The following is a 72089-nucleotide window of genomic DNA, read 5'->3' on the forward strand; positions in this document are numbered from 1 at the left end:
CAGCAGCAATGACAACAGGGCTGTTTTAAATAACACGTATGGTTGGCAGGTGGGCATTTTCACACTGATGGTAGAAAAATTGGGTCACAGAATGTACAAAGGCATATGGGACTAGAAGAAACTGTGCCTGCAAATTTTGACCAACCTATGCCAGTACAAACTAGAATATATATAAATAATTTTATTTTTTTACTTGTTTTAAGTAATTTTCTTGATGTTTGACCCTGAAAAACCCAGAGAACTTATTAGGACAGCATACTTCATGACCCAACTGCTGCTTCCCTGGCCAAGCAGGTGCAGAATGCATGACCCACCTCATTTGGCTGCAGAATAACCAAGGCTGAAAGCTGCAGCCTTTCTAGTAACAGTGCCAACCCGTTGGCCAGAGATTGCTAGCAGTCTTTCCTAGACTGTACAACCATAACCACAACAGCTGTTACTGTTGGTAAAGCAGGTCAAATTTATATATATTTTTAAAAAGAGGCTCATAAAAAAGAATATGGAACAATGACAACTGGGGAAAAAGATAAGTCATGAAAAATTAATCAGTGAGCAATACATTATTTTTAAAGTAAAGTGTGTTGTACTAGAAAAAAAGCCTATGGCTTTAATTAATTCTGCTTAACATTAATAGAATAAGGTCAGGCGTACCAAAAACTGTTGAATAAAGCAAAAATGTGTGAAAGATATACTCTCCGATGTTACTCATAATGAAGAAGGGTTATCTTGTGGTCAATACAGCACCATTATTTCTAAGTTAAAGGTACTGCTGCTGAAAATATACAGTGGCTATAACAACCTACCTAACCTGATTGCAAAAAAGAGTTCACATAAAAGATGTTTTATGAGATGGTAATCTGTCGTAGCCAATTGCAACTTACGGCTATTTCTAGCTGTTAGTCTTTGAAAGAAAACTGCTTCCATTTTGTTCAGTCCAGCAGTTCCAAAGGTAATGAAGCACTTGTTCATATGAATGCATTGCATAATGTATTTGAAAATAGTCTTAAAATGAAAAACTGATGTCTTGGAGCTATCTCCTGAGCGTAGCTGTCTCGCTAAAAGGTTATAGAATCATAGAATATCAGGGTTGGAAGGGACCTCAGGAGGTCATCTAGTCCAACCCCCTGCTCAAAGCAGAACCAATCCCCAACTAAAACATCCTTTTTGTGTGTGTGTGTGTGTGTGTGTGTGTATGTATAATATATATATTATTGGGGATAAGAGGGAACATTGCTTCCATTCTGGCCATTCAATGGGTCTGTGAAAGCTGAAACATTCGGAAGTAGCAAACTTGGGCATTTTGGCCCAGATCCTCAAATATATCTAGGCTCCTAACTTCCATTGAAATGAATGGAAGTTGGGAGCCAAAATACCTTTGAGGGTCTTTGTAGTCAAAAATATTCAATCTCTCATAGTTTTGCTTCTGACACCGTATTGTGATCTATGGAATCACTAACCTTTGAAAACAAGAGGTTTTTAAAAAGAGAATGGCCGCAACTACAGAAACAAACAAACAAGCTTCCACACAGCTTGAATGCCAGTTTTTACTTCCTTGTTTTCTATGGACCCCTTCCTACCTGAAACTCCATGTAGCAATCAGAGACATATAGTGGCTAAGTAGTATACTGCAAGTAAACATAATATTACATAGTCCTATTTAATTCGGTGGTAGTTAAGCATATTTGGTCCTTCATAAGAGGCATTTAGCACCTTATTATGTTTTTGGAGCCTTAAAATTCCACTTGATCCTGTGTTTTTAAACAACTATTTATTTAATGGAGTTATTTAATGAGTTATTTAATGGCATTCAACTGGCAGGGTTGGAAATTATGTGCAGAACAAGTGAAATTTAAGAGACAAGGATTGCAGGACTGGGCCAAATATACTGGAAGGATTTGGTTTCAACAATTTTGTTCTAAAATGTGTCTTTGTAACTTTAGTGTGTACATGCATGTGCACACATGCACGCACACACGTTTACTTTTAAAGTTTAAATAGTGAATGTACTACTTCTAAAATGTTTTGGATCATCAGCCTGGAAATTACAGTTTTCTAGTCTCCACAAACCAGATACAGGATAGGTAATGGTAAGGCATTGTTCTTTCTCTAAGTCCATTCCTCCCTGGGCTCCCCTCTGACAATCCACTGTGAAATAGACCGCATAGAACACCGAGCAGATGTCTATTACTAATCTGGAATTAAGCCAATGACCTAGAGGTAAAAGACTCCCTACCACTTTACAAATTTTTCAATCCATCCAGTCCTTTACTAAATAGAATTAATTAATGTGCCTTTTATGAGTTAAAAGTATAAAATGTGTAAAATTGTTAGTATGAGTCAGATCTTAAATGGTTCCAGCATTTTCTCTTTATGTATTGTTTTTTCTCTCAATAAACTTGGATTTTGTTGTGTTTATATCACTTATGTTATGGTGATAATCATGTGATAAATTGTATTTACCATGCAACCTTGACCTGGGACTATTTCTAACATTCTAAAATTCTGAGCAGCTTCGAACAGTTGCCGTTTTAAACCAAAATCAGCCTTCCAGAGAAATGTCTCTTTTTCTCCATAATGTGAAATGCCCACCCCTCCCATGAACCACACTGGTTTGAGGCACCATGTCGGCAGTATTCAGGCATGCATCAGTGGGCAGATTTGAGATCTGATGCCTTGAGACCCATTAGGATCTTCATACCCAGTTTTGCAACTTTTCAGTGGGACATACAGTATTTGCTTGAAGCTTTGGAGGATCCTGAGAAATTAAACCTGTCATATTGTTCGTTTTAGAAAAACTCTTCAAGGTAATTTGTAGAGATTTCTGTAATGTATCAACTATAATCTTCTTCTTGGTTCTGTAAAGTTGAATTCCTGATACTAAAATGGCTGGCTCAAAACGGTAGGAATATTTGCAATGCCAATTCAAAACATTTCAAAGATTTTCTGTAAAATATATGGCAGACACTCCATAATGCTGTGGGTCGTGGCATAGAGGTTTATTGGCTCATTTCAAACTTATGACAATAAAACTCACACCACACATTCTCTCTATATATGACATGTGCATGCTGTAAATCCTCATTCACTTGCACATTTTGTAATCTGTACAAAAAGTTGGTGATCTCTCCCCATCTCTTAGCAAAGATTTAATAGAAGATAAATTAAATAATAGAAGTAAATTCAGAATGGAAATAAGGCACACATTTTTATCAGAGGAATTAACCATTGGAACAATTTACCAAGAGTCGTGGTAGATTCTCCACCACTGACAAGTTTTAAATTAAGATTGGGTGTTTTTCTAAATGATATATATACAGGTCAGTCTAGATTTTCACAATGGTCCTTTCTGGCCTTGGAATTTATGAAATCTATGAAAAGATGCTGTAGTTAGGTTGTGTGTTAGTGAGACTTTGTTTTTTCAAAACATGCACTGTAATTACTAGATTTCTACAAAGTGTTTCCAGTCACTCTTTATGTTAAGGGTATATTAATAAATTTATGACATGTTAATGAAAAGCTAATAAATGCTTAATTGTTATAGAATACTAGAGAGTCCAACAGGCTGCTTATAACCATGGCCTAAAGCCCCTTCTGCTGATATGCTTATAAACATCTATAACATACATTAGTTAAAAGAAAAGGAGTACCGGTGGCACCTTAGAGACTAACAAATTTATTAGAGCATCTTAGTCTCTAAGGTGCCACCGGTACTCCTTTTCTTTTTGCGAATACAGACTAACACGGCTGCTACTCTGAAACCATACATTAGTTGTGTCTTGTGACATGCTTTTAACATCCATTAAACGTTTATCAACCATGTATAAGTGATTTATAAATGTATCCTTAATATAAAGTGTGGCTGTGTAATCTTAGCTAAAACAAAACTAAAATTGTCAAATTAAAAAAGAAAAATCCCTTTTGTGGCTCATTAGCTTTGTTTTTATGGCATTTGTTCAAAATTCACTCATACACAGGGGTCTCTAGTTTAAATAGGTGAAGTTCAATGTATACTGCATAAAACAATCATAAAAATTATTGATGGAATAGACCTATTAAGATATCTTGTCCAACTCACTGCCACTCTAGGATTGGTCCTTACAGTGTAAACACAAGTACTTTGTCCCGTTTTTCAGTGTGATAAGTGATGAGCTTCCATCCCATTCCATTGGAATTGATTGCACATTCCAACTGACCTTGCTGTTCTGGAAGGAAAAGGAGAGAGAGACTCTTTACATAAATAGGAAGAGGAGGATGAACACAGCTCTTGATTCAGATCTTAAGAGATTTGCCTAGAACCTTATTCTTAGATGCATAAAAATTGCAAATTCTTTCAACTCCAAGGTAAGGCAGCAGAAAACGCTTTTCAGGAGAACAAGACAATTCTAACTGCTCATCATCAGAGTAATTTAAAAAACAGATTGAAAGGGAACTCTAAAACTGTGTTACTGTGACAGCCTGAAAGCTTCCGCTGGGCCTTTACGGCGTGAAAAATATTCACTGTTTGAGAACCAGAGCCCTTTTAATATTCCATGCTCCAGTCCTTAGCCTCCCATTCACCATTCTATTTCTACTGCTTAGCTTGGCACAGCCAGCCAGTCTACCACTGAGAGCCCTTATCTATATGATGTGTCTCATGAAAGTGTGTGCTAATAACCAATGCATTTGTTTAATTGTTTCGGGTGAATCGGGTTATTGTTGTTTTTGTTGCTGTGAATAATAAAACCTAATACAATACAAATAAGTAGCTGTATTATTCCTATTTAATGGTTGCTGTATATGTGCTATGGATGCATTAGGAGCTATTCTTGTCAACGGTTAGGGGTGTCATGGGAGTAACAAGAGGCTCTCCTATTAGGTTGCTAATTTTCAGACACAGGTGGCCCCTGATGTGCCTCTAATAGTCATATTACAAGATTGGGGAAAATCCACAGCTTTATGACTGGATTGAGCAAAGGAAATGATCCGAGGCACAGTCCCCCCCGACATTTTGACCAGACCCTCCCCCCATATTATAGTGACATTCAGTCATTCTATAAGCAGTTGTATCACATTCTTTTTAACAAGGTTTACGCTTGGTGTGTAATTTTTAATGCAAAAGCTACTATAGTCCATAGTTCTGGGAACAAATTAAAGATATGTGTTATATAACATTTGTTATAAGGGAGGAAGACTGTTCTTGTAGTTAAGGCACTGGCGTGGTATTTGGGTTTATTTCCTGGCTGTGCTAAACTTCCTGAGTAACTTTGGGCAAGTTACTCAATCATTCTGTGGCTCAGTTCCCCTTCTGTAAAATGGGGATAATGTAATTTTCTTTCTCCCATTCTTTGTCTGTTTTGTCTATTTTAATTGTAAGTTGTCCTGAACAGGGACTTACTCTGTGGTTGTACAGTACCTAGCATATTGTGGCCAGATCATGATGGGGTCTGCTAGGCTGTACTGCAATACAAATTAATAATAGTATGATTATAGGTTATAAACAATTTTTTAAAATTCTTTCAGAACACAGTTCACTGCAGTTATGTCCAATGCCATTGCTCTCCCCATGTAATTGGAGGAAAATTTATATATCTCATTTGATTGGAGTAAAGTTTATGTACCCATTTGACTGAGGAGGCCAGTCTGGATTTAGCAGCTGCTTTACCAATATTTAATGCCATAATCTCTGTTAAAGCTCCTCAGTAAAATATTTGTTATGGTTTTGAGAAAAACAAACTATTTTTGAACTATTGTAGCTTGGTGGGGTTTATTAAGATCACATATAATCTAAGAATGCCATAAAAACTGTCCATTGGTATGCACCTGATGCAACAGCCAGAGTCTTTGTTAAGGAGTGCTTACCCCTGGTCTATACTATGAGTTTGTCTGACTTAGCAGCATTAAATCCGAATTAACCCTGCACCCGTCAATACAACAAAGACATTTTTCCGACATAAAGGGCTCTTAAAACAGATTTCTGTACTCCTCCCCAACGAGGGGATTAGCGCTGAAATCGACATTGCTGTTTCAAATTAGGGTTAGTGTGGATGCAATTTGAAGGTGTTGGCCTCCGGGAGCTATCCCACAGTGAACCATTGTGACCACTCTGGACAGCACTCTGAACTTGGAAAAGCCCCGGGAACTTTTGAATCTCATTTCCTGTTTGGCCAGGCAAGCTCATCAGCACAGGTGAACATGCAGAGCTCATTAGCACAGGTGACCATGCAGTCCCAGAATTGAAAAAGAGCTCCAGCATGGACCGAACGGGAGGTACTGGATCTGATCGCTGTATGGGGAGAGGAATCCGTGCTATCAGAACTACGTTCCAAAAGATGAAATGCCAAAACATTTCAAAAAATCTCAGAGGACATGAAGGACAGAGGCTACATCAGGGACGCATCACAGTGCCGAGTGAAACTTAAGGAGCTCAGACAAGCGTACCAGAACACCAAAGAATCAAACAGATGCTCCGGGATAGAGCCCCAGACATGCCGCTTCTATGCTGAGCTTCATGCAATTCAAGGGGGGGCTCCCACCACTACCCCATCCCTGTCCGTGGACTCCGATGATGGGGTACTCTCCGCCATGCCTGAGGATTTTGCAGATGGGGAAGATGAGGAGGAGGAGGAGGAGGAGGACGAGCTTGGGGAGAGCACACAGCACACCGTTCTCCCCCCCAGGATCTTTTTATCACCCTGACTGAAATACCCTCCCAACCCATCGAAGCTGGAGAAGGGGCCTCTGGTGAGTGTACCTTTTTAAAATATAATACAGCAAAAGCAAGCATTATTTAATGATTAAGTAGCCCCCAGGACTTGGGATGCATTCGTGGCCAGTACTGCTACTGGAAAAGTCTGTTAACGTGTCTGGGGATGGAGCAAAAATCCTCCAGTGATATTTCCATGAAGCTCTCCTGGAGGTACTCTAAAAGCATTTTGCAGAAGGTTTCTGGGGAGAGCAGACTTATTCCGTCTTCCGTGGTAGGACACTTTACCACACAATGCTAGTAGCAAGTAATCTGGTATCATTGCATGATGAAGCCTGGTAGTGTGTGGTCCCAGTGTTTTCTGGCATTCAAGCAACATCCATTTTTTTATCTCTGTGTTATCCTCAGAAGAGTCATATTGTTCATGGTCACTTGATTGAAATAGGGGAATTTAATTAAGGGGACATTCAGAGGTGCCCGTTCCTACTGGGCTGTTTGCTTATGGCTGAAAATAAATCCTCCGCGCAGTTAGCCATGTGGGGGTGGGGGGAGGCATTGGTGCTGAGCTGTTCACGTTTGGCTAGCAGGGATCTTCCCTGATACCAGCCAGATGGTGGGGGGAGGGGTAAGCGATCATCCCAGAGAACTGGATGGGGGGAAGGGGTTGGTTTGGTTTCTGCTGCTGCACGTTAAGAGGAAAACTGCAGCACTAAATGGCCAACTCAACGGGCTTTGTTTGGTATGGGAGAGGAGGGCACTGCTGTTATGAAGGTTGCAGAAGCTGAAATACTATGGCTTACCATGGCTGCCTGCAAGCTGAATTCTGTTGCCCGGCCCTGCGTGTGTGATCTCTAACACCAAAGCTGCAGGCACTCAATATAAGATGCCAAATGCAACCTTGTACCAAAATCACATGTGCTCTATAATGTGAATAGTGTTCGCAAAAAGAAAAGGAGTACTTGTGGCACCTTAGAGACTAACAAATGTATTAGAGCATAAGCTTTCGTGAGCTACAGCTCACTTCATCGGATGCATTTGGTGGAAAAAACAGAGGAGAGATTTATATACACACACACAGAGAACATGAAACAATGGGTTTATCATACACACTGTAAGGAGAGTGATCACTTAAGATAAGCCATCACCAACAGCAGGGGGGGGGAAAGGAGGAAAACCTTTCATGGTGACAAGCAGGTAGGCTAATTCCAGCAGTTAACAAGAATATCAGAGGAACAGTGGGGGGTGGGGTGGGGGGGAGAAATACCATGGGGAAATAGTTTTACTTTGTGTAATGACTCATCCATTCCCAGTCTCTATTCAAGCCTAAGTTAATTGTATCCAGTTTGCAAATTAATTCCAATTCAGCAGTCTCTCGTTGGAGTCTGTTTTTGAAGCTTTTTTGTTGAAGTATAGCCACTCTTAGGTCTGTGATCGAGTGACCAGAGAGATTGAAGTGTTCTCCAACTGGTTTTTGAATGTTATAATTCTTGACGTCTGATTTGTGTCCATTCATTCTTTTACGTAGAGACTGTCCAGTTTGGCCAATGTACATGGCAGAGGGGCATTGCTGGCACATGATGGCATATATCACATTGGTAGATGCGCAGGTGAACGAGCCTCTGATAGTGTGGCTGATGTGATTAGGCCCTATGATGGTATCCCCTGAATAGATATGTGGACAGAGTTGGCAACGGGCTTTGTTGCAAGGATAGGTTCCTGGGTTAGTGGTTCTGTTGTGTGGTGTGTGGTTGCTGGTGAGTATTTGCTTCAGATTGGGGGGCTGTCTGTAAGCAAGGACTGGTCTGTCTCCCAAGATCTGAGAGAGCGATGGCTCGTCCTTCAGGATAGGTTGTAGATCCTTGATGATGCGTTGGAGGGGTTTTAGTTGGGGGCTGAAGGTGATGGCTAGTGGCGTTCTGTTGTTTTCTTTGTTGGGCCTGTCCTGTAGTAGGTGACTTCTGGGTACTCTTCTGGCTCTGTCAATCTGTTTCTTCACTTCAGCAGGTGGGTATTGTAGTTGTAGGAATGCATGATAGAGATCTTGTAGGTGTTTGTCTCTGTCTGAGGGGTTGGAGCAAATGCGGTTATATCGTAGCGCTTGGCTGTAGACAATGGATCGAGTGGTATGATCTGGATGAAAGCTAGAGGCATGTAGGTAGGAATAGCGGTCAGTAGGTTTCCGATATAGGGTGGTGTTTATGTGACCATCGCTTATTAGCACCGTAGTGTCCAGGAAGTCACCTACTACAGGACAGGCCCAACAAAGAAAACAACAGAACGCCACTAGCCATCACCTTCAGCCCCCAACTAAAACCCCTCCAACGCATCATCAAGGATCTACAACCTATCCTGAAGGACGAGCCATCGCTCTCTCAGATCTTGGGAGACAGACCAGTCCTTGCTTACAGACAGCCCCCCAATCTGAAGCAAATACTCACCAGCAACCACACACCACACAACAGAACCACTAACCCAGGAACCTATCCTTGCAACAAAGCCCGTTGCCAACTCTGTCCACATATCTATTCAGGGGATACCATCATAGGGCCTAATCACATCAGCCACACTATCAGAGGCTCCTTCACCTGCGCATCTACCAATGTGATATATGCCATCATGTGCCAGCAATGCCCCTCTGCCATGTACATTGGCCAAACTGGACAGTCTCTACGTAAAAGAATGAATGGACACAAATCAGACGTCAAGAATTATAACATTCAAAAACCAGTTGGAGAACACTTCAATCTCTCTGGTCACTCGATCACAGACCTAAGAGTGGCTATACTTCAACAAAAAAGCTTCAAAAACAGACTCCAACGAGAGACTGCTGAATTGGAATTAATTTGCAAACTGGATACAATTAACTTAGGCTTGAATAGAGACTGGGAATGGATGAGTCATTACACAAAGTAAAACTATTTCCCCATGGTATTTCTCCCTCCCACCCCACCCCCCACTGTTCCTCTGATATTCTTGTTAACTGCTGGAATTAGCCTACCTGCTTGTCACCATGAAAGGTTTTCCTCCTTTCCCCCCCCTGCTGTTGGTGATGGCTTACCTTAAGTGATCACTCTCCTTACAGTGTGTATGATAAACCCATTGTTTCATGTTCTCTGTGTGTGTGTATATAAATCTCTCCTCTGTTTTTTCCACCAAATGCATCCGATGAAGTGAGCTGTAGCTCACGAAAGCTTATGCTCTAATAAATTTGTTAGTCTCTAAGGTGCCACAAGTACTCCTTTTCTTTTTGCGAATACAGACTAACACGGCTGCTACTCTGAAACCTGTGAATAGTGTTGTTCACCATGAAAGAGTATAGTCATTGTTCTATAAAATGTATCTTTTTAAAACTTCACTCCCTTTTTTTCCTGAGGCAACGCTGGGGCTACTGCGGGATCAAACGGACATGCTCCAGCGTCTGGTGGAGGTTCATGAACGGCAGCAGGATCACAGACTACTGCAGCAGCCCCTGCTTAACTGCCCTCCCTCCTCCCCAAGTTCCATAGTCTCCTCACCCAGATGCCCAAGAACGCGGGCAGGGAGGCTCCGGGCACCCAACCACTCCACCCCAGTGGACAGCCCAAGCAACAGAAGGCTGTCATTCAACAAGTTTTAAAGTGGCCTTTTCCTTCCCTCCTACCCTCCTCCCACATCCCACCCGGGCTACCTTGTGAGTTATCTCCCTATTTTTATAATCAATTAATAAAGAATACATGTTTTTTAAACAATAGTGACTTTATTTCCTTTGCAAGCAAGCTGTGATAGAAGGGTGGAAGACGGGTGCCTTACAGGGAATTTAGAGGCAACCAAGAGGCAACCAACGGCCATGCGATTTGCCTCAACCTCCCACCCCGCCATAAACATCTTCCCCCTTACTCTCACAGAGATTGTGGAGCACACAGCAAGCAGCAATAACAATGAGAATATTGGTTTCGCGAGTCAGTAAACTGTGCCAGTGACCCTTTAAACATCCAAATGCACACTCTACCACCATTCTGCACTTCCTCAGCCTTTAGTTGAACAGCTCCTTACTACTGTCCAGGGTGCCTGTGTACGGCTTCATGAGCCAGGGCATTAAGGGTAGGCTGGGTCCCCAAGGATAACTATAGGCATTTCAACATCCCCAACAGTTATTTTCTGGTCTGGGAAGTAAATCCCTTCCTGCAGCCATTTAAACAGACCAGACCAGAGTTCCTGAAGACGCGAGCGTCGTGAACCTTTCCCGGCCATCCCATGTTGATGTTGGTGAAACATCCCTTGTGATCCACCAGTGCTTGCAGCACCATTGAAAAACCCTTGCGGTTTATCTACTGGCTGCCCTGGTGGTCCAGTCCCAAGATAGGGATATGCGTTCCGTCTATAGCCCCACCACACTTAGGGAATTCCATTGCAGCAAAGCCATCTAGTATGACCTGCACATTTCCTAAAGTCACTACCTTTGATAGCAGCAGCTCAATGATTGCGTTGGCTAGTTGCATCACAGCAATTCCTACAGTAGATTTGCCCACTCCAAATTGATTACTGACTGACCGGTAGCTGTCTGGCATTGCAAGCTTTCACAGGGCTATTGCCACTCACTTATGAACTGTGAGGGCTGCTCTCATCTTGGTATTCTTGCGCTTCAGGGCAGGGGAAAGCAAGTCACAAAGTTCCATGAAAGTGCCCTTACACATGCGAAAGTTTTGGAGCCACTGGGAATCATCCCAGACCTGCAACACTATGTGGTCCCACCACTATGTGCTTGTTTCCCGGGCCCAGAAACGGCTTTCCATGGCATGAGCCTGCCCCATTAACACCACGATCTCCAAATTGCGAGGGAATGCAGTTTTAGAGAAAAGTGTGCTCATGTCCTCATCACCGCACTTCCGTTGCCTTCTCACCTGGTTTTTCAGGTGTTGGTTCTGCATAAACTGCACGATAATGCACGAGGTGTTTACAATTGTCATAACTGCTGCGGTGAGCTGAGCGGGCTCCATGCTTGCTGTGGTATGGCGTCTGCACGGGTAACCCAGGAAAAAAGGCGCGAAACGATTGTCTGCCGTTGCTTTCACGGAGGGATGGAGGGAAGGGGGGCCTGACAATATGTACCCAGAACAATGTGACAATGTTTTAGCCCCATCAGGCATTGTGATTTCTACCCATAATTCAAATGGGCGGCGGAGACTGCGGGAACTGTGGAATAGCTACCCACAGTGCAATGCTCTGGAGGTTGACGGTTGCCTCGGTACTGTGGACACACTCCGCCGACTACATGCACTTAGAGCATTTGTGTGGGGACACACACACAATCGACTGTATAAAAATGCTTTCTACAAAACCGACTTCTATAAATTTGACCTAATTTCATAGTGTAGACAAGGCCTTAGTGTAGCACAAACTATTGGCATGATGGAGGGCAGCCTAGGGTTCAACTCAAGCTGCTAATTCAAGTTACAAGCCAAGTTATCATGTCGTCATTGCTATTTTGACTCGTTAGCTACCACAGGTTACCTAATCTGAATTAAGTCCACTACGGTTTTTTTTGCAGTGAAGATTTAGAGATTGGCAGCTACTCATGCTGATGGTTCAGATAACAGAAAGACAACTGTTGGAATATGGAAAATTGCTCCATTTAATGATAAACAAAATTTCTTCATCCTCCAAGGAACTTGGACGTTTGACTGTATAAAATACCAGGCATGTACAAATGTTGTAATTTATCCCCCATAACTAGTAATATTGCTATGCTTTATCATGCCTATATTAGCATTATTCTTCAAATTTCCAGCTATTGCATTACCACTGCTCTTAGCAATGGTGGGAATGTAGACACTCAGATACCACAGTGATGGGCAGCCATATAAAAACATAGAAAGGCAGACTGACAGGGAATAGACATTTTATCCACCGTGTTTTCTGACCCTGCAATGGCACTAGTATTAACAGACAATTTGAATAAAAATGCTGGGGTAAAGAAGGCCCATCTGAGCTATGTGCAGAGGCATGAGGAAGCAGAGGGGAGGAGGAGTCCATGTAGTCTAGTGGTTATGACTAGGAATCGATAGATATTCTTTTCCAAGCTCTATCGAAGACTCACTGTCTGATTTTGGGCCATTCCATTAAACATTTTGTGCCCCAGTTTCCACATGTGTAAAATAGGGATGACAATACTTTACTCTTTTTAAAATGCTCTCTTTTGTGTCGATGAAAAGTGCTAGTTATTTTATTTCTATTTTATTTCAGTACTCCACAACTAATAATTTCAAAGCATAATCTTAACTGTGTTTGTCATTTTACCACCTCATGTTCCAATAGCTACAGAGTCTAACTTTTCATTTGAAACTTCATACAGGAATATTATTTTACATAGCATCTTGAATACCAAAGGATCCATCAGTGATAAATAAATATAGACTATTTGATTTTCCCCTCCTTTGAGCAGTGGGGAAAGGGTGGGTCTGTCTGGGAGCTGCATACAACTCTCTGATTCCATTCCAGCCTGATCTCGGAGGCTGCTCTAACTTAACATTATTGGTATAAGGTCATTAAGAGAATTCCATGGTATAGTCAGAAAGCAACTCCTTTGTGCAGATATATACACACAGCACCACCCACTGTGGTAATTTCTGATGCATGGGTAGCGACCATCTGCATAGCATGCAAGATATATTTTGCCTGAGGATACCCATTATGAAAAGTTGCTATTGGGTCTTGAATGTCCACCCACACCAAACAGGATTGCTGCTTCTGAAGTCTCAGTGGGAAGGCATATTTGTACAGAACATATTTTGGAACCTTGAAAATTACGTAATTGGCACAGTATGCAGTGATCAGTACAGAACAGCTGGGGGCCCTTTTCTGAGTGACCCCCTCAAGGATCCAGGGGCCAGCCATAGTTGGGAGATAATCCCTAGTAGTGCATCCCTGTGAGCATCCTCCCTTGGGTTTTTCCAAGGAGGCACAATTTGTGCCTAAACTACTAAGGAAAATTATATAGTCATTGGTATGCTCCAGCTGCCTTGTTCCTGTCTGGCAATGCAAAGCATCCATAAACTCTTCTGAACAGTCTGGCTGAACTGTAAGAACAGCTCCTTTGCATTGCTGGCACTGCATAAGGTAGCTGGAGTGTACTGGTGAATCTGGCCCATTGTGCTTTGTAACATACTTGTATAGGGCACTTTGGGGTGCAAATGAACTTCCAAGTGCCTCCTTTGGGCCCTTTAAAACAGGGAACTATAGTTGCAGGGCATGTGACTAGGAGCAAGCATGTGACCCTCAGGAAACCAGAGATAAGGCTTCCTGCCTCTAAGGCTATGCCTGTACTGGGAACCAGCTTGCATAGACATACTCGCACTAGCTTAATGGTAAATACTATTTTTAACATGCAAGCTTGACGAGAGCGAGCACGAGTATGTCTGTGTGGACTGGGAATCACACCCCTGTCTTGAAGTGTAGATGTAGCCTTAGGATGGGGCAGTTAGAAGGTTGTGTTCAAGGTTGGGGATTTATTAATGTGGGGTCTCTCCACAGTAGCTAAAAGGAAGAGTGAGTCCTCTCCCCTCCAAACTGGTGGAAGCTGTGGAAACACTGGGAGGTTAGTATCAAGTAATTGTGAGTTTATTCTCTCTTGTTTGGGAATTCTTATTTGAAAATAAAGCCGGTCAAGAGGAGAAGGCTTGGATTGAATAGTTGGGAACTTTATTTCAACTTCCCTGGCCAGTGAATTCACCCATCAGCTTAAGTGCTATTTTCAATTGATTATAAGTTTAACTTATTCTTTTTTACTCAACCAGTCTTTATCCAAACTCGGCAAAGCAGTGAAGCCTCACTTACAACTGTACTGTACATTCCAGATTTGAAATTTTAAAAGGAAGCTATTCTTCATTTATCTGGGCTCAGAGAGAAAAAAATTTGGAAAGTGCAAACAAGCTCGAATAAATCAAATGGCAAAACCACATTTCATTAAGCATTCCAGAAAGATAATCCCCTTTGAGTTTCAAATAAGCATTCAAAAGCTTGGCTAAAAGCTTTTTTTTAATTTTATTTTTCTGTTTGCTTACAAGTGTGTGAGTAGATGCTTAAAATGCTGCTGTGGCTTTGTTATAATATGGAAGCTTAAATAAAATTGACAAAGCAGTGTGTTTCAAATTCTCATTTTATAAGTTCTAAGTCTTTACTGTTGTCTTCATCAATTATTATGTCTGTGTTACTACTGCAATAACACAGGTGTGCATGGCGTTTTACCAAACAAGTTAAAACACAAATCCAACTTAGAGGAGTTTACAATCCAGTTCAGATGTAATACAACAAGGGGAATGACAATAAATTCAGGAGGAAATTATGGGGAGAATTCACACTAGCTTATAGACATTGCAAGCATTTTGATCAGGCTAGTCATTTCTTGTAGACCCACCATAGTCCTCCTGCTCATTTTGGGTAACAAAACACTTCCAGTGTTTAGGTCAGGCATACATATAAGATAGCCAGACCATCTACAAACTTTAGGACAAACTGTTTAGGACAAACAAATAGAAAAGGAGCCAGGTGCAAGTTGGAACTATAAGTATTTGATAGCCAGGGTTGGATGGTGGCTTGAAGAACGAACTGGGGATGGGGGGGAAAGAAATAGAAATAGGAAAGAATAATAATGAAGAATTAGTCCCTCCAAATGCCCTGTGGTGTAAGAAAGAGTTCCTAGGTTTCAAGTGTGATTTTGGTCATATAATGGGGAGCACAGGGCCATTGAGGATAGATTTAGACCCCAAAGCTTAAGTTTCATGAGTAGGGTGACTAGAACTCCCTATGTTGGTTCCTAGGGTAGCCATAACAGTAGTCCTTGCCTGGGGCAAGGCATCCTGAGAAATAAGATTGTATAAAACCCTACCCTTTCCATGACTGGAGAGAGGTCTGGAAGGAAACCAGGTATGCTGATGGGCTCACCTGGACATTTTGGGCAAGTAAGCCCCTTCTATTTATTTTGTGTGTGTGTGTTTTTAACTTTGTGTATATATTAAGACAGACAAGGGCCTATGAAGCTGAGGAGACAATAATGCTGCTTTTGAACAAACAGAAATAAACCCTGCTGCTTGCAGAGAAACTTCTATTTTTATCTGTTCACAAATTCTGCAGAAATGTCTCTCTTTTGGTCTGGTCTGCCACAGATCAAAATTATGGTTATCTAAAAGTGGGACCTTACCCAGTAAGCAGGTGTGATGACTAAAGTAATTTCAACTACCTTTTGTTACTGTGCCTGCGAGGATAGTCTCATGAATAAGGCAGTGGACTGGAGAACAGTACTATTCCAACTCTGCCATAGATTTTCTGTGTGGTGCTGGCCCAGTCACTTATGCTGGGATTTCAGTGTTGCCAATTCTTGGCATTTTATCACAAGTTTTGTAGCATTTGGTGTTTTTCTTAAAGTCCCAGTTCCTGGAGCCAAGTGACAATCAGAGAATCCGAGTTTCATTTTAAAAAGTAATATGTTTTTAGCCCTTGTAGAGGAGAGAAAAGCTTGAAAATGTGACCTGAGTGTTAACCTTAAAGTTCAAAACTCTGAAGGCACAAAGAAAGAGAACTAACAAACAACAACAATAATAATAACTAATAAATTAATATTATTATTTATTATTTATTTTAGAATCTCATGGATTTTTTAGGCTTGACTCATGATTTTTGAACACTTAGCATTGGTAATAGTGAGATCTTCAGAGTGGCATATGACTGGAATATAAATACCTGTCTTACATTCATATTATAGTGAGTTACGTGGCTAAACTCCCATACGATGTCTTACACATTTAGGGATTTCACTGCACTGTATGGTACCTGTCTGTTTGTCTTCAGTATTTGCAGTCTCTTTGGTCAAAATCGTTCATTTTTTTTTAATGCATTTGCATAAATCATATTGAAGTCAATGGGTCTACTTGAATGAGCTAGGCAGGGAGAAATGGGCCCTTTTTCTACAAGGTGTCTCTTTTTAAAATGTCTTTTTTTGTTTTAATTCTTATTTTTTCCTGCTCTAGAAATCTTTATGGCCCTAGTAGAGTGCTTGTCTCTGCACTCCTGAACTCCTGCTCTAGGTGCCAGGAATACCTAATGATGATTCAGTGTTCTATGTCTCTCTTTGTTCTTAAATTCATAAAAGCTGAGTTGTTTTATATTGTTTAGTTCTTAAACCCAGTCTCCTTTGACATGCTGAAGCAAAATGTTTCCTGATATTCTCCCTGTGTCCTAAAAACAAGCTGTATGTTCATTTTTCTTTCACATATGGGACTGGGATAATACTATATCTCTTGAAATTATTTTTAAATTAATACACAGTAATTTTTGAAAGCCATTTAAATTCCTAATGAAAAGTCACCTGAGACCATAGTACAAAATAAATACATTGTTATTGATCATGCAATAAGGTATTAAGGTAACATAATAATCCTCTCCCTGAGATGTACTTAATTCGACAATATTGCAATTTCTCTACAGTGAGAGATGCTGCTGTTTTAATGAATGAGGTCCAGAAGTGCAGTGGAGTGATTTGCAGTATCAGTGTTGCCACTGGGACTCTCTAGTGTTCTTCCCTATTCCTGGCTATTTCCCCCCTCCCCTGTACACTATAGACCTGGAATCTAGCTTAACATTGATGAAATACAGATTCATTACTCCTGAAATGACCCCTGTCTGCAATATCCCCTTAATCAGCAAAGTAGTGCTTTAAGACTGGGCTCAGTGAGTCCAACTGTATTTATTACAAAGACACACACTGAATAATTGTATATTTACCATCCTTGTGATTGGACTGACCCTCTCTACAAAGTGAAAAATAATCACAAGACTTCACTCTCTCAGTATCTCATTAGTATCACTCTTCTCTCTCATTTTTCACCCAGATTTTATGTGTGAATGGACACCAATTAGGCAAGAAGTTCATTTTGGGGGATTTTGTTTCCAGTTTAGAAAGAGAGAGTCTCCTTATTTCACTCTTGCACTAAAGGTTTTACACTCAACAGAGAATATATATAGAATGGAAGTAAGTTTTCTTATGTGCCTCACAGGGGCACCATTTCATAGAGTATATTATTGGCTTGTACTGTAGGCTTCATAGAAAAGGGTCCTTTCAGAAAATATTTTTCTCAGTTATGGTTGATTAGCCCAGCTGACCGTTTTTTTATCATTATTCACAAATTGGGTGTGGATCTTAAATAAATAAATTGTTTTTCTAATGATGTAAGGAATTTAAAAAACAATTATGTTTTGTTCCAGGTAAGTGGGGGCTGTCAGACAGTGGTTTTTTTTTTTATTGTTCAGATACTCTGAGCTTTCTGATCCCGTTCAGCTAAAGCAAATCTCCAAACTTTTTTAGGTTCAAAAACTGAAGATGTCAGCCACAGAGTCCCCCCCCCCCGCGCTTCCCCCCTCCGCCGTGTAACCTGTCCTCCATGTTCCCCTCTTGCTCTAGCATGCCATGAAATCTGGGGGACACAAAATGCCAGATAATTTAGTGCGGAGCTGCCAGGAGCTAACCCAGATTCATCCAGGCCACTCAACTCTATTATACAGCAGGGAGGGGAGAATTGGAGGCCAGATAAGTTATAAGGGAGGCAGATGGGTCCCTGCAATGCACCAACAGGGGAAGAGGAAGCAACATAATTTTACTGATAAGCCCTTTCAAAAGGTATTGTGTGTGGTTCAGGAAATGCATGAAGTTTTGGACTGTTTCCTACTTTGCCCAGACTGTTTCCCCCCATCCTTGGGGTTCCATCCTACTCAGAAGGACCTTACATTCCTTCTGGATCTCTGAGGATCTCCCATTTCTCCCCCCCCCCACTCGATTTCACCATGTTTCTCCTCAGTTTAAGTCCTTTCTGAATGAATGTCCTTTCTGTGCCTAACAATGCTGCTTGTTAATCTATCAGATGTTACTGTTGAGCAGCAGCTACCATTATGCTTTGAGCTTTTTAATCCCACACTGTTTTTTGGTTAGTTTCTTAATATTGCTTAAGACCCTGTAAAATACATAAGAATAAACTATAGCGGTCCACTCGGCACTTAATAAAAACAGGCTTATCTTTTCCAGGCAAACAAGTTAATGGTTCTTTGGACAGCAAAACTTTAAGTGCATGCCTGGCATAGTTCAGCACAAATAGGAAGTTGGCATCTATGTGGTTGCAACTTTAGGACCTGCTTTTAAAAAAAAAATAATTTGTTGAAATGTCTACTAAAAATGAACAGAAAAATAAGTGTCCCTTGTTAAATTTTCCTATACAGAACAAGCAAACAGGTACTTTTAAACTGAATTCTCTTCCATTTTCGATTAAGGGAAGACAAAAAACACAAGAAGGAACAAAAGTAAAGTCTCCATGAGAGAGAGAGCACAGTGTATGCCTCTATTTTAACAGGCTGCATGTGAACTGAACACACAATGCCCACTTCTTTCAAAAGACAGCAGATTCCCCTACAATTTTAAAGTTACAGTAATCGGAAAAGTCAGTACAGTTCGAGATATACATGTATCACAAGTTTGCTCCTATTTAAAGCAATAGGAATAGGATCTGGCTCATTGTTTCTGTTCATCATTAACAAAAATAATTCTGTTGAAATCCCTTTAAACTTATTTTCTTCCTTCATATCAGCAGTGCCTACCAAGATATATGTGTAAATAAAAGCTTTCTCCTTCATATTCAGTCTGATCTCCCTGTTTGATTCATTCACTGAGGCCACAATTCAGCATTTCTGATGTCATAATAAAGTCCCATGGTAGCAATTGTGGCATCAGAAGCATTGAACTGTAGCTTCCCTGAATGAATCAGGCAGGAAAAATAGGGATAATCGTCAAGGCAGAAAGTGTATATTTATACACATGTACTATTGTAATCAACAGTGACTGGAAAGGAAATGCACAAAAAAAATCATGATGGTTTTAATGAGGTTTTTGAGTAGTAGTTCTTTAACTACATTACAAGACTCTTTAAAATTATAACAACTCAGGATGATCCTCACCCAATTTGGTAAAGTGAACAAGAAGAACTCTTTAAAGAGACTTTTAATCAATATTTCCCTTTGACAGCAGGAGCTTCAGCTCTGCCAAGACATTTTTACTATGAAGTCAGTTCAGCATCAAAGTCCTAAATGATGCATAGGATTTCATGGCTAGCTCCTTGGTTTAAATGTTATGACTGATCAGTGGCAGAAGAAATGCCTTTTCATTTCGCTGTGATAGCACAGGAAAGCCTCACATAGGGTGTCAAGAAACCGCCACTTTTTTCTTTCTTTCTTTCTTTCTTTCTTTTTTTAACACACATCCATCTAAGAAGTTTTTCCCCTACTGCGAATATAGTTCAGTCTGAGCAATAAAGCACCCAGTGCAAACTATACAATATCAGTTCAGTCTCCACACTTATTAGCCTGTGAGAGCAGCTAACTTAGAATTGTTTTTTAATAATCACCAAAAGACAGCCTACTGCTATAGGAATAGTAGGAAATCTAAATGAGTGTTGCCTTGGGTGGAAGAAACAGCCAATATGAGAGGCCCCTCACATTGTGCAAACTCCTTAATGTGGAATTTTCTATTAACAAATGCCCACCTGGTTATACCCAAATGTTTGGTTTTAAACTTGGTCCTTCCCTCTGTGTGTAACTAAAACAAATAAAAAAAAAAAAGAAAACACAAGTGCTTCTATCAATGTACTGTAAGTTGCAAACCAAGCTGAAGCAGATCACAGGCAAATGTGTCTTATGACTAATGAGAGGAGATGTGACAAATGTTTATAAGCCTGTGAAGAGTATATATGTGTAATGCAAGAAAGCATAGCAAAGAATAATGGGAATAAATGGGCAAAAGGGGAGTCTAGACCGAATTGCAGGAACAGAATTCCTGCTTGATTGTCTACGAAAAGATTGGATAGTGTAAATGAAGTTGGATTCCCTACCACATGGGGCATGCTTAAATTGGACAGCTTAATATAGTATATTCTCCACTGTGGAAACCAATCCTGCCCTTGCAGGGGGATGATCTAGATAGTTCTTTCCATCATTGATTTCTGTGGTTTTTCGGATTCTAATGAGATTGTGTGTGGCAGAGCTTTGTTTATGTGTGGGGCCTACAGTAAGAACAGTGTTTGAATTACTCAAAGCAGGAAAGATCGATGTTTAAAATCTAACATCTGGGTATGCCCAGGATGACATTTCCTAACAAAAGATTCAGTGTTAAAGGTATATATTTATAAATACTGGGGGAAATGGGACATGGTGTAGTTCTAATGTTATTTGATATTTATGAAGTGTCAAGGTTTTATTTGGACAGAAATTTGGTAATTATCAACACTAGGGCCATTTATTAAGTTTGAAAGTAAATCAATAGAAAATTGGAATTCCATTTATTTCGTGACCACTTTGCATCTGCCTGCTGTGCCAACTAAGTATAGCAAAATGCAACTTCAGAACTGTCAGGCGTACCAAATAGGTCGTGCACATTCCATTCCAGTTGCAGTGACTTTCATCACGACAAACAAACTATGCTGTGATGCAGAATTCTGCAGGAGAATGAGGAGAGGAGATGGTTGCAGTCGGGTTTATTCGAGAATTAATAGCCTTTAACTTTACCAGTGGGTTCAGTCCTGCCTGTCTTATTCAGCCAAAACTCCCAATGGATTTAATGGGAATCTTGGCTCAGTATGAGGTACAAGATAAGGCTCTTTGCCATTTAAAGCACTGATGAGATGATCTGCACTAAGGTGGGGCTAACAGATCAGCATTCAGTTTGTCTGGAGGGGTAGTAGGTGAATGATTCTGATCTTTGCCAAAGTCACCGCATGTCATGATCACACCTCAGAGCCAACAAAGCATTCAGTTAAAAAAAAAATGAAAAAATAAATATTTTCCTATTCTCCTTCAGGCAGGATATTTTCGGGACCGTCTTTTCAGTGACCTACAAAATTTTAAGAAAAGAGCTTCCAGAATTTTATTGGCATTGCCACTATTAGACAAACTTCCCTTTCTCTTCTCCTCAGCCTGGGGGTCAGCTTTAAAGAGAGCATTAAGTGAATGGCTAATGGAATTAAGGATATAATAATAGAAGGATATAGTGAGACAATTGTATTAACAAGAAATAAATCATGTTGAGTGTAAGGTAAGTGTTTTTTAATTGATTGATGGGAAGGATGCCCCATAGGTTTTTCGAGGACTAACAGCCATTTACCTCCTCATCTACAGTAAAAAGCCAAAAGAGAGAAAGAGATAAGAAAATTATGCAGTGGAGAGATAAATTATTCAGAGAAGATGGCCTTTTTGTGCTGACATCACTAATGTGAAAAAGCATTAAATCTTTGACACTAGCTGCATGCCTTAGAGGTTGCAATGGCTGGAACGAGGTATTAGAGATTAAAGCTGGAATGCTTCTTCAGCTTCCTTGTATGCCATAAGTGGCCTTCCAAGGTGATCTGGTAAACAGAGACTCAGCAAGTTTTATGGCTCCCAAGTGAAATGCTGATGCTGGATTTTTGAACCTGGAGACTCTATCTCTATTAAGAACAATTCTGATGTACTCTGTATTAGGGCATGGTGATATACATTACAATCATGAAGGCTATCTACATGCATACATGTGAAAAATGGCAATGCAACGTTAAGGTTCTAAAGTGAAGGCCACAAGGTCAGAGCCTCAGTTTTTGTAACTTGACCTGACTTCACTAGAGCTATGCCAATTTACACCAGCTGAGGACCACAGCCAGGAAATACAGAAACTCAGATTGCACCTGCAGTTATAACTCTGTCCCATTGCGTGTATATATTGCAGTTGAAATAAGCAAACATTTCATTAAAAGACAAGATTGGCTGCTGACTTCCCACCCACTCAAACCTTAAAAGCAAGGAAATGCGGTGTGAAGGGGTAGAATCTCACGCAATGAGATGCTATGGCCCCCCACAGAGAAGTGCCTTCCATTTGCAAGATACAGAGAGACACTACACTCCCTACATTCATTTCACTGATTAGGATGCAAAAACTTAACTTTAACTTCATACTTAGCCCCCAAATTTTCCATTAACCTGGACCCCATATGTCCTTTCTGCACCCATGCCTCTCTTCCTGAGCTAGCACTGGCAAGATGCACTAGTGAATCAGGTGAAAAATGCCAGCAGGAGATGGTACCGCTCATGTTTCTCTGGCTCCAGGGAATTTGGAAAGTCCACTTCTAGTGAATTTGTTAGCTCTGTTTTTGTGCTGACCTCTGCTACAACTCCATCATTCCCACCTGGCAAGTTCCATTTGCAGGATACCCCACTCCATGTTCCACAGTACCTTACATTGAGTCCAAGCCTAGAGCTTGGCAGTGTTCATCTCCTTGGTAAAGGAAAGTAAGCCAAACACACTTTGAAGGTAATGAGGCACTGACATGAGTTTGTGGGTACAGTTTAAAGGCACTGGGTCCACAATGTCTTCACAAAAGGTTTCAAAGAGGTGAGATAGCACACTGAACATTACAAAAACAGGTAGGTTTTAAGATGTTTTTGTTTAGCGAATGTTAACCCACTGTCTCTCACACCATTCAAACAGGCCACAAAGATCACATTCTATTGTTAAAAGAAAAGGAGTACTTGTGGCACCTTAGACTAACAAATTTATTTGAGCATAAGCTTTCGTGAGCTACAGCTCACTTCATCGGATGTTCAGTGGAAAATTATATAGATGTATTAGAGAAGTTAATGTGCCCCACTGAACTGAGAATCCTGACTCAGCTTTAACTGTGGTGTTGCTACTGCTCCTCTGTAAGACAGTCTTTTATTTTGCAATTACCTACTATTTCTCAATTGAAGGAATGGACTGATATTTTTTTCTATAACCTTTGATGCATATTTGTACCTTTACTACTGTGTGATATTGTGTGACTGTAGCAAAAAAAAAATCCCAACTCTTTCAACAATGAAATGTAACAGAAGCAAATATAGGAAGTGAAATATAATTAAGGAATTAAAAGGCAGTATGTCTGAGTGCATAGCTAAATCCACAATTAAAGAAGAAGGTAACAATGTTTCCGTAAACTAATTTAGGTCTGTTTTTGCTCTATATTGATATAGGTTGCTATAAATAAAATCTTACAGTAAAAGACAAATACCTTGGGCTTAAAAACTTGCAAATTTTTGTGAGCCTTTAAAATGTTTAGTTTCATTTATAAAGTTAGAAATATCTTTGGACCTTCCACAATAGTTACACAGGAGTATAAATTCCATCTATGACACATCCCCATGTGATTATAAAGAAACCATTTTACAATGTTTTAATGTTTTAAATGATTTAAACCAAAACTCTGGAAGTTTGCATAGGCTTTGGACAGAATAAAAACAGGTCTTGCAGAATATTAGTTCATTATCTACATAACATACTTCAAAACTATTGGAAAGCATACAGTGTACAATATGGAATACTGTTGATTGATGTACTTTTATCCAAAGAGCAAAATTCCACTTGGTATGTGTAATACATATCTAGCAGAAAAACCAGACACAAAATAATACTCAATACAGAAAATAATTTGGTGTATCAAATGCTTAACTTTGGAATGATAGACAGCCTGATTTTCAGAGATGTTAAGTGCCTGGACTTTGCATTTTCTAACGCCCTAATCTTGTAAAGACTTAATTATGTTCCTAACACCACTATGAGGAGTCATTTGAAAAGTTAAGCGGAAGTCTTTGCAGGACGGGTTTTAAACTGGAACTGATGATCCTCAACACCAATGAAAATCAGGCCCAGAACAACAAAATATATTCCAAGATAGTATATGTTCTGGACGAACTGGTTGTAATCAATCCCTATCTAACTTCTCCTGGGAAGGAGCTATTTTTAGGGACACTTTTGTGATTAAAAGAAAGGGTGATAGCTTTTTTAAATTTTTTTTTAAAGTTTAGGATAAATATTTTTCAAATAATATTGACTCACAGATGATCCCTTTGGAAAGCTCTTTAAAAGTGCTCTAGACTTTTTTGGTTACTAGTAAGAAAACAAAACAAAAGCCCACCTTCTCCTTCATTCTCATTACTAGCCCATGCCTCAGAATGAGTTAGACGAGCTGCTGGGCTGCTCCAAATGGCACCAGTGGTGGAGGGCACTTAATGGACCCTAAACCTATGGAATATTGACGTAGCAATGCTCCACTCTGACATATTCCAAATGTCTCCCAACTTCAATATGCCCCCTACACTGGGTGAGTGATGGTTTTAGGTGTAACAGCTTCCCAGAGCGGCACAGCCCCCTGCTTACTTGGAGCTGGTTTACTTGGTCACAGCCTTGGCGCCCTCAGACACGGCGTGTTTGACCAGCTCCCCGGGCAGCAGCAGGCGCACGGCGGTCTGGATCTCCCAGGAGGTGATGGTGGAGCGCTTGTTATAATGCGCCAGGTGGGACGCCTCCCCAGCAATGCGCTCGAAGATGTCATTGATGAAGAAATGCATGATGCCCATGGCCTTAGAGGAGATGCCGGTGTCGGGGTGAACCTGCTTCAGCACCTTGTAGATGTAGATGGAGTAACTCTCCTTCCTGGTCTTGCGGCACTTCTTGTCCCCTTTCTTCTGGGTCTTGGTCACCGCTTTCTTGGAGCCCTTTTTGGGTGCAGGAGCGGACTTTGCTGGTTCAGGCATCCTGAAGACTGCAAGCAACTCACAAAATGGTGAAAGGCAAAAGTTCAGCCACTCAGGGAGCTCCCCTCTGACAGGGGAAGTCTCTACTGGGCACTTAGGATACCTAGTCATGGAGCAGAACCCCATTGTGCTAAGCACCGTAAGAACACGGAACAAAGAGTGCAGCAGGCCCCTTTGTAGATTCATTGTACCAAGCAGCAGTCACATATTATAGAATCTAGCCCTTTGTATTCAAAGTGCTTTATAAACATTGTGCCAGATTCTCTGCTAGTTTAAATCAGCAAAACAACACTGATGTCAATTGTAGTAGCTGAGGATCTGGCCCATTATCTACTTCTTTGTATGTGTGTTCGCAGAGATAATCAACAAATAAAAGTAATTGCCCAAAGGCTGAAAAAGTGTTGTGGACAGAATAGAATGGGGCAGAATGTGCCATATTTCTATAGAGCTAGTCTATCCCATATCTTTTCCAGAGAAGGATTAGAGGCAGAGAACAGTCCTACCATGCTGCTGCTGAAATAGATGCCTTAATATATTCGTTCTAGAATAGTGCAATTCCTCCTTAAGGTTTTTCACATGTGCTGCCCCAGTTGTGCAACATCAGTAATAAAGATACTGCAGGGCAAATTGTGCCCTGTTACTGTTCTACAACTCCTCTACAGGCTAGTGGGGTAGCACAGAGGGAGTAATTTGGCCTGCAGAATCTTGGTAGTTGGTAGTGATAAATGAAAAGAAAGAGCCCAGTATATTGGTAATTGAGATCATAAGCTGTTTGCTGGGCTGGCAGTTGGAAACATCCTTTTTCCTTGTAAACTGAGCCAATCTAATGCTGGTCTGTCCCTCCAAGTACTTGTATTTCTTGTACTTCACCATGGTCCCTGAGCACAGAGGAACACATAAGATTCACCACAATGCAATTTTTTTTACAAGTCACTTTTCTATTGTGCTTTGTGCAGTCTCTCACTTATTCGCTGCTTTTTCTTTTAGCATTTAACACTCTCTGAACTTTATTTCCTAATCTTCTCAGACCTCTTAGCTATATAGCTCTTAAACATGTGTGTTGTCCTCCCCTCAACCCTCCCACTCCTAGTGTATTTATTGCTTGCTAACACCCCTCACTTTTAGGGCATGCATGAATATCTTTGAAAACTTTCCGCTTCCCCAATGTCTTTTCCCCTATGTTGTCTCACCATATTGATGTTCAGTCAGTGCTTACTCTATATCCCCATACTTAAAATGGATAAGATTTAGAGCATTGCTTTACATCCTGATCTTGTAATTAGTTGCTCCTACGTGGAGCCTGATTGACTTCTGGGTTTATAAACTAATTTTAGGCCCCAATCCTGCAAAGACTTATATATGTGCTTAATTTATACACTGTGAGTAGTTTCATGGATTTAAATAGGGCTACTTGCATTGTGTCAGGTTTCAGAGTAGCAGCGTGTTAGTCTGTATTCGCAAAAACAAAAGGAGTACTTGTGGCACCTTAGAGACTAACCAATTAATTTGAGCATAAGCTTTTGTGAGCTACAGCTCACTTCATCTTAAGTGATCACTCTCCCTCCTTACAGTGTGTATGATTAAACCCATTGTTTCATGTTCTCTGTGTGTGTGTATATAAATCTCCCCACTGTATTTTCCACCAAATGCATCCGATGAAGTGCGCTGTAGCTCACGAAAGCTTTCGCTCAAATAAATTTGTTAGTCTCTAAGGTGCCGCAAGTACTCCTTTTGTTTTTGCATTGTGTGTAAGCCTTTGCAGGACTTGGACCCTGGGACACTGTAAAGGGAAGCAATATAACAGTAGGTAGCATATAGTGAAGGAAGGCAAAGGTTCTAGCAGTAGGATCATATCACTACTCAGTTAAGATATGTGGACATACAATATCTGAAAATGCTAGTTATTCAAATCCAGAGTGTGTCCCCCAAGGAACCCTATGTTAATCACCTGCTAATAACTTCTCAGTTTGCTACTCAGCACCTGTTAGAGCTAATCATCGGCTTTGTATTTGTATAACAGATAAATAATTAAGAAATTATGTCCACAGTGGTTTTAATACAATGTTGGTGTTTTAATACACTCAAAGTTGTTGTTTTTCTCTTTAATGTACAAAGCATTAAGAAAACATAAGCATTCCTCCCCTTGTTCCCCATATCACTATATCAGGGAAACGGCAGCTCAAAATAGCACTTCTGTTTATCTGAATGCCTGGTTATCTAAAAGTTTCAGACATCTCTGGCCATTCAGATAAATGGGAGTGTGTGAGTGTGTGTACATGCACACAACTGATTGACTACTTATGAGTCAGTTATGCAATTCTCTGCATTAGACAGAAATCTTTGTGGCATCTGTATGTGATCATCATCTCCCATAATCTGCAGGTTTGTTTCTTCATCGCATCATCCCCCACTGAGACTGTTTTATAGGTCTTGGTGTTGCCCTCAATATACTGCACTCCTCAGAAGCTAAAACATTCTTTTATGTAGAATTGTTAAGTGGTTTTTTTTGGCTTTCACTAAAATGTGTAGAGACATTGGTGTGCTTGGACATTTTTCTATTCCATTCTCCCTGCAGAAAGACTTACTTGTTTCCATCCTGTGATCTGTTGCACAGATTTTCTGAGCCCCATCCAAATGCTGGTCATATGCTTGATTTCATGGAATTTTGTGGCCAGCCTCTCATTGAGTTGTCAGTAGCAGATCTTACCATTTCTGATCATATCATAATACCATTTGCTGTACATTAATTTACCTTTGCCATGAACTACAGGTCAATTTTGTCCATTAAAGACAATAATCCCAGTCAAGTGCCAGGATGCTATTTGTGGGGACTACTATCCTTGGATCTCTTGAGGAACTGGTAAATGCATATTATAATCTTGTCTAATATGCTTGATTTGTTGGCTCTTGTTAGTGCTCACACAGTTAATTCTAAATGCAGAGATCCTTGATTAGTGTGCTGGTCTCGGAAGGCTTTCAAGAAAACACCAGAACATACTGAAGATAGGGAGCTCCTAAATTACAGATATGTTTTCCAGCATGGAAGGAGAACACACAAGTTTATAAGGAAGTGTAGACAAGATAGTATGTCTATACTAAACGTGTACCTCAGATCGTGAAAGGTGGGCCCAAAGCAATTGTCTACCAACGTCCAATAGTGTAGAAGCTTGACATTTGCTTTGGAGTAGGTCTCCTAATCTAAACATTCTATCAAGAAATACAGTGAAACTAAGCGGCTGGTATTTCCAAACTAGACTGTACACAAATGGAGCTTGCTATATTTTTTTTTTTAAATTTCAAAGTGCAAATTCTTTGAAGGTTGCTGAATTAAATTAGAACCTACTGAAACCTAACAAATGGCAGCTGATTCACGTGCTCAGAAGCTGCTGAACTTTCTACAAGATCCTTTCTCCTTCCAACTCTAATCTGTTCTGAGTCTGCAACTGCATTAAATTCCACCAGATGGCGCTTTTCTGAATATATGATAGAACAAGTTTTTCTGTTCTTTTCCTTATTGCAAACCATTTCTGACACAGAACCTCGTGCTATTGCCAATGAATGCACCGTCCACTCTCCAGTTTCAGTTGGATTGTTTCCATAGAAGTAGTGAAAGATGGTTTCAACATCACTCTGAATTTTTTTAAGAAGGTAAGCCTTAACATCTGAGGATTGGTCCTTTCACTCTCCAGTTGGCTGAAGAACCTTTAATTTTCCCACAGGATTTAAACAAGACATGACAGGAGTGTACTGAATAAAATGCTAATTGTGTAGTTCACTGGACATGGACTGAGAGCTCAGTAAGTATCCCAAGCTCCTAACTCCCAGGCTGGCTAACACAGCCTGTGATACTTACTGTCATCACATGGGATTCCCAGATGTCCTCCCCTGGACTGCACAGTCTTGGCATGGACAGCAAACTATCCAGCATTTACATACTACAGCGATGAGGGGTACATAAGTACTGAAATAGATGTTGCATTCAGAAAGAGAGCATGGTTTTATGGTTAGGGCCCTGGACTGGAACTCAGAGTTGGATTCAGTTCCTGGTAGGATTGCCCGTTGTATTCTTAGAGATTTCATCATATGACATAATCTTTAATTAAAGATTAATCTTTCATTTTTGGAAACTCCAGGCCAATCCTGGAGGGTTGGCAACCTTAATTCCTGGCTCTGCCACAGACTTTCTATGTGACCTTGGTCAAATCATGAATCACTCTGTCTGTCTGTACTAGATGGGTTTCAGAGTAGCAGCCGTGTTAGTCTGTATTCGCAAAAAAAAAGGAGTACTTGTGGCACCTTAGAGACTAACAAATTTATTAGAGCATAAGCTTTTGTGAGCTACGCTGTAGCTCACGAAAGCTTATGCTCTAATAAATTTGTTAGTCTCTAAGGTGCCCCAAGTACTCCTTTTCTTTGTACTAGATGGGTGATACTACTTTCTTCCGCCCCCCTACACCCAACTTGTTTGTTTAAATTCTTGTGGGCAGAGATTGCTCCTTACTAAATTCAAAAACTGCCTGACTGTGACAGTGATTTACTCACCCCTGTATGGGGCATGTCGACTGCCTCAGTTTACCCTCTTACCAGCTGGTGGGTCAGTTCACAATCCTAATTTGACTGTGGTTCTTTGAGTGATTTATCCCTCTCAGTATTTAAAACAAAAGTCTGTATAAATAAAACAGTCTCTTACATGACCTCATGATCAATTTTTATTGGTGGGAGAACATGAGAAGGTCGAAGCACTGGGATAGTGATGGAAGCATGAGCTCAGTTAACAAAATAACTAGCTATTTATTACTGGGAGAGAGTACAGAGACATGAGCTCCCCTTCTGATGCTGGTGCAGCTGTACCAAAATATAGTTTGCCTCTCTGGATGTGCCAAGAATTACCCACTCACCCAGCCAGCACAGCTGCTCTGTTCCCAGTCTTCCAGCATCCTTCTGGGCTCAGTCCTTTGCCAGCCTTCCTTGGCTATCTGATTCAGTTCCTCAGACTTTCCTGGGGCCCAAGTGTCTTTCCAGCCTTCCTGGGTGCTAATTAGTTCCCCTTGCTGCTCCACCTTTCTACGTTGGCATAGTGTGGGGGTGAGGAGGGAGACCCGTGGCACCCCTCAGCTACAGGTACTTAGCTTTGGGTCCCTATACCATGTACTGTTCCAGTGTTTTCCAGGACCACTTCCTATGGTGCCACCTTCTCTAATTCTTTTCCTGGTTTCTTCCATATGTACAGACCTTCCCAGGCTCCTTCACCAGGATCTCTCAACCAGAAAGCTACTGCCAGTTCTTCCTCAGATCCTGGTTCCAGGAGAGTTTCCCAACATAGTATTGCTCCTGCCAGCTCTCTCCTACTAATCACAGGCTGCCCCTTAAAAGTCCCAGAAGGCATCTGGGAGATAACCGGCACAAGTGAGACTGAAACAAAACTCCCTTCAAGAACAAGCTCACTCCATGACATTAGCACACTGGGTCCTGATCTCTGTTTGGGCCTCTAGGCACTACGGCAATACATATAATGAACGGTGGCAACATTACTTTTACACTATCGTGAGAGAGTGCTACTCTGAATCAGATGGCCTGTGGTAATCACTGTAACCTGAATTTCTACCACTGGATGTGTGTATGTGTACACATGTGCGTGCATAGAGAGTGAGTCACACTGAGTTTAGTTGCTAACAGAATGCTGATGACACTTAACTATACAGCCCATTCTCAACTGATGAAACCATCACCATTTCTAACATGTCAGAATGCTGACAAGAAATGAGCGCTTGGATGAAGAGCAGCTGGCTCAAGCTAAACCCAGGCAAGACTGAAGTGATGTTAGGTGAAAAGGGAAACACTTCAAAGAATAGGCTAAGATGTTGTCTGTGGCCACTTTCCATTGGGGGGACAAGCCCCTCATTCATCAGACTGATGTAAAGCCTTGGGGTCCTGTTTGACTCTTAGCTAAGGCTGGATGACCAGGTAGCATCAGTTTCCAAAGATGCCACCTTGCACCTCCATCTTGCTAGGAAACTTCATCCAAGAACCTGGCCACAGGGATCCATGCATTTGTTACCTCCAGGCTGGATTACTGTAATTTGTATCCAAAGCTGAGTGCGAAGACCTGCACAGGCTCCAGCTGCTACAGAATGTGGCTCCCAACTTCTCCATGGCTTAAGCCTTCACGAGCACTTTAGGCCTGTGTTCAAGTCCCTCCACTGGCTCCCAGTCAGCTTTGGATGCCAGTTTAAGGCCTTGGTTCTAATTATCAGAGCAATTAATAGATCAAGCCCCAGCTACATCAAAGACCAAATTTTTATCACTGTCTGTGCTTCTCTGGGACAAGGCAGGTCACAAAGCCCAGGATGAAGGTAATGAGAACAGGGGACAAAGAATCTTTATTAAAGGGATCCAGCTGTGAAACAATCCTCCAGTGGAGATCAGGGAATTCCTGAGTCTGACCATCTTAAGAAACTCTGCAAACCCTATTCCTCTTTGAGAAAAGCTTTCCACTGTAAGTGATGGTCGCAATATGAACACCCCTTCTATTCCCAAACTCTATCACAACCCCCACAACAAATAAAACGCTACCCCCACCAGAGTTTTGACCCCAAAAATGGAGAAGTACAAGAAGCTCTATGAAGTCTGTTAGGGACTTCACTATTGCTATTCATTTTTAAGTGGCAGTTGCTCAGATACTATGGTGATAGAAACAGTGTAAAACCTGAGAACACACTCTCCCTCCCCCCCACATATTTAGTTTTTTGGCTCTGCAGCAAGTGGTGGTATCTCTGTTACATCCCATGTAACAAGAAATTTCAGTTTGATTTCCTGTTATTCAACGAAGCCTGTTTGTAGTCTGAGTTTTCACTGATTAGTGTCTAGTATATTCATTATATTACTGTATCATGGGATCTCACAAACTATGCAGGATAGCAGGCTTTCACTAGAAGACCTCAGAGGAACATGTACATGCCACTGAAAGTGGCAGTGCTAATTTAAGAGATGACGCTCTTCCCCATGCAATGTATATTGAACAATATAAAACAGCATAATATTGAAGGGATGAGTGGGATGGGAGTGGGGAGCATCAGTGCTGATAAAGGTACTTTCTTGAAAGTTAAATGTAAAGCTGAGATCCGGATGACTTTGGGTCTTTAATTCTCCCTGCAGTTTCTGTTATCTTTCACATCTATCCTAAACTGTTGTGTAGGAATATAGGTATTGCCACAGAGGATCAGACCAGCAGTCCATGTACTCCAGTATCCTGTCTCCAATACTGACTAATACCAGCTGTTTCAGAGGCAGGTAGGAGAGAGCCTGCAACAGGTACTTCTAGAATAACCAGTTCACAGGGAAAATTTCCTCTTTACTCCCAATAGTTTGAAGTTGGCATATGCCCTGACGCTGGGGGTGGATATCCCTTCCCAAACTTTTTGTTAATAGTTACTAATATAACACTGTATATCCTTATTCACCATAGTAATATCCACTCCTTTTATGAAGCCTTCTAAGCTCTTGGCCTCAATTCTGTCCTGTGGCTCTGAGTTCCATGGACTAATTATGCAGTGTATGAAGGAACTTTTCTTTTTATCAGTTTTGGAATTTGCCACTTTCCAATTTTTTTCATGTGTTATGAAAAGTGATGAATGGAATCTGTCACCTTCCTCTGTACTGTTCAATATTTTGTATACCTTTATCAGGTCTCCTCTTACTTGTCTCCTCTAAAGTAAACAGTCCAAGTCATTTCAATCTCTTCACGAGTTTTTCCATGACCCTAATCATTCTCATCATCCATGTCTGAACCCCCTCCTTCTGCTACTTCTGTTTTGTGCTATGAAACAATTGCCCTGTTTCACCTTAGAAGCAAGGTGAAGTTAATCCCTTTGCATAGTCTGTACCTCTATCATTATGTCTATAAAGTGGTTTGGGATTTTCTAGATTTTCTACATTGTCATTTAGTACAGAAGTTTCAGTCTGGCTATTTGAAAAGGGTGATACAAGTGACATTTTAACACTGTTGAATAGACCACTTTAGTTACTTTGGGGTCTTTGGGGTATATGTGAGACTGCTTGGATCTGGCTTCAGCTTTATAAAAAATGTGACTTTTGGCAATGAATATATTCCACACCAGGCATTATTTGTAAGGTGACTGAAATTATGAGTAAGGTGTGTGAACACTTTCTCTGACTAAATCTTTATAATGCTATTTTGCATTCACTCTGCTGAAATAGAAGAGACTAGTTTAACTTAGCTGAGTGGCTGCAGAAATATCAAGCAATAGGTTACATGGAAACAGAATTACCTGTCAATCTTGCAGAAGCAGTGGGATATAAGCCATATCTATGTATAGACTGAGCTTGATAAATTTTTACAAGGGGACAGGGGTGAAAGTAATATTAAATACTTACTGGTATGGGGGCCCTCAGAAAGAGTGGGGTCCTGGGCAGAAGGGGTGGGGCTGGGGGTCAGCCTTCCCCAGCCAGCCCATCCTTGCTACCTGGTCTGCACTGCCTTGGGCTCCTGCGGTGATTTAAAGGGGCCCGGGGCTGCAGCCGCTGCTGCGGTATCAGCGGTGGTGGCCGAGAACCCCAGGCCCTTTTAAATCGCTGACCCTGTGGCAGCTGCCCCTCCCCTCCCCCCTGCCATCTGTGGCCCGGGGGTGGGGGTGGGGGTGGGGGTGGGGGCAAAAGGGGTGATGACATTAAAGCGGTGCCGTGGCAGCGCTTTAAGGAGGGTCATTTCTGGCTGCATATGGGCCGATACCGGCTTCTTACCAGTATGCTGTGCCGGCCCATACCGGCCTACTTTCACCCCTGCAAGGGGATGGTGAGATGAGACTGCCTATCGTGGCATGTGGTCAATCCGCAACTGCTATAAGCAAATCTCCAGCAGCTGGAGATGAGACAATAGAGGGGAAGGGCTCTGAGTTACTACAGAGAACTCTTTCCCAGGTGTCTAGGTAGTGGGTCTCGTGCATATGCTCAGGGTCTAACTGATCACCATATTTGGGGTTGGGAAGGAACTTCCCCCAGGTCAGATTGGCAGAGACTCTGGGGTTGTTGTTTTTTTTTGCCTACCTCTGCAGCATGGGGCCTGGGTCACTTGCTGGTTTGAACTAGTGTAAATGTGGAATTTCTGTAACTTGAAGTCTTTAAATCAAGATTTGGGGACTTCATTAACTCCACCAGTAGTTATGGGACTAGTAAAGGAATGTATGTGAGGTTCTGTGGCCTGTGGTGTGCAAGTCAGACTCGATGATCATGACGGTCCCATCTGGCTGTAAAGTCTGAGTGTGTCTATACTTGCCTCATTTTCAAAAGTGCTCAATCTGATCAAAGGGAGCTAAATGCATTGAAGTCAATGGGAGCTTTTGGGCAGTTCTGAAAGTCTGCCACATGACTGAATCATGGTCTTGCAGTACTGATATAGTTAATGTTGGGTCAGACATTTGTTTCAGAGGGTTTTCCTTTCCTTCCTTCTTTTTTTGGAAACAGGCCATGATGAATTTGAACTAAATTTTAGCCACTAATTAATGCATGAGGAATGATCTCCAATGCCCATTTTGTGTTAGTTTTTAAGGAAATTTGAAAAAATAGGAACACTAGAACAGCTTCTGTTTACGTTTCCCCTCCGGACTCAGGAACCATTTGCTGCCCCCTGGAACTGCCTGAACAGTAACTTTGTGAAAGCAGTGATAACCAGCCACTCATCACTCCCTCTCTCCAGTCATTTGCATATTTGGGAAGAGTCACTATTGCCTTGGTTCTCCTGCCTTGGATTTCCCTCATGCTACTGTCACATTAGTACAGAGGAGGGTCACAGAACGAGCTGCAGTGAGAACAGACTAGGTTTGATAAACTCCAGATGTGTGCTCCTTTGGGTTTGTACTGTGGCTAGGTTACTCAGTCTTTTTTCAAAGGGTCATCGTTTGTTACTTTGCTTGAACAGTTACATGAAAATAAGGTACACAATTCCAACGCCCTTTCAGGGATATTTTAGGAAGCCAATAAATTGTGTCTTTCTGATTTTTTTTTAAGGAAGTAGGAAATTATAGCTATGAGTCCCTTCACAGTTAAATCTTTCAGAAGTTACAGTAAAACTGAAGCTGCATTAAAAACTAAACCCTGTTCAATGTATCGGTCAAGAAGGCACTAAGTGTTGAAATATGGAGGTTCACAAAGATAGCAATGGTCAGAAAATACACATGGAAGACAGCAAATGTGTAAGTGCTTTATTTAAATAGCACATAGAAAAAAAAGATTTTATTTGTAATTAAAAACAACAAAAACACTGTTTAACTTTAGTTAAGGTTGCTCTCATTGATAAACTAATGCATAAAATCTGAGGCAATCCAAAATTAAGGGTTAAAAAGTTGCCAAATTAAGCACTCTTAAATGAGAAAATGCTAGAATGAATGTTGCCCATGCATTATGATACTGTCTCTGATTACATGATCCCGTATTATTGTTTTCCACAAGACCCCTGCCTCGTTCAGTGCACAGGATGGATCTGTACTGAGGATGAATTGGGGTTGTGCAGAGAAGGCGGCTGTTATCTGTAGGACCTCATTTGTTTTCTCATTTGTTTTCTCATTTGTTACAGAAATAAGGCATCCGATGAAGTGAGCTGTAGCTCACGAAAGCTTATGCTCTAATAAATTTGTTAGTCTCTAAGGTGCCACAAGTACTCCTTTTCTTTTTGAGAAATTAGAAGGTGTGTCATGAATGAGGCCGGGGATTGCAGGAGAGAAGGGATGGACTCATAATTAAGGCAGTTGAGTGCCACCCTGGAGAACTGGATTCTATCTCTGCCTCTGCTACAGAGTTCCTATGTGATGCTTGGCAAGTCACATAAACTTTTCACAGGCAATCACTTCTGCATATCCTTAAAGTCTTTAACAAATGCATACACTCCAGGGGCCTGAATTAAGGTTGCATGGACATGGTCATTCTGGCACTTCCTAATATGAGAGTGCTTGACTTTGCAATCTTTTAATCCTTAATTTTGTATTGCATAATCCTTCATGGTTTAGTTTTATTGACAAGAGCTACCTTAACATTAAACAAGGGTTTGTGTTTGTGAATATAGATTTAGAAGTCTAACTTTGGACTCTTATTTTTGAAAATGTTGGCTTCTATTTAAAATATTAGTAAAAATTGGTCAAATTCTGCTTGCAATACACCATTGTATGTCTAACGTAATGCCAAATTGCATCATTGTAAATTAGTAGAATTTGGCTCTGTGAATCAAATGTATCTGTATATAAAAAAATAAGCACATCACACAGAAGATTTCTTTTGTATATTTGCCGGTTATCCAAATGATGGATTTACCCAAGACATTGACATGAGTTTGTATTTAGCTTTGCTTGATCACATTCCAAAATAATACAACCACTTCCCTTGTTCAAAGGACAAAAAATATATATATTCAGATCAAATTCTTCATATGCACTGTGGTGGAAGATATAAACTCCTACCCTAAACCTAGCAATTCTATTTTAGGACTGCAGAAAAAGAAGTGTTCTTCTGACACAGAAGAACTTCCCTTCTACCACTGGCCTCTAAATGGATGATGAATACAGCCATTAAAACACAATAATATAGCTATCACAGAAACCATTCAATTGATAGTTGGGTCCAGCTTTTCCGAGGACCATGGAGAACCAGTTTGGAGCTTGGAAGAATTAGCTTTTGGGGGATGCTAATGAGTCCCGAGACAAAGTATTTGATGAAGCCTAGAAGAATTGATGGGAGGAATTCAGTCACGTAGACCAGGACAGATTCATTTTTTGGAAGGTGGCATGCTGGGTGACTAACAAGAAGGTCAGACCTTAGAGCTTGCTCTTTCGAAAAGACGTAGAGAATGTTAGGGTATGTGTTGCATTAGATATGAGGGAGATAGTGGTTTGAAACCACTAAAGAACGCTGGTTTGCTAGGAGCCCCCCTGGAACATTCATCTGAAGGTCAGAAGCAGGAGGAGGAAGTGTGGAGACTTGCCCGCTGGAGGTGGTTTTGTCCAGGGTTGCTGAAGTTTTAAGAAAGGTCACTCCAGCGACTGGTCCATGATCGAGGTCCGGGTTGCTGAGGGTGGTGGTGAGACCAGATAGTGGGAATGTTAGACTCTTGGGTTGATGAAAAGGAAGCTCCAAGTGGTGGTGTGAAATAAGACTTTCTGGGACTTGAAAAGGACAATGGGCACTTTTAGGCGATCAGTGTCAGAGCTAATTCACAGGTTTTAATTGTCAAAAAATAAATTACAAGTTCATTACCACTGCCATTACCCCTGCTCGTGCTAGGATCTCCGCCTTCAGACGGGTATAGTCAGTGGCATCTGTGGCAGGCAAGTCAAAGTAGGCCTTCTGGGCCTCTCCACACTAAAAAGGGACGAGGATGCTGGCCCACTGCTCCTAGGGCCACGCCTCACGCTGAGCAGTCCTTTCGAATGAGAGGAGATATGCCTCTATGTCATCTCTTGACGTCATCTTTGGCAGACAACCAGTGGCCCTCAGGGTTTGCGTCCCGTCGGACCCCTGGGTCTGGGTGGTGAGGATCTTCTGCTGGTCCACCACCACCTTCAAGAGAGCACGATCTTGGGTTGCCTGGCTCATCAATAATTGATTGGTTTTCTGCTGTAGCCGCATAGACTCCTGTTGTGCCATTGCCTGAACCCGGGTGGCCTCCTGCTGGGCTGCTGTGGCTTGTACCAGAGCTCTTACCACCTCCTCCATTGTGGTACAAAGCAAACAAACAAACAAAAAAAATCCAACCCCCCCCATGCACTTTTTTTTTTTAAAAAAAACCTCTTTCTTCTGCCACGCTGTGAACGAAATCCCACTCCTGACACTAGTTGTGACAAAGCTCTGTCTTTGCCTCTGTAGGTCCCACGTTTCCTGGCGGATTTCGCTAGCCTCAGAGACTCACTGTGACCCTCCACGTAACCCTTCTTTCTCTAGAGACAAAGGTCACAGTCTACTGAGCCATTTTCATCATAAGCCAGTGAGGGAGGTGAGAAGAAGTTATCCTTCCTTGCAAAGTCTCTGTTGTCTCCCAGTCTCAGTGATTAATCAGGGGGCAAAGGTGGGGGGGAGCCCGGGCCCACCCTCTACTCTGGGCTCCAGCCCAGGGACTCTAATAGTATCAGCTAAGGTAGCTGACCTTTTAGAAACATGACATGTACAATTCCCTGGGCTACTTCCCCCACAGCAGCCCTCACTTCCTCAAGCTCCACTTCACCCTTACTTCAGGGCCTCCTTCCTTGTGCCCGTTATGGTGTGTACTACTCAGCCTCTCCAACCCCGCAACTTCTTCCCACAGCTCCTGACATGCACACCCACCTGATTAACTGGGAGGCTTTTAACTAGTTTCAGCCAGCCCCTGATTGGCTTCAGGTGTCCCAATCAACCTAGCCTTCTCCCTGCCTTCTGGAAAGTTCTTAATTGGCCCCAGGTATCTTAATTGACCTAGAGCAGCTGCCATTTCACTTATCCTGGTACTAGGGATTTGTTTAGCCTGGAGCTAATATATCTGTCTCCCACTACTCTTCCATAGCCATCTGGCCTTGCCCCGTCACACCTGTAATGAACATTTCTTCTTGCACAAATATCCTTGTTTGCACGTGAATTCAGACACTTATACAAAATGCCCCAAACATTTGTGTGACCACATCCCTGGTTGCGTTTCTTTGCAGGGATTGAGCCGAGGACTTTGGGATGTAAAAAGCATACATTTCTATTGTTTGAAGGTAGTAGCAGATTCATAAACTTCTTTATGTGTTCCAGCAACTAGAGGGGGAAAGACCCACACTGGGTTAATGTGAGTTACACTTGTGCAGACAAAAACTGGTTCCCAGAGAAGAGACACAAATACGATCAAAACTGAACAGCTATTTGGAATGCAAATGAACATTCACAAATATTATTTAACTGATATCCTTTGGGTACTGGGGTGGAACTGAAGTGGAAGGAGGTGGTGTTGTAGATGGGCTGTGTACTGTGTAACATACTGTGTATCACTAGAATGGTCTGGTACTCAACTTTCTATAAGAGAAAAAAAACTGTTCCCTGTCTTGGCACTGTGGCTTTTTGACAGATACAGAAGGCAAAAAGCTGACTCTACCAAGCTAAGCCTACAGGGAAGCTTTATTATACTATGGAACATGGGAAAAGGCTGAACTATCAATCTTGTTGGTTTAAAAAAAAAAGTTTATATGATGCCTAGTCAACATGCAGGACAAATGCTGAATGTTAAGCAGAAAGTCTCAAACAGACAAGAGACAATTGAAAAAATGTCTCAATTTCTTTGGGTTAATGCAGTACAATAGCCTTTCACCCCTGGAGACAGTAGGATCAATTCAGGCTTGGGTCACAAGTGAAAATGAGGTTAGTGATCTCAGTCTAATCTCTAGCGGACATTTGTTCACATTACAAAGTCACAACATAATTTGGCAGGAATGGCAGCCCTCCTTACTGAGGGAGGCTCGGATAGCCAGCTTTTGAGTAAACCTTGCTCTTTGCCTGCTTGTGTTACGAATGGCTTCTGCCATGGGTATATCATCCTTCATTGAATGCTTCCAATAACTAACAGTACTTGTTCTCTCTGATCCAAAGCATACCTTATATTGAAGCATTAAAACTAAATGTTGCCTTCATATGTATGCACACTGGTAACTCTTAATTGAAGCCACTGCTAGCCACCAAGGCAGAATTTGGCCCTAAGACACTGTTACTTTTGTTACTGGTAGCACATGCAAAATAAAAGGTGTTTTCTGAACAGAAAAGGAGGCATAGTTCCTGCCCCATTGAGCGCACAGTCTGAAGACAGATAGGGATGGTGTAAAAGTAGAGTGGCCAAGGTAGTGATTGGTCATGTCATGGTAACATAAGGTACATAATATAAATGTTACTAATTTTTTAAATTAGGATGTGTTTGAACTCTTACCGAATTACTCCTCAGAATTTGTTACCATGCAGCAAGGTTCCTGACAGGCCTCATAGCAGAAAAGGGTTGTTAGGGGAAACCTGAATGCAGACAGGGAACGAGTGACTTGTGAATAAGCTCTGGAAGGATGTTCCAGACATAAGAGGCAGCACTGAAGAAGGCTTTGAAATATGTGAGTAGAACAGGTAGGTGGTGGTGTTGAAGCAGGGGGAACAGCACAATGAGGCAAATAGATAACTAGGGAGGAATAGAGTTATGTAAAAGAGAACTAGATAAATTCCTGGAGGTTAAGTCCATTAATGGTTATTAGCCAGGATGGGTAAGGAATGGTGTCCCTAGCCTCTGTTTGTTAGAGGGTGGAGATGGATGGCAGAAGAGAGATTCCTTGATCATTATCTGTTAGGTTCACTCCCTCTGGGGCACCAGGCATTGGCCACTGCCAGCAGACAGGATACTGGGCTGGATGGACTTTTGATTTGACCCAGTATGGCCATTCTAATGTTCTTACATAAAGTTTTGAAGGTGGGGACAATGCACTGCAGTGTCAGAAGGAGAGCAAGTGAAGGGATTCAGTGGGGGTATGACGAGGGAGATAATCTTAATGGCAGTATTTTGCATGCAATGAAGAGAGGTTTAAGGGAGTGGTGAGGCCAGCAAGGAGGAGATAAGGATCTTTATGATCGTCTTAGCTGTAAGGATAGAAAGAAAATCTTTGTCAAGGAAGAAGTAATGAGATAAGGGAGAAGGATGAGACAAAGGTGATTCACAGGCTTTAATGATGAAGGCCAGTAGGGTTTTTTGCTGGTGACAGAGAATGCCGCTTGTGAAGAGGATTTGGGAGAGAAAATAAGTATCAGTTTTGGCTTTGTATTCTGGTGATTACGAACGGGTAAAACAGTTGCAGGCAGCTGTACTTGAGACTGGCTAAGAAAATGGAATGTGCAATACAATCTTTCTGTTAGGGCATTATTCTTCCTTTTTTTTGCCCCTATGTGACATTTCTCTAAGATGGGCTAGTGTTGGTAATTCTTGCAGAAGATGGCTAGAAATTTAATTCTTAAAAAAATAAAAGGAAGCGGGGAGAATAACAATTTAAACATAACTCAGACCTGAAGCTCTGTAATGTTCCTAGCTGTAATCTGCTCCATTACTAAGCCTCTAAATTTACCCCTTCTTCAAGCTATGCAGAATTGCCTCGTCTTGCCTCAAAAAAACCCAACCATTCCTTCCTCAAAACCCACCTGCTGCTGTTATATCCTTCCTGGGGCTTTTCTTTTGATTAGCTACTTTACAAAGATGTAGGAGCAGGTTGTCTTCACAGATGTAAAGAGCTGTGCTGCCTTGAAAAGGTGTTTGCTGCTGTGTTAAATTGTTCATTCCATGCCTTCTTTAATTTTTTTCAAACGAGAGCTGAAGTGGAAGTGCAGCAGGCTGCCCTGCACCAGAAGAGGGTACGATGGTGTATGAAGACTGTACATGTTTCCTCACTAATGGACTAAGTATTTTAGCTAAGCCATCCATTCCACAGTTGCTCTCATAGTCAAGAAGTCGACCCTCTGTGGTCCAGCACCACGGGTGCAATTGCAGTGTGCCACCGGGAACAGTAATGTAGCCCGTAGGTGGGAAGTAAAGATTAGGCTCAGAGTGGTGGCCCTGCAGTGTTTTGCACAGCATTAACTTGTGGTAGGTTTGTCCCAGCAATCTGTTGAGTTTCTCTTTCTTTTAAAGTGACAACTGTGATTGTTTCTGAGTGCAGAGCAATGACTGGCTCCCCTGTGCCAAGCATAAGTGCAAGGAGTTTATCCAGCACTTATTGCTGCCAGTTCATTCACAATGAATTGCTCAGGGTGTACTTAAGAACTCCATCTTCCTGTAGCAGAAACATTTAAAGTCACAATTCCATGCTAAATGTTTCCAAAATATAAGTGAAGAAACGAAACAATAATGCTGTAGAGAGGCTGTATGTCTCTTTCAAATCAATTGGGGTGAAAGATGCAGTAAAGGTGCGAAGTATTATCCCCCAAGAACAACCGCGTGTATGTTACATAGAATGTGCTAAAGTGCACATTTACTCTTGACCGTCACCAACACAACACACCTGCAAATATACAGAAAGACATTTTGGGGGGTGGCTTTGGTGTACTAGGCAACCAACAAGTGGAGTGCCTCACCAGAACAGTGAATGCCCTTTCTGTGCCCTTCCTGAAAGGGCCACCTCTAGAAGACAGGAAATCAAGGATCTAGTTGTGGGGAACATGCAGTTGCTACTTCTGGGATGTCTTTAGAGGCACTGCTACAGAAGTAGTCAATTTAGACAGCTCATCAGTTATTTTGACATTACTAGATATGAGCAGACAGTGAATATTTTCATATCCGCAGTTGCCATGTACCTCTAGATAGATGGAGAAATATTCCCAATATCCGGCTTTGCTGCTTGCTTGCTCATCTCATAAATGTTGCTCGTTAGTTCCATTAGCCCAATGTTTGTCACTGTGCTTTCTTCCACGCTGCCTCCTGTGCCTGGAATGCCTTTTTGTGGCATGTGTGGTAAGCACCCAACATGCTTCAAATCCCTCTGCAAAACTCATATCTTCTATGGGGTCTCATCCACCTTCTGCAGAACTTCTATTATTTCCTTACTAACAGATAGCAATCCACCTTCTTGGAGGAACTGGCTATCAGTGCTAGCACCAACAACATATTTGATCATCTTCAGCGAGCTCTGACTTTTGAATGTTGCAATATTATTTAGTTTTATTACTTTGATTGCAGGGAGTGGCCTGTGATCAATATGGGGAGGCTTTTGTCTTCATCACTGATCCTCTATTCATAAATATGAAGATCTCCAGCCTTTGTGGAATACTGCTTGCGCATTCTGGTCCCTCAATGTATGGCAAAAAAGACAGAAGTAACTTCACCAGGCCTCGAAACTGGTGGACACAGTTTATATAGTCATTAATATTTATAAGGGGATCTGATAAGGGCTGACTAAGATGAAAAGGAGATCTACTGAACTGTTTAAACCATGAAATCATCTAAGAACAACTCCTTAACAATTGGAATTTCCTAGGCCAACATTTGGATGCTGAACCAAGCCAAACCTTTAAAAGTTTACCCATAACCAGTTGAAATCCATTTAGATTTAGTTCTGTCAGTGTTTATTTGGTGACCAAACTGCAAAGAAGAAAGCCTTTTGCCCAGTTGTCTAAATATTGTGGGCCAGTTTCTGATATCCTTATTCTTGGAGATTGATGCCTTATCGCCTAGTACATTGGGATCCCTGGTACTATGATAACACAAATAATTAATAATATTCCACAAGCTGTTCCACTGAAGCCAATGGAACCGCTCTAGAGTAAGATGCTTTTCAGAGTAAATGTACTACAATCTTGCCCTGTTGGCTAAATGTCTATGTGTGTGTATTTGCTCACACAGAGGGCATTTGCACACACATTTTAAATTGCATTAATATAATTCTATATTTTTATTGCAGCAGTGCCAGATGCTCCGTCTACACTATGAGCTAGGAGTGTGATTCTCAGCTCATATACACATACTCAATGACAGCTAGTGTGAGTATAAATAGTAGTATAGTTGCGGTAGCATGGATAGCAGCCATGAACCCCTGGGGTTCTGGTGGGTTTGTCCTTAGAACAGCTAAGATGTGCTGCTACTGCCCATACTACCATGGATACACTACTATTTATACGTGTGCTAACTCTCATCAAGCTAGTGCGAGTATGTGGACAGGAGCTGGGAATTACACCCCTAGTTCATAGTGTAGCTGTAGCCTTAGACTGTGAGTTCTCTATGGCTGAAACTATCTATTTGTTATATGTGTGTATATTGCCTAGCGCAATAGAGCCCTGATTCTGACCGAGTCTTCCAGGTTAGGGACCGTTTTGTGCTGGGTGCTGTACATGCGCAGAGAAAAGAGCTGGCAACTGTATGTATGAAACTAAATTTGAAACCTCTGATTCCAGTCTGAAATAAGTGAAAACTTTCTAAAAATGTTCACGTACACAAGGCTGCATTTAAAAAAATAAAATAAAATATCTCTTTATAATATGCTCCACAAGTAGTGTGCACCAAGGTAGAAAAACACTGTGATGATGTGCTACTGTAATATAAAAAATGAGATAAAATGAGACTCATAATTTATCATCTGGTAGACAAGACAGCCATAGAGAATAGTAGTTTTTGTCAGAGAGAATCAGTACATGTCTCACAAATATGTCTGCCAAATCCATGATCAAACAGACTATTTTTTAAAGCATGCAGTGCTAATATTTTTTTTGGGGGGGGAGGGTGTATATGTGGGAAATGTTCAGATTTTGCTAGAATTTCCTACAGATTTCTAGAGACCCCAACTGTAACTATATTCAACAATTAGTTCAAATATTAATTAGCTGACAGAAATGCAAACACTAAATTGAGCTAAAGCTTTGCTACAGCAAACACTCAGTGCAAAGTTTCCAGATACTGCATAGCAAACTAGATAACCAAAGCTCATATTAAAGATTCATTCAAACCTATTGGAAGTGAGTTGATCAGGTCATCTCTAAATCAGTAATTCTCTTCTTCATTGTGCTTCAAAACTACTGTCTCTCTGCAGTCCATTTCCCCTGATTTTCTGCTCCTAAATACTGCTTGGAACTGGCTTATACTGAATATTATCGAAAGTGCTCACCTACCTTGCATATGCCCTATACTGTTAATAGCTATTGGAGATTCCCCTTTCACTTAAATGGTTGGGCTTGTGCTTTTGGACTGATAACATCTGACTCATCTCCCTTTGGTGGCCATGAAAATCTGAATTCCCATGGTGGGCAGCATAGAGACAATCATGAAACTTTAGGCTACATCAGGACTTCTACAATGCTAAACCGCTACATCCCAAAGAAAATATGATCTTGTTCAGGATAGTATGACATGCTTCACTAACGTGAATTTCTTTTCAATGATGATTAAATTCTGTCTCAGGTTTCTCTCTGCCACTGACTGATAGATGCTGGGTTGGACTAATTTAACAATAAGTCACACAAAGCCACTCCTTGATCTTGCTGTGTTTAGCACCTGCAACCTTGCCATAATACTATCAATGTCTCTGCAACTATACATGGGTCTCCGTTAATATTGCTCAGGGTTCTCTTAGTAAAAGATCAGTGTTGGCACTCAGCACAGGTTAGCAGTGGATGGTACAGCAGCTGGTTATCTTGTATGCTTTCTTTCTTTAATTCCTCCCAGTGAAGGCCACCGAACTGTGAGCAAGGAAAGTGAGATAAATGTTAGCAGTCCACCAAGTGAGCCAGCAAGAGAACAAATCTATGTTTTATAGAGATTCAGCCTCTGAATTCCTGGTATGAACTTTCTGCAATTTGTTCCTCTCCTTCTGTACTACTTCCTTCATTCCTCCCTCCCACCACGCAGAACTCCACACTCGCATGATAATCAACCCCAGCTATTATAAGCAGTACAAACAAATGACAAATCTCCGGGTGCAGGAAGGTAACAAGAGGCTGATCAGTAGCTTTAGTTATCTTTCCTTCATGTTTATTGCAGTCTGCTGCAGTTATTTCAAAGGCTCTGACATTGATCGACATCTTCTATTAAGGCCCATCCAAGGCAGCTGGATTGAACAGATACATTAAATAAAGCAGTTATTGCTTTTCATTGCCTTTCCGTAAAATATCACTGCTAAATATCTTCTGCCATCAGATGCAGTTAGGTACATGGTTTTAATTTGAGGGACTGCTTTATAACACTGCACAATTGACACTGGCCTTTATTTTCCCTACAATAATGATTGTGTACATCCTGGAGAATTGATGGGCTGTCTTTTGAGGTTGGAGGGGGGTAAGGGGGGAGCAGTCTTTGTTGTTTTTTTTGTTTTTTGTTTTTTTGTTTTTTTTTTTTTTTAATACTTGCCATGCTTGTCAGTTGTTTGCAGCACAGACAGGAATAATGTCAAGCAGGGCCCCTTATCTTAGGATGTTGTAATGTAGCTGCTGTAAGCCCTCGCCTGGAGACGAGATAAGAGCAACCTTACAAGCATGGAGGGGACTAATGAGGGGGGATAAGGAGGAGGGGGTGGCCGTGTTATTATTGAGACAACAATGGCAGAGCTGTCAGTTGCACATTACGGCTCTTTCTGGTGCCAAGGAAATATATGCACACTGAGTGGTGAATAACAAGCATGAAAATAAAAGTCCCGAATGTTCATCTAATAATGATGTATTTCTAACAGGATTATGCTGCCCAATGATATTCTTTCTTTATCTCTCCACTAAATGGTAGGGCAGCTGTGTGCTTTGGCACAGTGCAATGTCCTTTCTTTTGTGTGCTGCATATTAATCCTTTATTGAAGTAATTAAATGTGTGCTTAATGGCAATGAGCTGGCAGAATGAACGTACAATTGAATTAGCGGTTATGATTGGGAGCATGCTACAAGATGAACTAAATGCAATTACTGTAGGCATTTTTCTCCAAGTCAAATCTGGCTACATGACATGACTTAATTACAGATTGTTAGATACACTTGCTCTCTGATCTCATAGTGTGGTATCATTGTTTTGGCTACAGCTCTGGAATATACATATAACACGCGTGCACACACACATACTGATCTGTTAAAAGACATTTAACCTGGCAGGCAGGGCAATGTGGATGCCTGACAAAGAAGTTGAATGCAAAAGGGAACCATTCTGTATCAGGTTTCTGTTGTGGTGAGACTCACTGATGAGCCACTCCAGCAATGTGCCAAAGATGTAAGGCCGATGCTTTATTCCTGAGAGCATGGTGTATTGTTTGACTCATGACTCAGTGCCTGAATGGCAATAATCTCTCACTCTGATCTTCCCTTTAGGGATGGGCACTAGGCTGTTGGCAGTGCTGTTCTGCACCCTAGATTTTTAGAATTTGAATACTTTGAGCCAAATTCTACTCTCCGCCATACTGTGGATTAACTCATCTGAAGTCAGTGCAGTATCATTGGGGTTATGCTGTAACAGAGAGCAAATCTGGCCCTTTGTTTTGAAAGCACCATTTTATAAAAACTTAAATGTTAAGCATGTTCCATAATAAAACGTGTCTTACAAATACATCAACACAAGGTAATACTTTGCCTACCTTACCATATGTGAAATCTTTAGAATTCCTGATCCCCCCCAAGGGCCTAATTATCTGAACTCCTTATGTGAAGCCTGCTTCTAATAAACTAAAATGCGAAATTCCCATAGACTTCAATGAGAATGTGGTTAGGACTATAGGAGAAAGCTCCTATAATCTTTAGTGAAAATGTCAGCCCAATATGGACTTCAGGATTTAGCCCAATAGAAATAATCATGAAGAGGGATAAAGATTAGCTGATTAGCTTCTTTAACACAGCACTATTATTATTAATGTAGCACCTAGTGGTCCTACTCAAGGGATAGGGGCCCCAGTGTACTAGAGACTGCGCACATATATAATAAAAAGATGGCCCTACCCCCAACAAGCTTAATTTGAGAATGTTTAAGCGTCTTTTTTTAATCACAGCAGTTCAGATTCAATATCCATATTATCACACACATAGCTATGTGCATTCGATTCCAAAAAGTCAGGCTACGAGATGTCAAGATGCATGACAGGAACATAATGTAGTGGTTAGTTGCAGGTCAGTCTGGACAATGATAGGTTGACCTATCTCAATTTATTCAGAGCTGCAGACAATGGAAAATCTTCACTGCTTAGTTCTACAGTCCCAACATCATATGTGCCAATGTTTACAATCTCCCAAATTGTTACTCTTGCATGTTTCCTCTTGGTAAAGATAACTTCACTACAGCATGACTGTCCAAGGGGTGTCAATGAGAGGTTCATGCAATCAGTGGTGAACTTAGAGACACCAGTATCTTTGGTCCATGTCCTGGCTTCCCTTCTAAATTCAACATGCCGGCCACAAATGGGAGTGTAGGAACAACTAGGATAATAAAATGGATGGTACTATGCATAGCCATTTATAAAACTGAAAATGTGTTTTTATTTTAATATAATGTAGCAATTCTTCTGGTCACCAGAGCTCCCGAGGTTTACTTTATAGCCTTCATTCTCTTCGCTAGGACCATAAATGAAACCTTTTCAGCCCTAATGACCACAATGACTTTCCTCGCTCATGTTATTGCTACTTTGGCACATTTATTGCTTTCACATGCACTAATGGATGAATTTGGATATGTTAACAATTTATATATCATTTGATCCTAAAAAAGAACCTCCTCCCACCAACTGAACTAACTTAGCCCTCAGGATTGAGTAGCTTTTAAGGAGTATAAATGAATTTAATGTTTTAGAAAGAGCTTCTGTAAATTATGAACATGACACCTATTACATTAAGCTGCATTAAGCATTAATACATCTTCATTACTGGCAGGTTGCCCAAACCTCCAAGGTTGAAAAAGCTGCCTGAAATATCCAATGTGGCAGTCACCTAGGTTAAGATTTATGATTCCTTTTTGGGGGGAGGGGAGCGGGGAAGACACAGATTCTCTGCCTTCTGTGTTCTTCCATGAAGATATGTCCTGTTAGTGTGCTTATGCAACAGGTGCTTTCCTGGAGTTTTTCTGGCCTATGTGCACATAAGTATCTGACTCCTGGGTAAAGAGGCACAATAAATCTCACAGCAGCCATTGCAAAGATAGAAACTAGTCATGTTCACCTTTTTTTTTTTATGCCACTGGTATAGGATCACTTGACAAATTTTGTAATCATTGGCCAAAAATTGTCTCACTGTGCATGTAATGGTAATTTCTTATTGTAAATCCTCTGAGATGTAGGCATCAAGGGCTGGAATTGCTGATTTGGTATTTGCAATGGTATAGAAGAGAGTATGAAAAATAATCAAATAATCATTAATGATGGCCAGCCCTGCACCATCAAAAAAAAAAGATTAAAAACTGATTTAAGTGTCTTAAAAGGCAAAATCCATTATTCTTAAGTTTGGCTAAAATGGACCGAAAAGGCTCTTATTTCAAAAGATGTACAGGTTGGGGGGGGGGGTGTCAGGAGAAAAACTAAATACTTGTGACATGCTGTAATTGATTTTATGGGGTACATTTATGAGACTGACAATGCATGTTCAATATGGGATTTAGCACTGAGGTGATGTTGCAATTTCTGCAGCCTTTATCTTGTGGTTCCTCAATGAGTAAGGGAGCTATTCTACAGCCCCTCATTTCCTGGGACTGAAGCAGAGTTTAGATCTTGATGTATATACAGTGGCATGGAGCAACATTTTCAAAATGGGGGTGGAGGAGGAAATAATTTTGGGTGCTGGGTTTTTTCATAGATGGAAATTTGGCAGAGTCTTTAGATTCTGCAGTTAACAAGATGTTTAGTATGATTCCAAAGGTTGGATGGTACAGGCTAATCCCAGGTCCCTCCACACTATGAGCTTGCGAAACAAGTACAAAACAATGCAGGCACTGCACAAGATGGAAATTTAATACATATTGTTCATGGTGGTGGAATATGAAATAATAAATGTCTTTTGCAGTTAACTAAAGCTGGAGAGTTTGATAACTGCAGAGCTGTTTACTGCAAATATATTAGTTCCACCAGCATGAATGTTACTCCCTATTATGCTGCGCAGAAAAAAAATTACATTAAAACAGTATTAAGTTACAAAGTCTATCACTCAGAAGTTAGGAAGTGCCAGATTTAAGGTTGCCCATGCAATCTTAATTCAGTCCCCTTGTGTGTATGCATTACACCAGTCTTTAATTACAAATTGCTTTTTCTCACAGAGCCCCTGCCTTACTCTACAGACAGGATGGATGGTGCTCAGGGACTGAGGCAACTATTTCATCTAAGCCTGATTGTTCAATGTGTTGCCCAATGGCTTACTTATCAAATCTTGCACTAAACATGAAATTATTAATTTCCTGATGCACTCTTCTACAGTACCTTTAACTATCATCTGAATGTTTCACAAATATTAATAGATTTACCTTCACAACTCTCCTGTGAGATAGCATACTAATAATATCCCCATGTTATTGATGGCTAAAATGGTGAATATTCCCATGGAGGAGAAGTCCAGTTGGCGTATTCAAGGGACTTAAAGTTAAACAAGAAGATAAACCTTTGCTGGATTGGGACCCCCCTAATTGCCTCCTTGTGCTAGTGGCCGAGAACCTGAATGTTAAATTAACTAGAAAATTACTCCATAACAATTGTAAAATGGACTAATCTCTTAATTATCTAAACAGAGAGATGCACCACAAGCACCAGCATAAATATTGAAAAGTATACTCCAAAAATAATTTTAGGTTTAAATAATTCTTAGATTTTGTGTAATTATAGCTGGACATATCATTTGCAGTGAATACTTATTCAGTACATTTTTCTTTTTCTTTTGTGAATGAATTCAAAGTTTCATAAGGTTAGTGGTCTGCTGTTTGCTCTCTTATTAGGGACCTGGTCAAAAGTCCATTGTCTTCAATGGGCTACTTCCTGGGTTAAGTCCTGGCCCCTTTAAAGTCAATGGGTGTCTTGCCACTGAAATCCTGGCCCAGTGGAGTCAATGGCAAAACACCTATTGACTTCAACTTGGCAAGGGTTTCACCCCATGTGCTTAGGATCATTGCTCACTGAAATTTGCAGATCACTCAAATCACAGACTATAGCTCTGTTCCTGAAATGAGCTCCATGTGGGCAGACCCTGGACCCATGCAGAGCTCATTGCCACCCAAGGATTATTCATTGAAGAAATTCTCAAAAAGTTTGAATACAGAATAAATCTGATTACTTCAGCATCTTTCACTGTATATGTACAGCACCTGTTATAATGGGGCCCCAATCTCTGTTGGGACCACTGAACTCATTGTAGTAGTAATAAATAACTGTCTCTACCTGAACAATTCAAGAATAATAATGGGGAAAAATAAATAAATTTTCTAACAACTATTCACCCAGCTTAAGTTACAAATGAAACCTTAGACTATTAATCCTGAAAGAATTTCTAAGATGTATTTTTCATTGTAATTAGTGTGTTGGTTAGTACAAACTTCAAATTTTCCAATAGAATGTACGTTTAAAACTAGCTTTTCAGCAATTGAGCATTCAAACTAAAAGTCAGGTATCCTTTTGGTGACAGCAGAAAACATGGACCAGTATTTCTAAACTTCTTTAAGATACTTAAGTGGGCTGACTTATATGGGAGCTGAAGGAGCTTTGCCTTTGAACTGTTGAGTATTTGAAGAGTAGTAGCACATTTGAAGATCAAGTGCTCAAGTTTTTCAGAAAATATAAAAAGGGTCATGAACATGTTAGTGTTGAAGACCCTGATCCTGCAAACACTTAAGTATTATAGTAGAGCCTTGGTAAAATAATAATTTGAGAAAAATGTCTATTTTCTCTGCTGTGTTAGTAACATAAGCAGGGGAAAAATGCATTCATGGGGGCCTGATTCACTAATATGCTTTGGTCACTGGACCTTGATTTTTAACACGAGAGACGGGTGTCTCTTCAATACAAATATCTTTCTCCTAATAAACAAAAAATCATCATATTAAGATATATAATCTTGAAACCAAACAAAGGAGTAATAAATTGCATAAGTAGAAACTGGTTCCCCACTTTCATCTCCTCCAGCAGAAATAAAAAAATATTGAAGCCAAAGTTTTCAAATTTCTGTCCCTAAGGTTTGGCACCTAAACCCATATTTATGCACCTACGTAAATATGTACCGAGTATCTTCAAAACCTGTATAAATCAGCCCACATTAGTTACGTGTCTAGCTTTAGTTTGAAAACATTGACTCATGCGATCACTAATAGGAGATACTAAACCCACAAAAGAGAGATGATGATTAGAGGTGATGGGGAAATAGGTTTAATAATACCTGTAAGGCATACAATCTCTGGAGTATGGACCATCTTGTTGTTTATCTTTTATATCTGGAATATGTTTTCAGCATTTATATCATTGTGCTGAGTTATTAACCAGATTGGTGCTCAGATACTGCAGTGATGGGTGCCTGAACAAAACCCTGAACCAGACAAACTAATCCCTCTTAAGCCACAGAGATGTGCAGCTGATCCCTTTCTTATCATGCAAGGATATCTGAGGAAATGCCTGTTTGATGCAGCACAAACTTGCAGTGTAGGGAGGAAGGGAAAAGGTTAATCATGGCATTCATCTTAAGGACTTGCTCTGTCACTCCAAAGGCAAAAACCCTACCTCATCGCTCTTTCCAATCCTCCTCTTTTCTCTAGTCAGCTAGCTCCAATACATTGGGTTACAGCTGAAAAGTAGACATAGGAGAAAGTGCTGTGTACAACTGGTAGTGTCGTTCATTAGTAATTTCAATGATCTCATATCTAGATTAAGGTCAGGTGAGCAGAGAAATGACCCTCCCAACCCCTCCTTCCAGCTATTGCTTATTTGTGGAACCAAACTTGAAATAAAACTTATTTTTAAGGTTCAGAAATATTTAGTTAATATATTTTCCATGTTTTTGTGCACCTTTTTACTTCTGGGGTTTGGGTAGGATTGGGATGAGAAATTCCAATATACTGCATGGAAGATCACTCTCATTAAGAGCCCAATCTGCAACATGATGAACTCTGTCAATTCCCATTGACTTCAGTGGGTATTGAGGGTGCTCAGTGTACCAATATAGGGATCCTTAACAGGTAGGATTGTTCCTCTTCTATGGAGAGTTCTTAGGGGGAGGCATTAGAGGATTGGAAGGCTGTAGCAAGCAAAGTGCCTGTGTATCATTAACTTGCAATCAGAGACAGTTTGTTTCAGAGAGCCAGTTATGATTGGTGTCATTTACCAGTGCAAGGAGCATGTGAAATAGGATCAAGCCCTAGATTTCTAGCCCAGTTTTGCAAACTCACCTGAAATGGTTCACTCAAATCAAACTTGAACGCCAAAGCTTTTGAGGTTTGCCCATCGCTGCCCTTGTCCAGATTCTACTGCTCAGGGATTTGGAGTCCCGAGATCACTTCTGGGCTTAGGTCTCCTGTAACCATTAGTTGCTGCTGTTGCTACTGCTCTACTGGGTGGTCTGACCTCTAAGTTTTAAATGACTAACAGTGCTATTACAAATGGGTACTAAATGGGCCATTAAAATTGTTCTCCTATACACTGAAGTTTGATCAGTGAAATACACCGTACTTGAGTGACTGCTGAAATTAAGGGGAAAAAATATCTAGGGTACCAGCCAATGAAACATAACTCGCATTTTGTAAATTGCTTAAAACCATTACATAAATTAAGATGCAGTGGGGTTTGAGCATACATTTCATAGAGTTGCACTTTAGCAATTACTGTTACCTGCAGGAGAATCCATCACATCGACACTCACAGCAATGCATAGAAAACATGTTCAGAGACCTACATAGATTTGGCTTACATACAGAGAACATTTTCTGTGAAGAGCAGCCCTCTAACATCTATCTGGCATCACTCTCTTCCGTGGAGAGATGCTAGATTTTTTTTCCCCCCTTTGCTAATTTTTTCCAGCTTCCTGTTCCTTTTTGTGAAGTGATGATCCTGAGTTTATATTTTAAGGAATCTCTTTTCCAGACTTTCAAAGGCAAACCTGCCACCTATCTCCACAGTGCTGAGCATGCTCAAAATCAGAGAGGGAATGTCTCTCCATTGTTGTACCAGGCTAAGTATACCCTCTGATTATGATGGTTTCAACTGTTTACTGCTATGCATTACTAGTGGAAAGTGCCTCTGTATTTCCTTGTTTTGAATAAACTGTGGTATTAGATTCATAGTCTGCTTTCATCAGAAAGGGAAAATGATTTGACCCTCACATTCCTAAAAGCTGAACTAAAACTTTGGAGGCACACATCAAAGCTCTGTAAATAATGTGAGTAACACTTTGGACGCTTCTGGGGGTGGGGTGGGGGGGATAGAAATTCCCTCTATGAAGAACACCCAAGTATTTAAAAAGAAATGGATTGGTTTAAATATCTCACTGTTTTTCTTTGCCAGGGCTCCATGCTGAGGATTTTATTTTCCTTTGCAATGCTCCTTTTCCCTGAGGCAGGCTGACATTAGCATGCTGAAGCGAGTAGCTGTTTCACCAGAGCAAGTTGATTTGTAGAGGGATCCGTGTGGTGTTTGATGATTCTTTTTTGATTCAGAAGGCTCCACAAGTTTTGAATATCAATGACACTTCAAAGGGCCATTGCTGTGAATTAGCACATGTGCTACCTTGTAGGCCCCAGAATAGAAAAAGCGATGGGTTTCAAGCTAGGAAATAGGTAGAATTTCTCCAAGGGCACTAAGAGTAAAGTAGGCACCCTAGGTCTTCATAAAGGTTGAGGAGTCTCTTTGGGATCAAGAGACTGTCATGATTATGTAGAAACTACTCATGGCAGTCACAGTCAGGCCAGTCTTTGTCCTTTATTATTTTTTTTCTTAAGTGACTGTAAATAGAAACCATTTATTCAGATTTTCTATAGGCTACTGTTATAGATTACAAGACTCTTTCCCACACCACCTACCTCTTTTTCTCTTACAAGTTCTCAATCCTCTTTCTAAAGAAGACCTAATCTTGAGATACGGGAGACCCCACTATTCTTGATACTCTGGCTCAAATATTCTGTGTTTTTGTCAGTATTATGAAAGGGGAAAAAGGAAGTTCTAACAATATTTGGCATTCTTAGTAACTTTATTATTCAATTATAGTAGTGGCTGGAAGCCCAAATGGGAGTCAGGGCCCCATTGTGCTAACCATTGTACAAACACATAGTAAAAGACTGTTGCTGCTCTGAAGAGCAATCTACATAGACAAGGCAGACAAAATGCAAGCAGAAACAAGGACAGTTATCCCTGTTTTATAGGCAAGGAACTGAGGCACAGAGAGATTAAGTGAGTTGGTCACGGTCACATAGGAAATCAGCAGCAGAGCCAGGAATTGAAATTAGATTGCTTGTAACAATTGCTTTGATCTCCTGAATGAAAGCACCTTAATTACATAATTAGCATGATTTTAAAATGGCTATCTTCCTAACGAGTGGTAAAGCAACCTTTGCTTCATTCACTATGCATATTGTATATAAATATTCTTGGTTCTGCTTATCTGGCATTGTAGCAAGGCAATCACTCACTGGCATGGCGCCTCCTGCTAGTTGCCTGGGAATTAGCTCTTTCCAGCCTTGGAGCACCCTCCGCTGGCCAGTGTCTCACCTGCCATTGGCCCCATGTCCCTCCCAGACCCCAGTGCCCCTTTAGCTCAGGGTTCTGCCCCAGCAGTATCCCCAAACTCTGGGGAACCCCCAACCCTCTAAATCCACATTGCCTCAGTGGCTACTGCCAGTCACCTTCTAGCCCCCACTCACTAGGGCAGACGGCAGTGTCATGGCCTCTCGTAGTTGGTAAGGGACCAACTGTCTCTGCCTATTCCCAGGACCTTTCTAGGCCTTTACCAAGGCTTGCAGCCTGGGGGTTTACCAGGCTAGAACGCGCCAGCTTCAAACACCTTGCTCCTAGACAGTTAACCTTTCCCCTCCAGGGCTTGAGTGAGATGCCTCTGCTTCTGGCCCACAGCCCTCTTATAAGGGCCAGCTGGGCCCTGATTGAGCTGGCCACACCTGTGGTCAGCTAATCAGTCAGCTTTCACAGCTGTTCTTAATCCCCTTATTTCCAGCCACAGCCCTCTCCAAAGCTGCTTTAATCACTTCAGGGTTGGAGTGGGATGACCACCACGCTACAAGCATACACAGAATAGTACTCAACAGTAGATTTTACAGATGAATATCTAATGTTGTAGAAGTTCTGTACTTAGGAATCCTGTGCGAATAGGTAATTGAGGACTGCATTATAATGTGTACATACCAAAGGGAAGAGCTAAGGTTGTGTGTGCAATCTTAACTTTGGCTTTTCCTGACTTTTAGATGCTTAACCTTGCAACCCTGAATGTTATCCTAACAGTTTTTTAATGACAAGATATATAACCTAGCTTATTGGTATGTGCATGGAATACAGAATGATATAGTGTTTGTCATGAAAGAGTTTGATTAGCATGGGTTTGGGATGGCTGTATTATTCACAAAATGACAAATCAATGAATTAATTACATAGTAGATATGAGAAAAGAGAATTTCAGTTTCAGCTTACAATAAATAAATATAAATATTAAAAATTTTTTCTAATCTTAGCTTCTGTCTCTTGGTGTCTTACCCTGGCAGGCAGTTGCCTAGTACATTTATTTCCTTCTGTAGCTATTTTGGGAACCATTCTGTTTAATTTTTTTATATATGGTTTAGCTTAAGCATATCCTATCTTTCCAAGAGAAACTCTCTCTTGTTCACATTTTAGTTCCTCTTTTGAATCAAACCAAGGCTTGTAGCATATTTTTCCTGCACAGTTCACACTCCTCTTTGTTGGCTGGAAGTATGTTAGTGTTATATTCATTTAATTTTTGGTCTGACATAAGAATGACCCAGTTTTACTTAGGGAAATATATTTATTAGCCAGTGTTTGATCAGCTCTTTGAGAAATATGAAAGCCCTATGTCAGTCTAAGTATTATTTGTTTTGCTAATATTTGAGTTCTTGCATCAAAGTGAGGCTATCAGTATGTTATCCCTAGTCAGAGGTTTACAGTACACACACAGTCTTAGGCTTAAAATACTTGTTTCTAGAACTGAAATAATAGTGTGAAAATTCTGCATGAACATTTTGATAATTTAGAAGCTTAGTTTTGATTTGCTACATTTCTGCCCTTTTCACCAAGATTTGTGTGAGCAGAGTTTTATTCACACACAAATATGTGTGAGCAATTCTAGTCCCATAGCTGAAATTTTATTCACAACAGAAGCGGAAATCATATATTGGTCATTTACACCAAGAGCGATCATTTACATGATAGTACTTCGGGGAAGCAGGAACAACAACGGCAAACACAGTCCTAAGCATCCTCAGCTCTATGCCACTTGGGGTTCTCCCCCCAGTCCGGGAGAATCTTCAGTGGCCCGATTAAGTTAGCTTTACAGCCCCTTGATGAAGCAGGAGGGATGTAAATGATGTATAATGAGCCTGAGAATCTGGCTCAAGTACTAGTGATGTACAAAATTGTGTGTTCGACAGCAGAGAGGCTACAGAAATGTTAAGGAAGGTAGTGGTGAGTCTGAGGTTTGACCTGTGATGTTGTGACACCATAGTCTTGTGCCATTTGGTACTAAAGTCAGAGAGGGAGTCACATGACCAGTTCCCTCTCCAAACCAGCAACATAAATGAGTGTTTCAGAAGGCAGAAAAACAGAGAGACCAGCACTAGTGGTCATCATGGATGTGTTACGGTGATGGTAGTGACGTCACATATGCGATTTGCATTCTATGTTGGCAGAGATTTAGCTCAGGAATCTAGCCAAAATACAATGGCACCTCTGCTTTATCTACAGATTCTCTAAATTGGGCACTCCCTTTCAGTCTACGCCTGTTGAAAAGCTTGAGCAATAGAATGTTGGTTGGAGGGGAGCCCATCTTTCCTGTACATATTTTGTCAGGTTTACAGTAGGCTCTTGCATTACTCAGAAGTCAGAGCATCAGCACCACTCCCCCAGCATATCAGTTGTTCCTGTTTTGGGACAAAGTGCATGACTGAGGTGGCTTTGGAATGACTGCCATGGCAGCTGATGTGCTGGCGCTTGACTTACTGTCTTCCCTTCCTCACAGAAGGGGAGGAAGAGAGCACCTAGAAGCTGACGGTAGTTCTGTTCTGGTACTTATATTGCATCGATCACTGTGAGGCTTAGTCCCTTCCAGTTGCAGCTCCACCGTAGCAGGAGCCCAGTCAAGAAGAAAGTGATACTAAAACTGTCCCACAGTATTTCAGAACAGTATGGGCTGCATTACAGAGTGCATTGGCCAGCTCTGAGGGTAAGATGGATATGTGAACCAAACCATGCATTGCACATGTGTGAGTGGCCATTAGTTTTGGTGGTAGCAGCATCCAGCAAAATGTCACACTATCAGCATGCAGCTCTGATAACTCGCTCACTTCAGATCATCTTCAGCAGGAGACAGGCATAGCAGACTGGTTGACCATCTCCTCCTTCTCCCAAGCAATGGTGCTAATGTGATATAGGCAGTGGATGATGGTGGGTATTTCCCAGGTGCAGTACCATGAATTGCACACTGCATTTGCTTAAATAAGTAAGTGCCTGAGGAATTCTCAGCATGGACAAGATATTTATTATTGCCCAAAAGATTTCCAGCCATTTCAGCCAGTCCCATCCAACACAGAATCTCTTTAAGTAACTTCATGTGCAGTGTGGCCATCTTTCTTGCCAGTTGAAGGCTGAGTTCAGGTATTCCAGGGTCTAAAGCAGAAGTTAATGACAACATAGAATTCCACTCTTCACGTTCACTACTTGCTGTGTATTAGTGATTCAGCTGTCATAGCAATAACCTAATGATACCATATTGCCATTTTGAGAACCTCTGTGCAGCTAGTAGTTTATTAGTTTCTGCAAGGATCTACCTTTTTTTTTTAAATACATCAGTTGCTTTATAAAGATATCACATGCCACTTAAATACTTGTCACCTTCTTATAGCAGTTTTTGCTCTGATATATTACAAAATAATCTGTTTTACACCCCAGGAAATAATGATTCAATTTCAATCATGATTTTTTATTTAACTTATTGTGAAAAGGTATTTCAGTGAAATCCAACTGAAACCAGAGATGTAAGGGAATCTGTCTTTTAGGGATTGATTTGGTCATCTTTATTCTCATTGAGTAATGCCTTCCTCCATTGATATTTTTTTTCTAATGGGATTACTTGCAGAGTAAGGTACTATTCAGTATGAGTCAATGTGGTAGAATCAGGTCCACAGCTATTATCTAGGATGGCTCAAGAGTAGGTAGGCAAATATCATTGATCATAAAACCACCATCAATAGTAAGGAAACTTTCCTCTGTGATATATTAATCATTCTGTGCAATTTTTTTTTCATATGGTTGAATTTTGCTCCAGTAAAATTCAATCTGTTTTGAACACATCCATCATGAGGTTGGACTGGTTGCCACTAATTAACTTGGCCAAGATTTTCAAATGTGATGAGTGATTTGGGGTACCTCAGTTTTTGGGGTCCCAACTTGAGACACTTTAAAGAGATACCTTTTCAGAAAATGCTGAAGATCAAGCCCCTTTACGATATCTCAAATTGGGCACTAAATGGAAGCACTAAAAATCCACTAGCCACATTTGAAAATCTTAGTCTATGGAAAGTAGCACTCTAAATACCTAAGAAAGAGATCCGTAAGTTGTATTATGGGATCCTTTCTATTGTCTGTCTTTTGAACTCACCAAGTTTGGAACAGCCAATGTAGATCATGGCACACCATTGTCATTTCCAAACCCACCTGGCATTCTGACAGCACAGTGAATCAAAACCTGTCCTGTTGTAGTTTCTTATGTCACCCCTGTGGCCACAGAAATTAAATGCATTCAATGCTGGGACACAATGATGATAATAAGCAAAGCACCTTTGAAATGCCTGATCCTAGAGCTATCCAACTGCCTCTGTTTCCAAGAGGACATGCCAGCATCCAGAGATTTCTGGGAGGTAGGCATGCCACAGGGCATACCTCCTTTCCCATGGCTTGGTCCCCTGCAGACGTGGCTGAAAGGTGGTGATGCTGGAGCTGCTACCATGGCTGTATTATACCCAAGAATTCTCCTAAGAAGATGACATTCTCAAGTGGCTGGTGAAATAGGCATTTGGGCTGCTTTGCACTGCTCCAATCTGACTTGGGGAGAAAGTGAAGTATGTAGAGGTTAAATGACTTACACAAGACCAGAAAGCCAGTTAGTCTGAGAACCAGGACAGAGACACAGAAGAGTCTGCTTCTTAACCATGTGCCTAGAGGACACTGCCTCTTCAGTGAGGGTGAAATTTATTTCATTCACCTAAAGCCTAAGCATTTGGCTCTGTGTGGGTGAAGTGCAGGTGCAGTGGGGAAATTAAAGGAACCATCTTAACCTGTGGCCTGGGCAATGGGCTGCAGCCAGGGCTGGAGAAGTGGTTGGAGTCTCTGCATCACAACTGTGGTTTGTTGGACCTTTTGGGACTTCAATGGGGCCATTTGCCTACCAAGATACTATCCAATGTGAATAAGGGTGGCAGAGCTGGACTCAGTGGAACTACGCATGTCAGTAAGGGTTGTAGGATCAGGCCCATATTTTGTACATGTATTTAAAAACCCAACAAAAACCTTGGAGCTTATCAAGATCATAATCAGGTCTCCACTCTTAATTTTTACCATTGACTTCAATGAAAGCAGGATCAGGCATTTGATGCTTAAACTGACCTCTCATCTTTTGTGCTGATTTCATCCAATTACTTTGGCTTGAGAGCAGCAGAACCAGACCCAAGTGCTTAAGGTCTGCAGCAGAAGCAATCTCTCTGCTGGACGTAATAGCGTAAGAGCCAAAAGCGGGGGGATTCTGTAAGCTTGGAGGAGCTTGTTGGCCCTAATCTGAAACTGTAGAGAATAGAAAAGGAGTACTTGTGGCACCTTAGAGACTAACAAATTTATTTGAGCATAAGCTTTCGTGAGCTACAGTTCCCGGCATCCGATGAAGTGAGCTGTAGCTCACGAAAGCTTATGCTCAAATAAATTTGTTAGTCTCTAAAGTGCCACAAATACTCCTTTTCTTTTTGCGGATACAGACTAATTCGGCTGCTACTCTGAAACCTGTAGTGAATAGCTTACTGCAGCTTTCCATTTGAGGCACGTTTTCTACAGAGCCTCATGTCTCAGAGAAACAAGCCCAGTGCAAAATGGAGTTGGTATGATGGTTATGTGAATGTCAGATGGGGGAAGACACCTTTAGTGCCAGGGCTCAAGCAGGCATTCTGGCAGTGGGTGCCAAAGATGATTGGAAAGCTTTTTACCCTATGCCATGTCAGCAGAGAGAGGGTAGATGAGGTATGTAAGCTGTGTAACTACCACCCAAAATTTACTGCAAAAATAATTATGTGAGGAGATTGTTGTACATAATTAATATTCAAATCAATTCATGAATACATTTACATATTTACACATATCACATAGCTGCATTTCAGAGTGCAAAAATCCCATGGGCAAAAAGGATGCAGGATTTATGCAGGCAAGTGTTCATTAGGCATTGTGGTTTCTAGCACTGCACACAGTGCCAGGACCCTTCACGCTACAGCAAGATTCTGTGTAGAAACAGAACAAATTTAGATCCAATATATGGGGCTGCTCCCCACATAACAAGGGATTCTATTTAGGACTCCTGCCACGTAAGGAGAGAGACACATGGGGGTATGCCAGCCCCTGTGTGTGGGGGTGGGGTGAGAGTGGACAAAGGGTCATCCACATGGATCTTGCTTCAGAGTTGGAACCTTTTGCCCAAGCTACCACATTTGATTGCATCCTCTTCCCTGGTAAATGACACTTGCATTGGTGCCAAATTCCTCTGGGAACCTAAATGAAATGAGGATAAAATGCATGGACCTCCCAAGCATCTATTTCCAGCTGGCTCAACAACCCTTCTCCCAGAGCTATATATTGTTGACCACTGCGTATAATAGTATTCCATACAATACGTGGCAATTCTCAATTTTTACTTTCACTATGCTATAAACTAGATACATTAGAAGGGAAACAATTTGCGAAACCATGGAGGACTTTCCCTAGCCATTATCTACACCACCACACATCAGTTTTGTTCATATAAGGAGTTTACTTGTTTCCTAGGTTTTGGTGAGCTTTTCAAAGATGCTTAGGACAGTCAGGCACGCTCCACCCATTGGAGTTCAATTGGAGTTGGGTCCTTAACTCCTCCTAGGAACCTGTAGACATCTCACCCTTTATCTTTGGCATGTTCCACCTATTTGAGAGGTGAACTCAGAAGCAAAACTCCTATTTGACTTGGACAATGTCAGGATTTCATCCCAGAAATTGAATAAACAAATTAGTTAAAGGGGCTCCTAACTTAAATTATTAGATGTATTTTGATTTTTAAAGGCTTTATAGAGTATACAGCATATTTTAAAAGCACAGATCAAAAACTAAATTGTTTGATTTTTTCCTCCTTCTCTCCTAAATTTACCTCTTTAGTTCACTGAAAAAAAAAAGTTATTGAATCTACTATATATGTTCAATGCCAAGAATAGTAACTGGGAAAAATCCTTACCATGTATTTATATGTTCACATCATTCATTTGCGTAAATGGTTGTAGCAGCCACTTTGATTTATATGGCCAGCAGATGTTGGAACTTAAAGCACCTGCTAAGAAAAGCTGATTCTTTATAGCCATGGCCTACCCCTGTCTCCATGGGATTGTATTTTTCCCCTGGCCTCCTTGCTGTGGCCCAGCAGTATCTATGCTATTAGTTCATTTGTGCAGGCAGCGTCTGTGGTGGGTCTTGGATGCTCCATTCTGTGTATCTGCCAGGCCTGCTTTGATAGCACAGCCAAGCCACTGCTGGTTGACTTGTGAAAAATGCCAGAAGCTTCTTTTTCTGTGTGTACAAAATCAGTCCAGGAGGCCTGTGACATGAGGAAAGCATAACTCACTCTACTATATTTCTTAAAAAATCAGCAAAAATAAATAATTCAGGGTAACTAGTTACACCTAGGCATAACAGCTATTCAGAATCAGAGACGAATGTCCTATGGTCAAAAGAAACAGCCACCTGGTTACTCAGCAACCACTGTTCAAAGAAGCTGCTAGGGAGTAGCTAGAACAGTCTCAGAGTAAATCTGTCTGCTGTAACACATCATTCTAAGTTTCTCTAAGCATTAAATATACCAGGCTCTCTCACCCACTGCTTCCAGAGACCTTAGCTCAAGTTCAAATGACATTGACTGGAGTCTGTTTCAGCTGGATGATATTTGGTTGGCATTGATTTGCCATAGCTGTAAAAATGGTGCAACAAGTGCAGTGTGTCATTCTGAGCTGGTCTCTTCCTATTATACCCATGGTTGACATTGTCCAACCCCCTCGCCCTTGCCTACATCAGATGTGGGGGAACAGGACAAGATTTCAAGTTTGGCATTTGGCATTGGAGTTTGGGGCTTTCTCCAAAGAGGAAATCTGCTAACAGCAGCCCATCGCCTTAAAAGATGGTGTCATCTCCATAGTAGAGTGCAGGGGCAGGTATATTACTGAGATAAAGGCCTTTCCCCCCGATCTATTCCATTTTGTTGTTTGCTCATTAGAGTGCCTGGGGTGGAGAGAGGTTGAAGGTGAACCAAAAAAGTTCCAAATGGAGCTAAACAATAAGATAGATGCTGGGGTCTTGACCAACTATTTGGATAAATTTAGACCCACAAAAGCCTCCAGTGTCTTTTGGTCTCACTACAGTAGTGTCACCATAGACAATGGAAGCGGTAGTGAGAGGAAAACAGTGGACATTCCGTATTGAAAAGGCTTAGCATAACTATCCAGATTTTCATCTATACAGTAGAATCCAGTCTATTCAGAATGAACTTGGATAATAGTGTATCTCTAGTGATGGTGAAATAGCATGTAAGTCCTAAACTGTTTCAGTGCATTGCATTGAACTTCCATTTATTGTGAAATGACTTTTTAAATACGAGGGCTACAATAGTTGTGCATTTCATTTTTTCCTTCCTAAGTGTAGTCCTTTGCACTTACCTATACGGAATATTTTGACCTGCTCTGAATAGTGCTTTCTTGCAGTCATCAGCAGTGGCAATGAGCTTAAATTCTGGTATAGAGGATGAGACTTCAATCTGTAGCTTAATCATCCAGACCAGAGCAAGCCTTGTGGTTCAGTCCCATGCCCCTCCAACAGTTTGTGCCTGTAATAACTCTCCCTCACCTGCACCTGAAAGAGCATCTTCCATTGATCGTCATATTAATAAAATGCATTTCAATGGTCACTCCTCATTCTCTGTGTCTGAGGAATGGCTAATGTTTATTTAGCAGAAGAGGGTTGCTGCTTTTCCCGTTAACTGAGCAACAGAATGTAGCATGGCAGCAAAGAACTACCGAATAAAAACAAAGATTGTAGAATAGCTTTAGGGAGCAAGTGAGAATGGGGCATTAATATTATTCAGTAAGGAGACTTCCCTCCCCCTCAGGCTGCTTTTCAATGCTGACACCAGGTAGTTCTTCAAGGGGTATTCTTTGGTTGCACAAAATCTGATTCACTGATGTTCTCTCATCCCAATACTCACTGTACATGACACCTCTTAGACCCTAGTTTTTATTTATCATTGAAGCACCTAGGAGCACTGGTCAATGTCCTATGCACTGTAAAAACATGGGGGAAAAAAACAGTCCCTGCCCCAAGGAGCAGTTGAGCAAAACACTTATGCATGTGTATGATGCTGAATCTTGGCCTTATGTTGTGAAATCACTTCCCAGCATGGTACAATAAACGATGCCAATGGGCTAGAGTGGACAGATTTCAGAGAGAAACAACACAAAGGAAGTGTATGGGGGGAGGGAAGGAAAAAGATTAAGTGGATACTGTAATTTGTAAATGTAGTTAAATGAAATCTGTTCTTAGTCTGCACAGATAACACCATTTATGCTGATGTAGTCTATTAATGCTAAATTATGATAGCATATTAATTGCTGACTGAATTGGCATATCATCCTCTGTCAGAGAATCACTACTAATTTAAAATCAGATTTTCCAGTCCTTAATTAAGGAAAACTCTCACTGAAGTCAGTCAGAAGTTTTTCTTGAATTAGGATTGCGTTCAAAACCAGAGCTTCATGAACTTGACTTTAGAGAGCAATATGGTGAATGCAAAATAAGCAGAAGTGACTTTGGCATTGGTGCAGCTCAGAATCGATGCACAGTATCATGATGCAAAAATGAAAAATCTCTAATTGATGAAAACAATAGCTATACAGTGCAGGCATGGAAGCATGCACATATAGGCCAGTACATCACATACGAATCACCACCGTTAACTGCTGACGTAAAGAGACAGATCCACTAGCTCAGCTGGCAGAGGGAACCAACAGACAAATCAGTAAGTCTGATATGGTTCATCCAGTAGGTGAGTGTGATGTATGTAAGGGAGGTGGATGTGATGATGTGGATAGGTAAGTGAGGGTGGGAGTAAATGTGTGGTAGCTTGGGAGGAGCCCCTTCTTCTTAGACAAATTATTAAGGCAGAGGAGATCAAACACAGGGTGCTGAGGAAGGGGTTTGTGGTCTGGGGAGATTAGCCCATTCATGGGTTCCATTGCCTCTTTACCTGATTGCCATAGTAGCAGAATACTTGAGTTTTCAGTAAAACAGTACCTCCTCCAGCTGGTAGAATCCTATAGCCATTTGTGCTTGAAAAAACAAGCAGAAGCAGAAGGACTTTGTGGTTAAAGCACAGCTTACTATTTAAAATAAAAAAAAATAATTTCACTTTTAAATAAAATCTTGTCCTCAAAAATAATCAGAGAAGGTGATCAGTGACTCCTCCCCTCACTTGTAACATGGTAAGGAGTATCTTATTCATTTATATACCAAACAGCCCTAAGGGGGGAAATGCTAAGGAGGTGGTTTAGATTTTATTTACCTTTATTCTTTAATGCTCTGGAAGAGACAATAAGCACATCCATGAACTTTACAGATGATGATAAATGGAGAGGAAATTTGAACAGATAAATGGTAAAAAGAGACATTGATTGGTTAAAGCCATGGGCAGAAAATAGCTAAAGGAGTTTTAAGCATTCACCATTGCAAACAACTTAACTGTGAATGCCAGAAGCCTCAGGCATTAAACAGGTGCCTACCTAGAATTAAGGAGTTTTCAGGCTGCATGATGTTGGTCTTCTTTACTGACAAAGAGAAAGTAAATTATTGCCTGTATGTACTTTGTGCTTGGGATGATAAAGATACTCCTTCAGCTCCCTCTGAAAACAGTGTAACTTGTTCTTTATTGTCCGATGAAGTGAGCTGTAGCTCACGAAAGCTTATGCTCTAATAAATTTGTTAGTCTCTAAGGTACCACAAGTACTCCTTTTCTTTTTGCGAATACAGACTAACACGGCTGCTACTCTGAAAAGTAGCACTTAGAGTGAGTAATCCAATATCAGCCCAATTCCACTGTTTTAGAGTAACTAAGTCAGTATTGGAGCCCTATTGTTCTAAGTCCTGCACAAATACATGGTAAGAGACAGTCCTTGCCCCCATAGAGTTAAGAATCTAAGTAAATATGGCAGACAAAAGAAGTACTATCCCCATTTTACAGAAAGGAAGCTGTGGCACAGACAGGTCAAGTGATTTGCCCACAGTCACTCAGGAAGACTGAATTATAGTTCAGTGTCTTGACCACAAGATCATCCTTCCTCCTGGTCTTTGTTACAAGTCCAAGAAAGGTCTGAGAATTGTCTTTATGTTGTAATCACAACCACTTCTGTATAGACACACCCAAACACATCTGGTACAATCAACTCAGCCAAAGAGGCAGAAGTCAACACCACCTGAAGCATTAAAGTCAAGCCATAAATCATTAAAAATAGCATATATTAAGGCAGAATTACAGGGAGCACAGTTTTCATGCAACACCGCAGCTATGATGTTGCTAAGTCTGTAGCAAACCGAGAAAGATGATTTAACTTATTACCATTATTTTACTGAGGAGTAGTGCTTAATTTGTAATGAAAGAGGTTCTGGGTCTCAAGCAATTAGGTGCCAGGGCTTAAGAAAGTTTTTTACTTTAATAACTATGTGCTAGGCCCAGAGGTGCCAGGGCTATGAACTGCCAAGCCTAAAGGTGCTGGGGCTCATCCCCTGGCACAAATTATGCACTGCTGAGGAGGATTTTAAAATGGGGTTTTGCCTCTTTTAAAATCTCTTTATGAGGCATAAGAAAGGCCTGAATGTTTTTCAAAAGGAAAATGGAGGTTTCAATGGAAGTTGGTTCCCTGACTTCCTTAAGATTACTTGAAAATAGCAGCCTAGATGCCTGTGCACTGTGTCACATGGATATCATCTTCACATTTCTCTCTAGAATTGTGATTAATATTTTTATTCCTTGATTCTCCCTTTAAATCCTCACTCTTACTTTTGATTAGTCTGAAACCATATTTTCAAATAATCTGTACCACCTGGAAAATCTTTAAGTTAAATATTTCAGGGTCTCAATATTATTTAGTCAGCAGTGTCTCTCTTCCTTGGCAGAGTCTGTCTTTCAGCTTGCTAAGACTTCAGGTACAATACCAACCCCTTGGCAAATAACCCAGATGCATATTCTGATGTTCTCACTGAAGCACACAGCATCAGCAAAGTGATCCCAGGAGTACCTGTGTTCCATACAGGCCTCAGCTGTGATTGTGGCATCTGGAAAGGATAGCAACATTTGATTAAATAGAAGCTTGTGCTCAGCACAGCTCGTGGATCCACAACACAATCACCAGCCCCACATTTTTAACTACCCCTGACTGACTCAACAGGAGGAAAGCTTTTCTTTTAGCAAGACTTAGGTTGAGGGATGTCATCATACATCTGTATTAACTCAGGAATAATGAAAACAACAAAAGTTTTGAAAAGTACCTGGAGATTTTTCTTGTCTACATTATTTATTGAGCATCATTGCTGTGCTCAGATCTATACAAACATAGGGGAGTCAGGACGACCTAAGCATGTGATCCATTGTGTTCTGAACTTCAAGTTCTCTGCTGAATCGGTGCCTGAATTGGACATAGACCATACAGTTCAAACTCAGACTCAAGTCCAATAGTGCGATATCTTTTTTCAAAATGATTTAAATAAAGACTTTAAATGAAGTTCATATTATTATTTTAAACCTGCAGCACTAATGTAGGTGTGAAACAGAGCTTCTTTTCTATGACTTCAAATGATGTTGAACTCCCTGACAATTCTGGTTTGTTTGTTTTTAGAATGCTACCAAAGCCTCGTGACTACCCTTTTGGAAGGCTGAGAAAATGGAGAAAGAGCATCACCATGCATTCTCTTCTACAAGGTAAGTGCATCTTGCCTGTGGATTTTCCCATGGAGTGCATCAATTTCCATTTTGCTGATGGGAAGGTGGTTTGGCCCAGCCTATCTTGTTCTGAAGTACTGGGGGGCCTGTAAAGTAGAAAACTCTGATATTAAATGTAGTGATGCTTGGGGTAAGGAGTCTTCTCCTGGGGTTTTCCTGTACCTTCTCTCCACTGGGATTTTACTCTGAGAAAATGATCTCAATGTAAAAACATAGCTATTTTCTGGCAAGGAAGACCTACCCCTGCATCGGACATGCCTCTAAATTAAAGAGACAAATACAAGGAATGATCATTGATCTGATCTGTGTGCTGATTTCTCTTAAGTAAGAATTTATATCCAGCGGAATGAGCACAGGGAATTAGAATATGGACTCGAATCCCCTGGCTTCCATGTCGCACTGTGGGTGTAAAACAGTGCAACATGGGAGACAATCAGCATGGAGACATTTAACTCCACTGTGCCCAGGTGTAATTGACTACACAAGATGCAAAGCAGTGGAATATTAAGCTCCTGGGTTATATTCCCAACTGTATTCCTAGACTGGCCATGTGGCTTCAAGCAAATCACTTAACTCCTTTCCCTCCAGTACCTCACTTATGAAATGGGCATAATAATGTTTATTACCCTTTGTTAAAGAAGTTGAAATTTAGAGATAAAGAGCAAAATTCTCTAGGGATATGAATGGGTACAGATCTATTGACTTCAGTGGAGTGTTGCCTTGGAAATTGTTTGGGGCAGGGACCAACCATTTGTTATGTCTATACAGCACCTGGCTCAATGGGGTTGGGGCCTCTGGTGTTACCGCAATACAAATATTTTTAATAACTAATAAACATCAGAGAATTTGGCCCCAAAGTGCTATATAAGGGCCTGACCCAATGTCAACTGATGTCCAGGAAAGTCTGGGTTGACCTCAGCAAACACTGGATCAGGCCCTAAGTACAAAACAGTCATCTTCTGATATCTGGTCAGTATGAAACCTTCATTTTGGAATCAAAGCTGTAACACTTTCCCCTCTGAATAATAAGGAATAGTTTAAACACTTAATTTTAATTGAGAAGGCACAGTAGTTGCAAGCAACAATCAGATACAAACGGAAGGAAATATTTACGGTCAATTTAGCAGGATCAGCTATCGGATGACCTCTGACACCAGCCATCATTTACTAAAGAGCTAATTAGCTGTAAACCTATGTGACAAGTCAATTGTATCAGCACAAAGGATGAATTTGTCATTTTGAGTTGTGCTAATAGTAAAGTCTGCCAGCTAAAAATACACTGGTAGCTGGTTGTGTGTGAAAAGCAAACTTAAGCGAGACTCAGAAAAGAAGTTGCTCTAAAGCGAGTCTGAGGTGTGCTATAAAGGTCTGGACTGCATGTTGATTAAAGTCAAATGTTTGAAAAAGTTGATGTTAGCAAAATGGATAATGAAATGGACAGTAAAAAGACATTTAGGACAAATTAAGCAGTTACACTGGTGTAAATCTGAACCCCTCTTGACACTGTAGCAAGTGCTACAGTAGTGTTTTCAATGCAAAATAGCCTTAGCTTTGTACAGAGTTCCAGGGAGATCAATGGGACCCTGCTTGAGTGCTGGGGGTCTAGCTATGTGGAGTATATGGTAAGATTGGGGCTGTGCTGCACTGAGCAGACTATTGCTTTTACAAATAATAAATGATGATTAAAACTTCCCAAACATAATGGGACACTATTTGAGTGGACATAAACCTATGCAATCCACACAGAACTTGGCTTATTGTATAAAGACACATCTACCTGATCATCACTAACTCTACTACTGATATCACCATTAGGCAAGTTTTAATAAATGTGGAAAATTCTTTCCTATCTTTGAAAAGTGTGAATGAGGTGCAAAAATGGGAGATACAATCACACATGCGTGTGGAAAGTTTACAGTATGTGTAAAGCCAAATGATCATTACAAACAGTGATCATCAAAACTAATTTCCACTCTATATTAATATATATCTGAAACAAACTCACTGTAAAAACAACCAAGTTAGGTAATAGGCATGACTAATATAAGGTGTAGGTAGAGAACCTATATCAAATGTACTGGCATTCAACATCTGAACTACAAACTTGGAAGTATGATGAAGTGAGCTGTAGCTCACGAAACCTTATGCTCAAATAAATGTGTTAGTCTCTAAAGTGCCACAAGTACTCCTGTTCTTTTTGTAAACTCAGAAACAACTCACTGGGGATAATGCTGACTTTCAGGATGCAACTGGCAACACAGATTTGACCCTGGTGAGGCTGCTTCAGTGTTGAAATATGTAGGTCCTTTTAAATCCTATTAGTTAGCCACTAGGCGATAGTTGTCATTTTAATTACTGTCTGAATTAAAATAGTGTAAGCTGCAGGGAGCCGCTGATTGTCCTGAGCACCAGCCTTGACCCAAGCTGCTTGTTTTGAATGTTTTTTTCATTATTAAAATATTCAGACAGCTGTTCCAATTGCATCTGCCATTTTGTCTTCATAACATTAAAAAAGAAAGCACAGCCTTAATTCTGTAGATCTTAACTGGACCCAATTTCCAATGAAGCCCAAGGGGAGTTTGCTTGATTTCATACCACAAAATTGTCCTATGTTTTTACATTGTGTATGTACAAAAGTATACACATCTTCAAAGCCACTATATCAGCCTCCTTCAGATCTCTCTTTAAAACTCACATATGCCTACAAAACGCATGATGACAATGGAGGCAGCAAGTGCTTGTGGATAGAGTACTGATATTTGCTGGATCACCTTGGGCAAATCACTTCCTGTGCCTCAGTTTCCCCAACTGTAAAATAGTGATGATGATGCTGACCTCCTTTGTAAATTGACTTGAGATTTAGTGACAAAGTAAGTTAGCTATTTAAAAGCAAGATATTGTTTGTATTACAGATCAGGACTGTGTGTTAGGATCACTACTTTATTCTGCTAATTATGGTGGTTTCACTGTTATTGTATGCTCTCCCTGTGTGTTTCTTGTGTTCACCTTATCTCTCATCTGCTGTTGAGATTGTAAGCTCTTTGGGACAGGGACCATATTCTCGTGTGTGTGTGTGTGTGTGTGTGTGTGTGTGTTTGGTGCCTAGCATAACGGGGTCATATTTGGGGCCTGTAGGTGCTGCCATGGTATTTATAATAATGCTGTTAATGTCTGTTTTGGACAAATTTGGTGCTCCTCCAAACTGGCTGTGTTTTAAGTCCACCAAAGCCAGCCTGATCTTTGCATATTCACTTTGCCAGACAACTAGTAGAAGTTAGCATCAGCATGTTGTGCCATTATGCCACATGGTGATGTTGCATGTGTCTGGCACTAGAGCCTTGCACTCTGAGCCCCAAAGGGTGGCAGAAGCTGAAACTTGAGTTTTAGGGTTTTGGGTTTTTTTAACTTTTTGTCCCAGGCTGAGCCAAAAAAGTGTTCAAAACTGTGAAGTATTTCACAGGAAGGGATTTCCATTTCCGGCCAGCTTTAGTCCCAGTCTCATCATTTGCTTTTCACTCTTCCCACTCTGAACTGCATTCCACTTCTTTTTTTGTCTTCTGATTTTTTTTCCTCTCTTCCTCCCTCTGCTCTATTTTTCAGTCTCTCCTGAAATGAAATCCTGATCCCAAATCCTTTGCATTCAAGCTGAACTTTTGTGTCCAGACTGTTCCAGTGTGTTTGAAATTAAGTAGAACAATTTTCCTTATCCATAATTGACATCTCTACTGTTTTGTTTCATGAGCTTTGTAGGCAGTGGGCCATCTTCTGGCTCTGGGTACATATGTGTGCCTTCTGTTAACGTGAAGAGATTTGCAAACACATACCTGAAGTGAGTAAATATCACTTCTGCTATTCTGGCATCATTCTGAAACATGATTCTTTTAATTAGTTTTTGTAC

At 40.9% G+C, this 72089-nt stretch overlaps 1 protein-coding gene and 1 long non-coding RNA gene across 2 annotated transcripts; both read right to left on the bottom strand.

Annotated features, from left to right (window-relative positions):
• Positions 1-23327: 23327 nt before the first annotated feature.
• Positions 23328-25489, bottom strand: LOC119854799 (histone H2B 8-like). The gene has a single exon (XM_043513091.1). The coding sequence runs from the start codon at positions 25472-25474 to the stop codon at positions 24923-24925; it is 552 nt and encodes a 183-aa protein (XP_043369026.1). The 5' UTR covers positions 25475-25489; the 3' UTR covers positions 23328-24922.
• An 18348-nt stretch (positions 25490-43837) lies between these two features.
• Positions 43838-53224, bottom strand: LOC122459787. Its single transcript, XR_006280706.1, has 3 exons — positions 53100-53224; positions 52435-52498; positions 43838-45475 (listed from the first exon to the last, which is right to left on the bottom strand). It is a non-coding gene; the product is annotated as an uncharacterized LOC122459787 (long non-coding RNA).
• Positions 53225-72089: the final 18865 nt, after the last annotated feature.

The sequence above is a fragment of the Dermochelys coriacea genome, chromosome 4 (genome assembly GCF_009764565.3).
Source record: "Dermochelys coriacea isolate rDerCor1 chromosome 4, rDerCor1.pri.v4, whole genome shotgun sequence".
Taxonomy (NCBI): domain Eukaryota; kingdom Metazoa; phylum Chordata; order Testudines; family Dermochelyidae; genus Dermochelys; species Dermochelys coriacea.

Coding starts and splice junctions, on each gene's coding strand:
- LOC119854799 (XM_043513091.1), bottom strand. CDS start 25,474: ATGAATCTACAAAGGGGCCTGCTGCACTCTTTGTTCCGTGTTCTTACG.